Consider the following 54107-nt stretch of genomic DNA (forward strand, 5'->3'; position numbering starts at 1 on the left):
GAAGAAGTGGTAAAAGTCCTGTGAGGGAATTCAAGTGGTCCTTACTGCAAGTGTCATAGCCCAAGGCTGGTGCTACACAGACAGAGGAGAGCTCGTGCTCTCTGGGGGCATAAAACCACACCCAGAATACTATGACCAATAAATAAGAGTTAGAAGGAGGCACAAATTTGGTTTCAATGAACAGGACAGTCCCAGAAGACATGAAAAAAGCCCACGCTTACTAGGCTATTTCCACATCACTCACTCGAAGCCCCATACTTGTGCCATACAGAGTGTATTCCACTTGGGGAATGGTATAAGCCATACTGCCAAGCGCTCAAAGGGAGGTTTTGTCTAAAGATAAACCTTTTCTGGTGTAGTCTTGGTATGAGAAGCTCTCTCTCTTAGAGGTTCCCTAGACTAGTAATCATTTATGCACGTAAAGAAATAATCGAGTTGTTGGATTGCAAGCTCCCTAGGAAAAGGACAACTTCTTTATGCTCTATACAGCATTAAGAATGGCAGTTAACAAGTAACACACCATATCCTGATTCTTAACCAACTGCAGTGCAGTAGAGCCAGCCTGAAATCTCTAGGGGTGCGTCTACACAGCACCCTAAACTCTAAATAAGATATGCAATTTGCACTATGCAAATTGCATATCTTATTTCGAATCTATTTCAAAATAGCTTATTTTGAAATTTGGCCCATCTACACAGCACCGCATTTCTAAACGATGCCCTATTTTGAGCCATCCCTTATCCCTCGTGCAATAAGGTTTACAGGGATAGCGAAATAGCGCATCCGCTATTTCAAAAAATATTTTAAAATAATGGGCATGTTCCTTGGATGCGGGGTAGCTATTTCGGGATTCCTCAGGAAGACATACCCTAGAATGTAACAGAGCGTCCCAGCCAGCCTTTACAATGGATGAGCAGCCAGGACAGCTGGCATATGTCTTGAATTTATTAATTCGAGTAGTTCTCTTTAAACTATATTTGACTATAACATTTTCTAAAAAAAGGAAACAATCAAACTCTCTTTGAGATTACTATTATTGGAGCTTCCTGGAGCAGTTTCACTAGTACTTGTGTTTCCTGTGAATAAGGTCTGTGTTAATTAACAATTGTGGAGGAAGAACCTTCTCTGATCCCTTCAGGTTTCTTCAGAGATTCTTTCTTGAAGCCCTTTGAAGTCCACTCTTGTGCTCTGTTAGCATCCTGGGCAGCCAGCATCTGCAGAAGAAACTAAAACAAAAGATATATATACGTACAATTACTAGCAATGCACTTAAATGGCTGTTGAATACAAGCATGTTTTAAAGAAACTGCAGGGGATCAGGAAATCAGTGTGATTAGTGTTGACATATAGATTTTTTTTTAATGAAAGCAATTTTAAACCTGATGGAATTGTGCCAGAAAGCACTCAATAATGGGATTTTCTGTATACGCACAATTGCTATACAGGTAATAACAGAAATGCAAGCTTCCCTTACACTTACACCTTTTAGAAATCCTGTCACCAGCTATGCCAGTTACACCTCCAACCCAGCAATTAACAGCAGGGTGTAAACACAATTTTCCTGCGCAGTGTGTATTTTCTCTTCATTTTCTTAGTGAGAACTGCTTTATCCAAGCTGTGTTAACAGCTCTGGGGATGATGCTATTAGCAGTCTGGCTATGTGGAGTGGAATAAACTTACATCAGCATTTTGAATATGGCCCTCGAGCTAAGAGCACTGTTCCTGGCTTGTTTGAATAGAACCAACCCACACTGGAGCATGGTACCCAGATATGCTATACCTCATTGTGTGGCTGGAACCCATACATTACAGGTCTACTCAACTTTGAAAGCCCCAGGGCCCACAATGATATTCACAGCACATGCCGAGGGCCGCAACTTAAGAGTAGTTGCATATACATGTAAATAGATATCAGATATATGCAAATAGTTTCTTTCACGCTGACGGGCATGAATACAAAGATTAAGGCGAGACTACACAACACGCAGGCCCCATTTAAGTCAGTTCTGCTGATATTAATAAAATGCAATATTTACCCGATTTCCACCCATATGACAGCACATTTAATGAGCAGTGACAGTCCAGGAATTTAACTACTAAAACGCATCTCAACAGAAGACCATCATATTGACTCGCCGTTGTGGAGCGTGTTCCCAGTAGAGGCCATATCCAAAGAATCCCATCTGTGGGCTGCATGTTGAGCCCTGTGTAAACCCAAACCATACTGCAGGATGCAAATAAATGGTTGTGGGCCGCATATTGAGTATCCCCTTGCATTGCCCCTTTAGCTAGTGTCTAGCACAGCTATATAACCAGCTTCTCATATGGGTCTGAGACTAAAAATCTTTGTCCTCAAGGGTCAGGGAGCCTATGCTAGAAACAACAGTGTTTGAACAGAGTTGCAGCAAGCACAGCTCTGATTCCTGAATGTACAGACCTAGGGCACAACGGCCCAGGCTGTTGATCATGTAGACCGTCTGCTACGCAATCATTGACTTACTGCAGGCTTCCGGTAGCCTTTCCTTTCGAGGAATTCCTGAAAAGCCCGTGTTCCATGGAGCTGCATGAATTCTGCATCCTAAGAGAGTTTCCAAAGTAGACATGAGCAGCTTCATATTAAGGGAAAGCTTAAAATAAGCCCATGAAACTTACATTTATTTACTCACTCAGGGTACGTCTACACAGCAGCGTTATTTTGGAATAACTAATGTTATTCCGAAATAACAAAATGTGTGTCTACACTTCAATCCTTTATTTCAAAATAATGTCGAGCTGGAGGACTTCTTACTCCGACTCATGATAACCCTAATTTCACGAGGAGCAAGGGAAGTTCAAGGATGAGTGTTCTTCCTTCAGCTTCCTGCTGGGTAGCCAGCGCCAAAAGCTGAGTTCAGCTATTTCACTTTAAGCTACGCAACTGATGTAGCTGAAGTGGCTTAGCTTAATTTGACTTTAGCCCTGCTGAGTAGACGTAAAGGTGGTGGGACTACAAAGGGGGTTTCTGTTAAATTCTCACCTGTACCACAAGTGCCATTTAAGCTAATTAAGATTCCAAATGGTTAACTGATTTCTAATTTGCTGCTTTTACAGAGATCTGGTTACTTCACAATGCTGAATTGTGATTAAAAAAAATAGATCCCAAAGGTTAATTTATGGTCACCTAGTTTGACCTTCAGTATAACACAGGCCATATAACTCATCCGGGAATTCTTACAGTAGAGGAAGTTATTCTTCCTTACACTGTAAGAGAACACTATTGAACTCAGTAACTTGTAGCTGAACTGTATCTTGTTTTTCGATAAATGCCTTGTCAAATCAAGGGTCAACAGATTTTCAGATGAAGCAGACACCCCATCCTGCTCCTAAGACAGGATCTTTTTCAAATCTCTCTTTCTCTGGGCTTTACCTTTGTTGTTATCTTAGACCAGAGATGGAGAGCCTATGGCCCATGGGTTGAATCCAGCCCCCAGCTTCTCTTGGTCAGGCCTGCAGCGGGGTTTGGGGCTTCCCTTCTCCCCCATAGTACTGCGACCCCAGCACTAGTCTCCTTGCCTTGCTCCCCTCCCTACCCCAAGTGATGGAGAAGTGATGGGCCAGCTAAGGTGGGGGGAAGCCGAGAGCTGGATCAAGGGAAACTGCAGCTGGATTTGGCCCCGTGTGGCTGGTGGGAGCCCCAGCCCTCCTGAGCGTGTCAGTGCGTTTTTAGTCTTTTTTTGTTTGTTTGTGTCTCCGGAACCAGGCCAGAGAGGGTAGGGTTTGGGGGTTTTTTTGGGGGTGGGGAGAATTGGCTTCTCAGTGGTGTGTGATCCCCAAACAATTGGCTGTCTCCACTGACTTTCTGATTTTTTCCTTGCAGGATTACTCTGTTTCTGACCTTAGTGCTCTATCTCAGAGTTATTCAGACCCTTGTAACTCCTGGTTTGGTGCTAGCAGAACCCATCTGGTCTGACATCCAGGTGAGTCCAAGACGCCCTTTGAATCTCTATGACAGGTCCTAGAATCTGATGCTCTCTGACAGCTCTAAAGTAGAACACTATGAAACGGCTACTTATTCCCTGTCATTCAGCACGCCAAGATTGTATAACAATCATTGCTTTAAAAACCTGGCTCCCTGTCCCTCAAACTGAGACTTTGCTAAACTCTTGAATTTTACTTCACTTCACTGCCCTCTAGTGGGCCAGGAGTATCTTTCCTATTCCTTAAACATGAGTTTTGGGAGTGGGGTGTACCCACAAAACCTCACGATGCCATCTACGGCTGTGTCCAGACTCCATGCCTCCGTCGACGGAGGCATGTAGATTAGCCAGATCGGAAGAGGGAAATGAAGCCGCGATTAAAATAATCGCGGCTTCATTTAAATTTAAATGGCTGCCCCGATCTGCCGATCAGCTGTTTGTCGGCAGATCGGGAGAGTCTGGACGCGATGCCCCGACAAAGAAGCCTTTCTTCATCGACACAGGTAAACCTGGTTTCACGAGGCTTACCTGTGTCGATGAAGAAAGGCTTCTTTGTCGGGGCATCGCGTCCAGACTCTCCCGATCTGCCGACAAACAGCTGATCGGCAGATCGGGGCAGCCATTTAAATTTAAATGAAGCCGCGATTATTTTAATCGCGGCTTCATTTCCCTCTTCCGATCTGGCTAATCTACATGCCTCCGTCGACGGAGGCATGGAGTCTGGACACAGCCTACATGTTTTGTTAGTCTTTAAGGTGCTACTAGAACATTTGTTGTTTCTTAAGTTTTTCCAGCCAAGGACTAACTCAGCTACCCCCTGAAGCTTCCTGATATGTTAGTAGATCTTTGACACTCGTTTGCTAGAACAAAATACAGTGATTACAGAATGAGCCCCTCTGCTGTTCACTGCCATTCTGATACTAACACTCGGCCTTCTGTTGCACTTCATCGTAGCATTTTTTATGACTTCTTGTAACCCACACACCTAGTGGGTGTGGTTCAGGGTCCCACCTAGTGGCACTGAGACCACTGACAAAGAGAAAGACTGAGTCTGCTCTACAGCCTTAGCTGAAAGCCAGCTGGCTTTTAGCACATGCACTAAACTCTAGAGCTCCCAGGTTTGGTTCCTCCTGTCAGTGTTATGTTACCTCATCCCCTAAAGTCTGTAAGTAGGGCTGTCTGTTTACACCAGTGATGGATCTGAGCCCTTGTTTATAAGGGTGGATATAATGCAGCCAAATGCAAGTGCTTTCTAAGCTGATGTTTCATGTGCTTGCTCCCTCCCAGGGGATGAATTTTTGCCAAGTTGGAAAGTGTTTGGTTGATCTACTTCAGTGTTTCCCAATTGTATTTGGCCACGGAACCCATTTAAACTCAAAAGAATTTTTTGGAACCCCTAATAACAGTATTATATATGGAGCTGAAAAAGTAGACCACAAATAAGTAAGGATAATAATAAACAAATGCTAAACAAGGTCATGAGATCGACACAAATGAAAATTGTTTTCAATAAAATTCATAAATGCTTAATATTAATTATTATTTTAATAATAACATGTTGTTGTAATGGAATTTTCTCACAGAACCCTTATTTTCACTTTGCAGAACCCCGGGGTTCCCCAGAACACCATTTGGGAAACACTGATCTACTTATTTACTGAAGCAAAACACTCTCACCTGCATTAAAAAGTCACTGAAAATCCTTCAGAGTAAATGCTGGTATGTTGTGTGAATCTGCCTTTTAGAATCATTGCCCACACAGAGGCCCTGCTGGGCCACCATTTCGTGTGGGCTAAATTAACAGCCATGGCTGGGCCACAACTAACAGTAGGGTTATAATATAACAGTAGGGTGTTTCTCAACCTTTTTTTTTGACAGTACCCCTTAAAAACATAAGTACCCCCGGTATCTACAGTTTTCAGACACAATTTTTTTCTACCGTTGCAACACATTTGTTTAAACAACTTAATCATAGCCGGGCGGGCAATGAAATTTGGGTGTAAAAAGTACAAAAATAATAAAACGCTGTAAAACTTAAAACACAAATTCAATTTTCTCCAAATTTCTGTTGTGTTGATGTATCCCCCAGACTTCTCTCGAGTATCCCTAAAAGGACTCGTACCACTGGTTGAGAAACACTGATATAAACCACTCCCCGCACTGTGACTATGTCAGACAGCATATGGTATGTGGGCATATTCCAGGCAGTTCGTTAACTCCGTTCAGAACTATACCACAGTGTCCAGGGGTGCTTGCAGTACCTTTGCACTAAGCTGGTTCCTTAAAATCTGAAAGGTATCAACTGTTGCATTTGGATCCTCTAAAGGTTCATTTGCTCTTTGTTTTCTCCATGTTTTTGGTTCAAGGTACCAGGCGCCATATCTGATCTTCTCCCGTTTTGGTTGGGATGGGTCCTATAAAAAGATCATTGGTAATACTCACAAGCCATGTTTGCGTTTGCCTTTCCTCCCACTACGTGCTATGTGAACCACTGCTTTTTTTTTCTGGGTGAAATGTCAGACCTGATGAACGGATGGGATGGACAGAATACAGCTGATTATGTCTCCCATTGGTCTCTACAGCAGGTATCCTATCTCTGCTATAAGTATAAATCTTTCATTAGTTATCTTCCATAATTATCAGTTCTCATTGATTTTTTTTTGTATTACATATAGCATTAAGCAAGGATCCATACAAGACAGAAATCCTCTCACAGGAACTTTTTCTCTTCATCTCAAGCAACAACTGCTTAGCTCTCATCTCAAACATGCTAATTTTATTTGTGGATGACCTGAGATGTCCTAGAGGATCACAGCTCTGGAGTAATTGCCCTAGAGAATGTCTTTCCATCATCTTCTTCTTACTATATATTTTAGAAATGTGCATCTGTCTGCGTGTCCGTCTGTCCATGAGTCTGTTTATTCAAGAACTCCTCCTAAATGGTAAGAGCTAGGACCTCCCAATGTGGTAGGCAGCTTCTTCTGATCATAACTTAAAGCAAGGTCAGAGTTTGGTTGTGCCAGGAGAATGGGATGTGCCTGGAATGTGATTGTTTCTCATAAAATGGGAAGAGAGGGGACCGGTGGGAGGGGATTCTACTGTAGAATGACCAGTGGGAGGCAGAAAGGGGCCAGAGATTGGGACCTGGACAACTATAACTCCATTGGGCCAGCAGGGGGCAAGGATGGAGAAAGGGACAACTATTTACTATATATTTCAGAGAGTTGATCTGTTTGTGTTTGTGTCTGTCACAACAGACAGGCACCCCTCCCACGGCTGTGCTTGTTGCAGCTGAGGTGAGAGAAGGCTGGAGTTGTCCTCTCTCCCAGGGCAGCCTGCATCCTGAGCCCCTCCTCCCTAACCCCACCCCAGAGCAATGATTTAAATGAAGAAAAACAAAATTTGAGTTAAGGACCGCAGCAATGCTGGGTAAGTCTTCTAACTAGTCTCTAAAGCAAAACCAGCTACAATTTTGGAGAAGCAGTAGCCTCTCCATTGCTATGTTTGTGATCTGCTATCTGGCCCAACTTTGCTCTCTTCCCAAAAATCGTCAATGTCACTTCCTCTTCAGGTTTGACACAAGTGCTCTGTGGTTAAGAGATAATATTTCGTCCCAAGTTTTAAATGATTAAAATGAAAGCATATAGCAAAAAGAGCCACAAACAGGAGGGGTAAGAATTTGTAAGTTAAAAGGCAGTTCTCCACATGCTCCCCAGGCTGTCAGTTACACCAGCATAGATACAAGAGTTGAAGTTTAAGAGAGTCCAAGAACTAAACCACGTCGCACCCCCTCTGAATTTGACCCATTGTGTGGGAGCCTGCAATTCTGGACCTGATCCAAATCTCATTGAGCTCAACTACAGTCTTTCAATTAACACCAGCGGGCTTCAGATCAGGAACTTTATTCAAGCAAAACTTCTGAGCATCAGTGGCAGGTTGGCCAGTAAAGGGACAGGATGGCTAGGCCCTAAATGATGTTCCCAGTTCCCATCTTCACTTGTTCTAGTGTTTTACCTCAGGCAAAAAAAAAAAAAAAAAAAAGGGTACACAAATATTCAAAACAGACAGAGATTTTAAGTGCTTTGATTTTTGGTGCCCACCTTCAAACACCTAGAGGAATCTTTTTTTCAGAAGGCGGGTACTCAGCATTTCTTGAAAACCAGGTTGCTTTAAAGGATCAAGCTGGGCACCCAAAAATCCAGGCTCCTAACGTAATTAGAAATATCTGAAAGTGTAGGTTCAGGCCTTTTTACCTTGGCAAGGCATGGGTGGCATCTGGTGTGAAGAGGACTCTTGACAGCAGTCGATGGAGGTGAAACACTCACATACTTTCTCAGTTCTGCTGGTACATTGTGTAGTTCCACAACATGGATGGGCACAGAAAGCACTGGCTTGCTTTCATATCTAGTGTCAAACAAGCTCAGAATGGTGGCTTCGTCTACCTTGTATTTTTCGCCTTCCTTTAAATTAAATTTAAAAATTTTAAATTGTAATGAAATTAAAGGAGATTGTCTATTTCCTAGAATTGGAAGGGACCTTGAAAGGTCATTGAGTCTAGTCCCCTACCTTCACAGCAGGACCATGTACCATCCCTGACAAATTCTTGCCCCAAACAGTCTCTTGAAGGATTGAGCTCATAACCCTGGGTTTAGCAGGACAATGCGCAAACCACTGAGCTATCTTTTCTCCCCATTAGCTGGTGTAAGAGTAGGAGAAAGCAGCTTCTCGAACAGTCATTCTGGTTTGGCTAGCCCACAACTTGTATCCCCAGACCTCATCTTCCTTACGCTAGCCAGGGTACCTTTCTTGTGTCACAACTGATTTCTGCTAATTCTATTAATTTGTACATATATAACATGTGGTTTTCATAGCAATCGATAGGCACATGTAAAGTTGACTTAACAGCAATATGAATTGGTGAACTAATGTTGATCAAATAAATGGATTCAACTCCAGAATGGAGCAGTGTACTTGTCAGATTTCATATAACTATGTCCACCCAGCAGGGAAATGCTTTGATTAAACTTAGGGTATGTCTACACTTGCACCCTCTTTCAAGAGAGGGATGCAAATGAAGCCAGGATTTAAATATCCCGTGCTTCATTTGCATATTCGTGTTATGGCGCTATTTCGAAATAACAGACGCTGTTATGACGCGGTTATTTCAAGAGAAAACCCTTCTCTCAAAATTACCCTTGTTCCTCATACAATGAGGTTTACCAGTTATTTTGAGAGAAGGGTTTACAGCGCCTGTTATTTTGAAATAGCGCTATAATGCGAATATGCAAATGAAGCGCAGGATATTTAAATCCCGGCTTCATTTGCAATTTCGAATGTCTTCATTTGCATCCCTCTCTCGAAAGAGGGTGCAAGTGTAGACATACCCAAATTGACTTGACAGTATTCCAAAATAAGCTATTCTTTGTTTCGTTGCATTCCAAGTGATTGAATTCAGTTTTCCCCCCAAACATTCCTGTAAATTAGGGTGAACATTTTCAGACCCGCATCCAAAGTTGTATTTAGGTTGCCAAGCCTGGAGAGCCTTAGGTTCAGTCTTGATCATTGCATTTCTGGAACGAGTGTGTGGAGTTTTACAGGTTCTTTTACTTACCAGAGAAGCCACCCAGTCACAAAACTCCTTAGTCACTCGCCTTACATTTTCATCTAGCAGAGGACTGTAGCTCAGACTGGCTTTCTTTTCTCTTGCTGCTACCTCTTTCTTGGACAGGTAGGTGTACTGTGCATTCTTGCCTTTGGCCTTCTTGCTGCTTAAGATATTAATGTTATATAATAAAACCTAAAATGTCTTTGATTAGCAAAAACAAGACTTGGTAATAAAGGACACAGTGCAGTCACAACTACAGACGACCACATAACATTTGTGGTTATCTTGTTTTGGATCACAGATGGTTCAGTTTATTTCCCGATGACTTGCATTCTTGAGACTAAATAGCACAGGGTACGTCTAGACTACAAGCCTCTTTCGAAAGAAAGTGTCTAGACTGCAACCTCTTCTTTTGAAAAAGTGAGCCACTTTTTCGAAAGCGAGCACCCAGGCAATCTGAATGCTCTCTTTTGAAAAAGCTCTGTTTGCATTCAAGAATGCCTTTTTTCGAAAGAGCACTTTCGAAAAAAGGCATTCTTCCTCGTGAAATGAGGAGTACCGCCGTCGAAAGAAAATCCGTGTTCTTTCGATTTAATTTCGAAAGAACGCAGCTGTAGTCTAGACGCAGGTGAAGTTTTTTCGAAAAAAGGCTACTTTTTTCGAAAAAACCCTGCAGTCTAGACACAGTCACAGTGTTTTCATGCATTAACCTTTCACCTCTAGAGGACGTGATCCAAACTGGGAAGCCACTTATCCTCCATCTAGTGAGAAAGTCCCAAGTTTTGAAGGCCAGGCTTATGTTCAGATCTCATTTTTCTGGGGAAAAAAAAGTAATCCGGATAAAAACAAGCAACCCTTCAAACTGGCAAATTATACATGATGGTCACTACATTTTACTAACGCTGTTACTCTCACCCTCCCTTACCTGCTTGTTGAACCACTACTTATAGCTTCCCGTGATTTATAGTCTCTCCTTATGGTTTTGTACAACACCTAGCACAATGTGATCACCGTCTTGGGAGAGGCCTCAGGCCAGGACTACCAAATGCATTCTAGGGCATCGATTTACAATCAGCATTACCCGACGGATTCAAATAAGGGTATTTTGTGATAAATACAGTCCTTTTGGTACCGGATTTTGTTAAAAAGATTGGCCCACAATTTTTTTTTCAGGAAAAGATACAAAATGATTTTCAGAACACTGAGCACCTCAAGCTATATTACATTGGTCCAAATGACTCCCAAACTATTGTATAAAGGTTACGAATATGGAAAGGAATGTGACAACTATCCTTTTCTACAGAGGAAAATACCAGGTTTACCGCAGCAGGGGGACTAAGTGTCGGGATTAAGATATACTTGAAGAGGAGAGTCTTGTCAGGAAACTTTCTTGTGCTATGCACCAAGTTCTGTGCTGATGTTTGTCCCATGAAACAGCTCTGACTTTCTCAGGGTTACTTGGGGCAGAAAATACACCGGTGTCTGGCCCTACATGGTACCATTACCATATCACATTTGTAAACAGACACTTTAAAAGTCATGATTTGGCCAAGTTTGTTCTCCACCTCTCTGGGAAACATGTGATCCCATAGCCACAACCTGGCCCAGCCCTTCCGCATGACTGTAAAACATGCTCTCGGACAGGCAAGACCCTCTTAAGGTGACTAGACACAGAGTATAGTATACACTCAACATTAGAAACAGAGGAGAGAGATTGGACTTGAACTGGACCCAGGCCTAGCAACAGAAGGTGGATCCAGGCAGCCGTGGGGCTGCGTACACGGTCCTGTCCCATACTCACAGTGCTGATGGCTTGGAAGACATTTCTTTACTTTCCCCTTCCCCCTCCTGCTGGGGCTGAAGTTTCTGAGGAGTGTGGCTCTCCCCGTCACAGTCCTTGTATCCAGCTTCATTATTCACGTGCATCTCAGGGTCCAGAATGGCCACAACCTCCTCGAAAAGCTGAGAGCCAAACCAGAACAGAACACGGCATTCACACCAGTGCAGTTCCCGTGGAGTCTACATAAGGGGGCACATTACAAACAGTGCACCTGGACAGCATAGCAAGGGCCAGATGAAATCAGCCCTACTGTCCATTTAGTATTCTCTCCTGTCTCACACACCAGATGCCTCAGAGGAAGATTCAAGAAACCCCTAATTTGACAGATAATCTGCCCTCATGAAGGACTCATTCAGTCCCTAATAATTAGAGATCGGTGTCATACCTGAAGCACAGGGTTTTATATACCTTCCCAAACCTGGTTTAGCATTAACTAATGTATCTCTGGATAGATATCCATGTAAAAGTCCAGCTCTTGGCCTGAACTGTATACAGCAGCAAGGAGTTCCCCCAGTCTACTTATTCATGATGTGAAAGATTTTTCTTTCATTGGTTTTGAAGTTCCTGCCTTCAATTTCACCAGAAGTACTTTTTTCACAACCTAAGGACAGAGGTAGAGTCTACACTGACTTAGGATCTTGCTGATCAGACCCAAGATTTCCCATTTGCCCCTCAAAATGTCTAAGGATTCTCCTGCTATGTACATTGGACAAACATCTCAGACACTTCGCCAAAGGATTAATGCCCACAAAACAGATATCAGACAAGATCACAAAGAAAAAACAGTTTCTTGCCATTTTAACCAGAACGGACACTCTCTCAATGACTTAACCACCTGCATTCTGCGACAAAAACCTTTTACATCTGCACTTGAAAGGGAATCCTCTGAACTGTCATTCATGTTAAAATTCGACACTCTCCAAAGAGGAATGAACAAACACTTGAACTATCTTACCCATTATCAAGATAGCTTCCCCAATTATCACCTCTAATACCATTACCTCACAAACATCCCACTCTCCCCACCTCTAATATCATCAATTCACAGACACTTACCTTCCTTCCTTCCCCCCCCCCGCATCCCCCTCCTGTTCTGAAATTTGATTTGTTCTTTTCATATTTGTTCATTTTTTTAATTGTATCCTTTGGTATATATGGTTGTGACTATTTTCTTCCACTATTTGATCTGAGGAAGTGGGTCTGGCCCACGAAAGCTCATCATCTAATAAACCATCTTGTTAGTCTTTAAAGTGCTACATTGTCCTGCATTTTGCTTAAGGATTCTCCTGACACACTAAATACTCTTTCCTAGTGGTCTTGCTGCTTCTTAACCTCACCCCAGTATTTTGTTCCCTCATAGCATTTTGCCCTGAGGAGGCATGTACTTGCCATGAATTCGTCTCTCTCATGCCCTTCCCCCAGCACAAGACTAACCCTTGGCCTTTGCCTGGTCCTTCCCTCTCCAGATGACCATGCTAACTCTGAGCTCTGTTACCAGAAGCTCCCTCCCCTAACCAGAGGTATAACTGTGTGCATGAGGCAGGGAATGGGCAGGGATACAGCCAGGCTGGGGGAAGATGGGGCTGTTCAAGAGACAGGCTGCAAAAGATCGGGGGTTGGATTAGGTCAGGACTTGCGCATGTGTCCGGGTCAAACTCTTACCTCTTTAATTTTGAGCACAGACACTGACCTCATGGAACATCCAGTTACATCTGATGCCTGGCAATAACATTGCTGGCTACACACTCTGCCTGAATATGACCCCGTGTGCTGTTTGACTTCTAAAGCAGCCCTTTTAAAACAATGCTTCGCCCTCTTCCGTTTTGACAAATGAACGGGGGCAGGATCACTGACTACAAACAATGCGACAAAACTCAACAATGGTAGTAAGCCTGTGACCGATGCCAGTGCAGATCTCTGGCTGTGTTTCAGATCATTCACCTTGCCATGATGAGTCATATAGTCTGTAGATTTTCTGTTTAAGGAACAGGGTTCTTTTTCTATTTAAAACTTGTCTGAAAGAAGAACAGTGACAGCCATGGGGACTTTACCTCTGGAGGGACACTGTCTTCCAGATGAGGGTAGAGAGCTAGAGGGTGTTGGCTCAGGCAGTATTCTGTCTGTGCAATGAGATCTCTCCTGGCTTTCTGCAACGGACTGAGCTTTGAAGGGCTGACTTGGATTTTGGTGCATTTTTTCCTTCCCTTGTTCCGGGCCATGCGTGTAGCATCAGATGTGAGATTACCCAGCACAATTGGTGCAGGCCCCTTTGTGCCACAAAGGATGATGTTGCCCGTAGGCGGTGGGAAACCACTCCTGAAATCATCCAGGCCCCTTTTCAAGAATCTCCAGCGCTGGCTGTTAAGGGAATCGGAGAACCTCCGTTTGTCGCGTTCTTGGAAGTACTTAGATGGCATTTCCTCCTGGTATCTGAAAGCAAACACTTCTGGTCAGTGCTTGATGGAATGCAGATGTTAATGAAACACATGAACACCACTGGAGTCTCTCCAGTGTTCTTCTTTGCTGTGCTGTTAAGCATTTCAATTCCTAATCATAGAACCATAGAACTGGAAGAGACCTCAGAAGGTCATCAAGTCCAGCCCCCTGCTCTAGGCAGGACCAATCCCAACTAAATCAACCCGGCCAGGGCTTTGTCAAGCCGAGACTTAAATACCTCTAGGGATGGAGACTCCACTACTTCCCTAGGTAACCCATTCCAGTGCTTCACTACCCTCCTAGTGAAATAGTTTTTCCTAATATCCAACCTGGACCTCTCCCACCACAACTTGAGCCCATTGCTCCTTGTTCTGCCATCTGTCACTACTGAGAACAGCCTCTCTCCATCCTCTTTGGAACCTCCCTTCAGGAAGTTGAAGGCTGCTATCAAATCCCCCCTCACTCTTCGCTTCTGCAGACTAAACGGACCCAAGTCCCTCAGCCTCTCCTCATAAGTCATATGCTCCAGCCCCCTAATCATTTTGGTTGGACCATCACTTATTTCTTCTATGTCCCCTGAATTCTCTTTTCTTCTCATTTTAACAGTTCAAAACTATCCATGGGTAATAGTGACCCAAATTCTGTTCACCTTACTTACTATTCACTGGTTTCGGGGAGAGGGAGGGGGAGGAGGGAGGAAGACTACCTGCATGACTGAATAGTAGTCTTATTTCAAACAGATGCTACCAGCTCTATAGCATGATCCTCATCTGCCAACGCCTAGAAGATCTATCATACAGATTACATATAATCTAGATTTTTAATAAAGCGTCCAGGTAACATGCAATTTACTCTGAGCATCAGACAGCTAAATTTCAATGGCATGTTAAATAATTAGTTAGGATACCGTGGTATTTGTAAGCTGACAGTGAGCTGAAACTGCGAACATCAAAATACATACCTGAAGTGCTCCAAAACTCAGGACAAAATTCTCACATCCAAGATGGCCTCTAGCTCGGTCACTGATGCAGGGACAGGATTTATAAAATGCTCCCCCTTCAATGACAGTGCAAATAAGTGGGTAGCTATGGTTTTAAAAATACAGACGCTTGCAGTGTTGCTTCGGGGCAAGCAGGGACAAGGGATAAGCTTCCAGCCACATCTTGCACAGCGCAGGCATGTTTGGAGCTGGTTGTTATGGAAACCAAATCCCATAGACTCACAACGAAGTCCTCTCTTTCTCTCTCGCACACACATACACAGAATTGATGAACAGTTTGTTGTGAAATGCAACTTCAGAATTAAAAGCCAATTGGATTGCATCACCTCAGCCGAGTCCTCGCGCATGAAGTGTTATCGTTAAACACTTGACTCAAAGGGCTTCTCTAATGTTTACACAATGAAATAACGCACTGCCTCCGTGATGATTCGCCTCGCACATTTATGATAAATTGTCTTCAATATTGTTCTGCACAAGTGGGGGAAATGCTCATTTAACGAATAAATAGAATAATTTCTGACCCAGTAACTATTAAGGAAATGACTTAAAAGGGAAAATGCATGGATTTAAATGGAACTACTTGTATAAGTAAGGACTGTCCTGTGAGCAAGTGCCAGTCAAGCCCAAAGGGCACAGGAAGTTGGTAGTAGGCCACATCTTGCTAGTTCTTGACCACTGTAACTCCTCTTGTATATAGACGCATGATGTTCAAGTGACCTATATAATTAAATATAAGCATGTACCTATTCCAAACATGCAGATTAAAGGTGTTCTCTCTCTCTTGTGCACGTGTATAGAGTGGAACATTAGAGTCCAAAGAGGTACATGCTACAAACACACAGGCGAAAGGTGCTGCAGACAGGGCCGGTCCTAACCAATTGGTGGCCCCGGGCAATTGCCCGGCTCACGCCTAGAGTTGCCACGTGGTTTAAAAAAAATACTAGACACAAATTTTTCAAGAAAGCAAAAAAAAAAAAAAAAAAAAAAAAGGAGGGGGGAATTGGGGGAGTAACCTGGGGAGAAGATTTGGGATAAATTATTCCATTTATCCCCACATGCACAGTGGGGATTTTGCATTTGTGTATCACTGCATAAAGTTACGGCCCACCCTGTCACTTACCCGCAAGCTACTGCTGCCTGCCTAATGGTAATACAGTACAGGTTAGATCTCCCTGGTCCGCTACCCTTAGGACCTGCGCGGAATTTGCCACTCCAGGGGAGGTCAGGCCTTCCAGCTCCACACAAAGCAGCAGCTGCTCCTGAGGGGGCCGCCTGGTCCCATGCAAGGCATCAGCTTTTCCTGGGTCTCCCTGCCCCTATTGCTCAGTCCCACGCTGGGCGGCAGCTGCTCCTACCCTGTCTGACGAGGGGTGGCAGCTTCTCCCAGGGCTCGCTGTCCCCAGGTCACTGGCCTTGCGGGCTGCCACCCGCCAGACCGGCTGGGGCTCTCTGGCCTGGCAACATCGGTGGTCCTGATGGGCCACAGATGTTGCTGGACCAGAGAGGTTCAACCTGTACCAATATGTAACAACGCATCAGTCCTTGGAGATAGCGCAAGGCAAATTGTAGGGAGCAGGTTATACCTCTGCACCAGCACAGTCACTGCCAGAGAGGAAGTGGTCTCGTGTTTTGAGGCAGAAACTGCTCAGATTCGGGCCTCATGCTGAGAGAGCCGGGCGGGGTGGAACTCTCATCTCTCCCTCCTTGTTGAGTGATCAAGCAGCTACTGGACTGTCAGCTAGCCTTGCTATTCGCCAGACCAAAGCAGCAGGGCAGGGCCGGAGTTTTAGTTTCAGTTTCAGGGGCTAGGTGTATGAGAAACTCCCTTCCTTCCGAGCAGGGAGAGAGCTGAAGTCACTGATGGGGAAGAAGAGCCATGTGGTTTCTGCATGCGCCAAGAGTCTCAGGAAGGAAAATGCTTTGTAGCAGGAAAGAATAGTTGTTCCCCTTTTGAAAGGAATGCTATAGCTCGTTGCTCATGGTAGCGCACTACACACCACATTTCAGATAGTCAGTAAAGAGCGTATACTGGATATTTAGACAGTTGTTTATTTATAAGAGCATGCAGTTTCACAAAGCATTGCCATACAAGACTTGCATTACTATTGGTGAATGGACACCGCTTTTTCTTTAGAGAAAGATTATTCAAAATTTTTCTTTTTAGCAGAATAATAAATTGCAAGAAGATGCTCTCAGCACCAGAGTTCCCTGTAAGTTGAGCACTTGGGTTGCCACCCAGGAGACATTCAAATGCTGCCCAGGTGATTAGCAGAGCACCCACAGCTGGCAGCATGTGTTTTTGTGGGTGGTGCACATCTGCACATCCTCTATGCACGTAACAAAATATATTCCACACATAGATGGAAAAAATTAGAAAACATTGACAGGACAGATTGTTTCTACATGTTATGCGGAAAGAATTTTTTCTTTACTTGCATTTACAAATCAAAGACTATTCATATTCAAAGATGGGTGTGGCCAGGTCTCCCTGGCAGCAGGGTGACCTAGTGGTTAGGACCCCAATTTATCGGGGGAAAAGAGGTGCAGCTCCCTGCCACTTTTGCCCCAGGCCTGGGAATTCCAGCCTTTTATCTGGGTATAGTTCTTAAGTTTGGGACATGGCCCCAAGAGGTCAAATTTCCCCCTCTTTCATAAAGGTTCCTTGTGGGTTCTCCCTCCTTTGCCCCAGGGAGTGGGGTGAGAGGCTCACGTGCTCTGCGGGTTGGCCATGTAGATGGGTTCTGGCTCAGATACTGCAGACAGCAGAACCAGCTACTGTCTCCTCGCTGGTCAGCCCCCAACTGAGCCAGGCTCCTCTCTCTTATTCTCCCGCCAGCTCAGGCATTGGCTGCAGGTAAAACGGGGTGGGGCTATCTGGGCAAAAAGGCTTTGTTTAGCCCCTGCACTGCCAGGCCCTCCTCTCACCCCCTCACAATGGGTTTCAAATGCAGTGGATGAGTGTATACAGTCCCCGACGTGCTGCTGCGAGGTTGCTCGTAAGTGCAGATGGTCGTTAGCTGAGGTTGTCGTAAGTCAGGGAACGGCTGTCGTGACTACCGAATAATCTCCCTCTCTGTATAAAAAAAAATTTTCTGCCGGACAACAGAGTGACAAATCTTGGAGAGGGACAGACATCGCTGAAGGAGAGACAACAAATAAGAAATAACGATAGGAAGCCTGACAATAACCATCAGATGATAGCGCCAGAAAACCCCAAGCTTAACACCACTTCACAATTAATGATTGCAAAATCGTTAGAGTCAAACTGGAACTTATGGCTGTGTCTAGACTGGCCAGTTTTTCCGGAAAATCAGCCGCTTTTCCGGAAAAACTTGCCAGCTGTCTACACTGGCCGCTTGAATTTCCGCAAAAGCACTGACTTCCTACTGTAAGAAATCAGTGCTTCTTGCGGAAATACTATGCTGCTCCCGTTCAGGCAAAAGTCCTTTTGCACAAAGCTTTTGCACAAAAGGGCCAGTGTAGGCAGCTCAGATTTGTTTTCCGCAAAAAAACCCTGATCGCGAAAATGGTGATCGGGGCTTTTTTGTGGAAAAGCACGTCTAGATTGGCATGGATGCTTTTCCGCAAAAAGTGCTTTTGCGGAAAAGCGTCCGTGCCAATCTAGACGCTCTGTTCCGAAAATGCTTTTCACGGAAAACTTTTCCGTGAAAAGCATTTCTGGAAAATCATGCCAGTCTAGACGTAGCCTATAAGTATAAAGATGGGGGGCGTTATGCAATCGGGAAAATAAAACAGGTTACAAACCAGAAACTGCAGCTCATAAAATATTCCAGCTTTCTAGCCCTTATCCTCTCATATTTGCACTCCTGGAGATTGTGCTGTACAAATCTCTGTTGAATTACTGCATTCTTAGGCCAAGGACCATATTTGGGATATAAACCCCATTTTCTGTCCAGACCTAGTATTAGCCATGCAACTAATGCCTGGCTCTCTCAATGACCTTAAAACATGCATATTGCTTCAAAGAGTTTTTAACTCCAGACTTCAAAGAGAAGCCTCAGAACTGTCATTCATGCTTACATTTGGTACTTTGCGTACGGGTCTTAACAAAGATGCTAATTATCTCCCCCATTACAAAGATAGCTTCCCCAATTATCACCCCTAATGTCATTACCTCACAGACACTAACCTTCCCCCCTCACTCCTCCTCTGTTCTTAAACCTGATTCGTCATTTTTATATGTGTTCACTTTTTTTTGATTGTATCACTTTGGTATATATGGTTGTGCCAATTTCCTTCCACAAATTGATCTGAGGAAGTGGGTCTGGCCCACAGAAGCTCATCACCTAATAAACTATCTTGTTAGTCTTTAAAGTGTTGCATAGTCCTGTCTTTTGTTTTGGCTCATCCTGTCTCTTCCTTCAGACCACGGGTAGATGGCAGTAGAGAACTCCTTTCCTTATTGATGTTCAGACCACAGAGCTACACAGTCATAGATACTCTGTGGCTGTGTCTAGACTGGCCACTTTTTCCAGAAAAGCAGCTGCTTTCCCGGAAAAACTTGCCAGCTGTCTACACTGGCCGCTTGAATTTCTACAAAAGCTCTGAATCTCACGTAAGATTGTCACTGCTTTTGCGGAAATACTATTCTGCTCCCGTTCGAGCAAAAGTCTTTTTCCGAAAAACTTTTGTGCAAAAGGGCCAGTGTAGACAGCAGAAATTTCTTTTCTGCAAAAAAGCCCCGATTGCAAAAATGGCGATCGGGGCTTTTTTGCGGAAAAGTGCGTCTAGATTGGCCACCGATGCTTTTCCGCAAAAAGTGCTTTTGCGGAAAAGTGTCCTGCCAATCTAGACACGATTTTCCGAAAATGCTTTTAACGGAAAACTTTTCCGTTAAAAGCATTTCCGGAAAAACATGCCAGTGTAGACGTAGCCTGTTTGAACATTCAGCGTGGTACAACTGGTTATCGCTGTATAACTCTGGGGTTGTCATGGCTGTTCCCCATTCTGGCAGAAGATGGGGGCCTGGAAGAGCATTTAAAATACCCTGCCACTAAAGGCCTTTGTTTAAAAACTCCCCAAGATTACAGAGTCCCTGGCCTTGGAGTGGGATGGCTGCTACCACCTAAATGCAAAAACCTCTTTGAGAATCCAGGAAGATGCATTTGGGAATTCCTTTCTGTGGGACACTTTCAAACTCTTTACCCCTGACTCTGGAGACAGCTTGGAAAACTAATTTCTGCTAGTAGCATGGCTTCAGTCTTAGGCACGTGCACACAGAACCTCCTGCCTTCTAGGACACAGCTGATGGTCTTAAAAGGTGATTTTTATTAACAAAACAAAGAAAACACACTGGGTGAAACAGTACTTGGTTGCTAGGTGTTACAGAGCAACTCAAAAGGATTAAAACACAGAGAATTGCTTCTCTGGGATTCAGTTGGGTTTTTTCCCTGTGAAAGATAAAAAAAAAAAGAGAGTTGAGATGAGCTGGAGCTGTTGCTGCTGATAGTCCCAGGCCTGGGATCTTTGCCGACAAATGAAAAGAAGAGCCAACATTATACATTGGCTAATGTCTGGTGTTGACTCTTTCTTGCCACTTCCCTGCTGGAGAAACACTGTTCCTAAGGCTAGGTCTACACTATAGCTTTTTCCGATTGCTTTTCTGGAAGAGGCTTTTCCGCCATTTGGCCCCGTCTAGACAGAGCCAAATGGTGGAAAAGCCTCCTTTTTCAGAGAAGCCCCTATTCCTCATAGAACAAGGTTTACAGGGCTCCCCAAAAGAGCACGTTTGCTCTTCCGCAAAATACAGCCGAAGAGCAAACGCGTTCCCTGGATGCATGTTCCTGGCAAAACCCTGCAGTGTAGACATAGCCTTAGAGACCTGCAAACTTGTGCTAATGATGGGGTGTTGAAGGCATTGATTTTAGCAGCCTTTCTGGTCCCTGGCTCACAGCAGTGTTACGAAAATTCAGTCTTGGCCAGCTCAGCTAGACACGTATTAAAACTACAATTAAAAAAAAAAGGAAGAAGAGAAAAGATAGGGAAGGAAAATGCCACAAGAGAGGGCGTGGCAGCAGGAGGCCACGACTCACGTTTCAGGGGTTGTCCAGGATTTAACCAAAGCCAATGGAGACAGCACTGTCGTTGGTTCCCTCTTTGGCCCCATCTGCTCAGGATACCTTTCAGGTTCAGGACAATAAAAGACCAAAGGTATCCTGGTAGATTTTAGAGACCGGGAGTTGTGGGGGTGGCAGCCATGATGGTAACACTCGCTCCTTCCAGTCCCCCCTCCCATCTCTATCCAAGCTTCATGATGCCTCCCACAGTCTCTTAAGGATTCCAAAGAAGAGGGTGATGGATGGAATAGCCCACCCCCTCGTTATTCTGTTGACTAATTAGACCTAACATTCTGAGTCCATTCTCCTCTGCTCACTCCCTGTGATCTTAACACCACCATTGAGTGGTGTCATAGAATCATAGAGCTGGAAGAGACCTCAGAAGGTCATCAAGTCCAGCCCCCTGCCCAAGGTAGGACCAATCCCAACTAAATCAACCCGGCCAGGGCTTTGTCAAGCCGAGACTTAAAAATCTCTAGGGATGGAGACTCCACCACTTCCGTAGGTAACCCATTCCAGTGCTTCACCACCCTCCTAGGGAAATAGTTTTTCCTAATATCCAACCTGGACCTCTCCCACTCAGTTACCTTTTCATTTGGACAAATTCTGTCTCACTTTTTGCTGACTTTTAATAAGCAATTTTGTCACAGGCTGAGCTGAACTTTTGTTCCCTCGGGCAACTGAAACATCCAGGCCCGTGCATAACCATACACACGTTTTCCTTGTGACGGGGACATGTCTGTTTTCTATGCAGCCAGGCTGCCAGGGGAGGTCATGGTCACACAGGAAAGTGGAAGCGGCTGTGGAAATCCCTGGCAAGCTTTGCCGTTTCAGTTGGAAGGGGTGTAACATCTCTAAATCCTCAAGGAAACTGGGACTTCCCCACAAAGATTGCTAAGTGTCCTTGAACCTGGAGTGTAGCCAGCACTGGGTTCATGTCTGACCACAAAGGCACAAGTCCCTGTATCTTGTTGCTACTTGTCCAATGACCAAATGATTGGGGAATATCCTTGCTTGTTCTCTGGACTTGGGTATTTAATCTAGAGCTCAGAATTACAAAGCGGGTTTTGTATAAGCATGTATATACTATAATTAGCATTTCTTTCTCTTTAGATTACTGCTCTCCTGCATAATACATTCTTTAAGGAGTGATTTGTCATTTTGAAACCTGCAAGAGGAAGGACAAATGTGTGCAGCAAACCAAGACATATAAATATATTACATAAGCTAACTATTTATAGTAGAAACAGTAAATTTTCCATTTGACTGCTCTTCTAATGACTCCAGGGGTGCATCTACCCTTCACCCTTATCTCGAAATAAGCTACATCATTTGAACAACGCAAATTACACAGCTTATTTCGAGTAAATTTTGAAATAAACCGATATTCCAAAATCTCCCTTGTTCCTCAAGGAATAAGATTTACAGGGACGTCGGAATAGCAAGCCCATTATATTTTGAAATAATGGGCTTGTTTCAAAGATGCAGAACAGCTGTTTTGGGATGCTGGAAGCATCCTGAAATAGTGACATGGGGTAGCTGTACCCCAGGTTCTGCAGAGTGGTAAAATGCAACAGAAATGGACCAACTGTCCATTAGTAATACTAAAACGACTCTATTACAGAAGTGAGTCTACTTTGTTATTTACACAGGCTGTTAATGGAACCAGTTTTAACTACTGTACTGAAAAAGCCACTATTCAGAATGCAAATATGTCAGCCTTAGTGCAGTTTCTATTCTATAGCAGGTGACCAGCAAAGAGACCTCATTCACATTCATGATACCATCTCTAGGATTGTCCTTGCCACCAGAGCTGGGTTTTCTTCAGAACAACAGGGTAGATCCTTAGCAGATATAACCTGTCATTGTTCCATTGACAGCAGTTTACAGAAGTTAAGGATCTACCCCAGATTATTTTATAAACCTGTGCAGTCCTAATGCTAGATCAGTGGGCCCATAAAACACCCTTCCATGTATTTTTGCTGTGTAGATGAAGAGTTCTAAGTCCATGCTCATGAAGATGTTAAATGGAGGCAGTGAATTTCCTTGGACAACTTGCAACAACCTCACTGAGGGATGGATTATGACTAAATGCTGCCTAGTTCCACCGGTAAACTTTGGCATCTCTTTTCCAGACTGTCCCTTCCAGTTCCGTCCCCTAACATGAAAGCACAGTGATTGATCACTCAGAGGAGGTGGCCGACATGAACTTCAAAAGACAAGCTTGCATCAGGAGTGAAGGTGTTATTTTAGTTTAAATGCTGATATCAGAAACATGCCTTTTGAAGGAAAGAATCTTGAAATATTTGCAGTGCTGCAAGACCCATTTCAGAACATGGCTCATGTTTTTATTATGTGAGCCTGAGTTATTACGTTCCCCGGTGGCTTACAGCAGCCGCCCCTAGCTGCAGACTGACACACAGCTGGCAGTGTAGGATGGCAGCCTGCACTCTGGGAGCAGGGCCGGGAATTGGTGTATCACCATATGCCTATCGGTTAACTGTTTGAACAGTTACATTCTTACATCTCTAGAAGCAATGCACCTGATCCAAAGCCCATAGAAGGCAATGGAAAGGTTCACAGGGACTTCAATGGGCTATTGAACATGGCCTAATTAAGTTCTCTCTCATTTCACTGCTGGGGAGATTAAAAAAGGGATAGGAGGGGCCTAGTTGCTCAGCACCTGCAACCCTCACCCACTTCAAGTGGAAGTTTTGGAAGCTCTGAAAAGCCACGCCTTCAGTAACTTTCGAAGGCCCATTTTGAAAGTTGCTCTCAAAATCAAATTTTGCCTGGGGACGAATTTGTGTGGCTTCCCCAGGCAGAATTTGTGGGGCAGGTCCAGGTGTGTCTGTCCCCTGCGTTCCCCAGCCAGAGTGAGGAATGCAGCCAACTGTGCACTTTCCGTTGGCTCCCTGATGAAAGTTCAAAGAAAGTTCTGGGCACACATCTGAAGGCAGAATTTTGAAATAACCTTTCATATCCCTTTAGCTATACTGCTGCCATATTAGCTGAATGCTCACCTAGAGATCACCAGTAACTTTATTCACATTGTCTGGTTCCATCAAGTGATGGTACTATTTCTTTCAAAAGACAACAGCACAATAGAGCATGAGTGGGCATTGTCTATCCTACGGTGCCCAGCCTTGGAAAGGAGCTGCCTGATTTTACAAGTTCTGTGAGTAATAGCTGTGTTAGCTGAAACTGACGTGACTCAAAGTTTAGTCTGAACTTTAACAAAGACAAAGAGTATATAATCATCCTTCAATTTTTTTAAAAAAGGGTAAGAATGTTTCAGGCCATTATAAATAAAAAACATCTCAATTTGCACTTTTCCTACTGACAAATAGGGAAGCCCACCCACTCACTTACCCACTCACCCACCCACACAAAGAAGTCTTGTTAAAAGACGCCTTTCACTTCTGTACAAGAATTGTTCCGTGGGAAGTGAAAATGAACTGGCGCCAAGCGGATGAAGTCAGGGGAATTTTGGGGGGATAGAGAGGATGAAGGCAGGGGAATTTTGTGAGGGGAGAGAGAGAGAAACAGAGTGCAAGTGAACCACTGTCTACATGACCAGTTACTTTGGAATAACTTCACCCCCAAGGGTCATAAGTTACACTGACCTAAGCAGTGGTGTGGACACCACTGTATTGTCAGGAGAGCTTCTCTCACCAAGTCATTACCACCTCTCACGGAGATGGAGACAGCTCCTGCATGTTGCTTCACCAGACAAGTCTCTAGCTGTAAGTCAAAGGCTTAAGTGAGTGCCAAGGGAGCTAGGCAGCAGATGCAAAAGCACACTCAGAATCAAACTCTAGACTAGAAGTTAAGGGTCCTTAACAACTCAGCACCTTTTAGTTAGAAGCAAAGTTTAATGAGTAGGTCAGAGAAAGGCATCTCTATAATTTAAGAGAACTATTTAGGACATTGAAGGGTACTTCTGTTCCTGCAGAAACAAGGACCAAATCCAGAGGGGAAGAGCCATGTCCTGAGAACCCAAATCAAGCCAGACTCAAGTGGAGGCTCTGTTCAATATGTCTCACCTTGTACCTGAGGCTAAAGACTTAATATTAAACACTTTGGTGGAGTAATAGCTAGGACTTTCTATCTTAACATCCAGCTAAGAAACCTTTCAAATACAGAAACTAATCTGAAACCTCCTGTAGCCTGCAGGAGAAAAGAAGAACAAAGCATGAAGTATCTTAAAAGTTTAATAACTGACTTAACTAAGGCCATGAAACATTTGTCTACGTTTACTCTGTGGCTACGTCTACACTGGCATGATTTTCCGGAAATGCTTTTAACGGAAACGTTTTCCGTTAAAAGCCTTTTCAGAAAAGCGCGTCTAGATTGGCAGGATGCTTTTCTGCAAAAGCACTTTTTGCAGAAAAGCGTCTGTGGCCAATCTAGATGCGGGTTTCCGCAAAAAAGCCCCAATCGCCATTTTCGCGATCGGGGCTTTTTTGCGGAAAACACTACTGTGCTGTCTACACTGGCCCTTTTGCACAAAAGTCTTTCGGAAAAAGACTTTTGCCCGAATGGGAGCAGCATAGTATTTCCAGAAAAGCACTGACGATCTTACATGAGATCATCAGTGTTCTTGCGGAAATTCAAGCGGCCAGTGTAGACAGCTGGAAAGTTTTTCCGCAAAATCATCTGATTTTGCGGAAAAACTTGCCTGTCTTGACACAGCCAGACTGTGTTTGCAGCTGACAGTGACCACTGCCAACTAAATGGAAGGTGATCTGTCCTCTGCCTTTCAATACAACATAAAATGAGCTACAGAACTGCGGGATGTTTTATTGTGACCTGCTTTTAATAGCTAGCAAAAAAAGTGTAATGTGAGTGTAATTTAGGGTAAAAAACCCAGTGTAATGTAGAGCGAGTCTGTCTGTCTGTCTGACTGTGAGTCTGTTTGTTCAAGAACTCCTCCTGAACGGTAAGAGCAAGGGCCACCAAATTTGACATGCAGCTTCCTCTTCTCCTAACTTAAAGCAAGGTTGTACCAGGACAGCTGGACACCCTGGGAAAAGGACAGTTTTTCATAACATGCAAAGGGAGGGGCTGCTGTTCAGAGGGACGTGATACTAAACGTGTCCATTGGGGACAGTGAGGCTGCAGAGTGTCCAAAGGGGGCAGCTGTACCATCAAGGGAGTGGCCAGCTGAGCTGGGTCTCTGCCATCTTGTCTGTGAGCACACCAGATAAGTACCCCCCTTTCCCCAAATCCTTTTCCCCGCTCTGGCCCTTGGCCACAGCACTGGTGGGGGTGGGAGAAACCATGGAGGCCAGAGGGGGGTGTGTGGAGAAAAAAGGTCCTGGTAGGCTAGGGGGACTTAGTGGGGAGAGAACAGACCTCTGGCAGGCTGGGGAGGGGCCTGGGGGAGAGAACAGGCCCCTGATGGATTAGAGGGGACTGCCCACTTTGAGCCCCCCTCTCACCCAAACACTCACTCTCACCCTCCCTGCCCCCAGCCTCCTGCACCCCGGCCCCCACATCCCCAAGGTCCTGCCTTGAAGGACCTGGGCAATACTGGGTCAGTCTGCTAGTCTACTGTATATTTGAGAGAGCTCGTCTGTGAGCGAGCAAGCGAGAGCGTCTGTCTGTCTGTCCATCAGTTTGTTCAGGAACACCTCCCAAACGGTAAGAACTAGGACCACCAAATGTGTGATGCCGTTGCCTCTTATCATAACTGAATGCAGTTTGGTTGTGTGGGGTGGGGAGAGGGGGCTGAAGCTCCTCCTCCCCCTCCCCCATGCATAAAACTATACAGAAAAGAGACAGAATCATCAGGCAGGTGAAAGGGGTGGGCTAGGGTGTCTAGGACTGCCCCACACCTCTCACCTCCCAGGTGCCCTTTAGAAAGGTCAGGGGCTTCAAATCCTCCCCCCCCCCCATTCGTATGGCAACATTGCTGGCTGTTCCCTTTCATCAGGGAGCCAAGGGAAAGCGCACAGCTTGCTGTATTCCTCACTCTGGCTGGGGAACGCAGAGGGCAGACAAATCTAGACCTGCCCCAAGTCAGGGGACGTGCACCCCTCTCCCAGCTGTGCCTGCTGGAGCTGCAGCGGCCATAGTGATGCACTTCTCACCTGGCCCCACACTGCTGCGGTGAGAGAGGGCTGCAGCTGTCCTCTCTCCCCAGGCAACCTGCATCCTGAACCCCTCCTCCCCAGCCCCACCCCAAAGCGATGTTATAAACGAAGAAAAAGAAAAAATAATCGAGTTAAGGAACCGAGCAACGCTGGGTAAATCTAGTCACAGAAGGACCCACGGGGTGCTGGGGAACTCCTGCAGGCTAACAGTATAGTAATTCTGGGAGTAGCCACCTCCAGCTATCCTCTGCCACCGAGGACTTCCAGCAACTAATGGAAGTGGCGATGAGATGAAGATACATGGAAAGAGAATAGGAGATTTGAGGAGACCAAAGAAACTCCCTGTCTTACAAGAGAAGAGCAAGGGGGCTACTTGAAGTTAAAAGGTCTGAAATTCAAAGTTCAGAAGAGGAAAGACTTCTACACACATATAGACTGTAGAATTCACTGAGGCCAAGAACTTAACAAGAAAGGGACTGGCCATTTCGGTGGGTTTCAAGAATATCCTGAGTTAAAAACGTGTGCTTGCGGGTTTAAGACCTTTTCTCTATATTAGATCCCAAGATGGGACCTACTATGGTGTGTGTGTATGGGGGGGATGATTATTCCATTTCTGCCTACTGAGGGGTGTTTACACATTCACCTACACCTCTCTTGCATCTGGGGGAAGCCTCTGTCAGAGACAAGATACTGACCTGGATGGATCTTGGATCTGAACCATTCTTTGAATTCCTATGATCTTCTGCACCAATGTTCGCTCTAATCTTTTCCTTCCATGTGTGGAATTAATTTTGATGTGTTCCAATGCATGTGTGAATGTGCACTACCAATGGGGGAAAAAACAGCTGTGGGTGCACCGCTAATCAGCTGGGCAGCATCTGAATCTCTCCTGAGTGGCCGCCCAAGTGCACAGCTTACAGGGAAAACTGATCTGCACCCATTTAGCCCGTGATATACTTTAATTTCTCATGCTGAGTAGCAGTTCTCACGACATGTTGAACCTCTCTACTCCAGCATGCTCAGGACCTGACTAGTGCTGAACTAAAGAATTTGCCAAACCCCAGGAGGTCAATATTATCTAGCAGCATTACCAACACTTCCTCTGCTTACTGGGCTGTTAGAAGACATATGAGAGCTAAATAACAGCACAGAACACTGAGAACCAGAGCTAGTGGCTGTAAACAAACTTTATGGGACTGCAGGAAACTTGGCCACATCCATGTAAGTGGACATCCGGCTAAATAAAATCATGCCGGACTGTGGATGTTGCTGGACTAGAGAGGTTCAATCTGTACATACAAAATGGTACTTCTGGGAAGGTGGGGGAGAGTTTTTGGATGGAATCGTGCATGTCTAAAGTCAGCCAGAGCACAGAAGTAGGGCCTGCCGATATAAAACTAACCCAGTAATACACTCATAAATGATCAGCTCCTTGGATTGAGAGGAATAGGTAAGGATTTCTTCTAACCTGGGAAAATGAAACTAGCACAGTGCTGCATATCTAGAGAAGGAAACGGAGCTGTTCAAAGATGGGGTTTTCTGACGGTGGGAATTCCCGCCCACAGAAGTGGAGAGTAAGTGAAAATGCCCTACATATAGCAGTCCCTCTGAACGATACACTCCACATTTACTTGACTCCAGCTGAGCAGCAAGTGGAAGAAACAACAGCAGCTCCAGAGCAAGACATGAAGTTTCTTACTCTTCTCTCACTCCTGCTTCTTCTGGCTGCAGATCTGCTGCAAGGTACAGTAGCATTTCCCTTGTCAGTTTGAGGGTTATATTATTTCTGCAATCTTGCATTGCTCTTCACTCCTCTTTCTTGTAATGTGTCTAAAAACCATCCACTGTCTCCAGACGTTAGCACAAAATCCCTGGGTAAATGCTCTGCAAACTCTTACAAGTGTTAGATTTGAGATCAAATCTTCTAATAGCTGCAGGGACACAGTATCAGGAAATACTGAAGGCAGTAAAATAGAGGCAGCTGTTGGCTTTGTGTAATTGACAATGCAAAGTAAGTTAGGAGCAGGAAAAGCCACTCAATTCATATAATCGTATTTTGTTACTTAATGAGGTTTGCTCCCTCCCCTTCTGGAAACTGGCCTCTTGCAGCAGATGTGTCAAGCAAAGTGTAAATTAATGCTCAATTTATGGTAAAAAAGATGCTTTTCACTACACGTGTGCAGTTTTATTCTATATGATCCTAGAAAGTGAATGTATAGGATGAACACCACTAGCTCCATGCAGGTGCCATGCACATGTCTCTCACGTAATTGAGATATTGCTCAATTTTCATTTACTGAGGGAGCCTTTGAAACATTTTTGGAGGCAACTCTGCAGGAAACGAAAGTGACTAACAAGAGATTTTGTCCCAGCTTCTCAAAAGGAATGTAGATTCCTGTCTTCCATTGATTTCAGTTATTTGTTTTCCTGAACACTTTTGAAGATGGAAAAAGATTAGATCTTTTCTGCTCTGATCTGTCAGAATAAAATTCAGACATATGCAATGAGCAAAAAAAAAAAATCTTATCTTATTTCACCTCTTGCATCTGCTAAAACTACAGCGAATTAGACGAAGTTACACCAGTATAAGAAAAAAGAGAATTGGGCTCATTAGGTTTATATAATAAGTATTATTGTGCTCAAATGCATTTATATAACAGTATTCTTTATGTCATTGTAGGAATGGCAACCTCCAGCAGAGGACGCTGTCTGTGTGTCGGACCTGGTGCATCTGCCGTCCACCCAAAAGCTATTGCAAAAGTTGAAATATTTGGGCAAACCAGCAGCTGTGAGCAAGTTGAAGTGATGTAAGTGCACAATTAATACTGTGCAGGGCACGTTATTTTAGTATTCAGTCATGTCCCAGTTCATGCTAAGTCACCTTTTCTCCTGACAGTGTCACACTGAAAGGGAACGGGAAAAGAAGATGTCTGAACAACAAATCCAAGCAAGCATCACGCATGATACAGGTAGGTCATAAGAATGGCACCTTTTTCTTGGCTTTTTATTGAATATGTTACTTTGAGGTTTTTCAATGCAAGCTGTAGGGAATGCAACTTTGGAATATGAGGAAATATTTTGCTTGAGTCTGTATTAAACCCTTTATAAATCCAACATTAGATATTTGGGAGACAAAAGCCTCAGCCCCTTTTATCAGTCTACTATATATCTTTAGCAAGTTTCCTTCACCTCAAAACTCTTGGATTGACAGCACTGAAATGTTGATATTGGGAGATACCATTGGATGAAAGGACCCCTTTTTAGTACAGTGTAGTCCTGGAAACACTGATTTAAATCCCTTTTCTTAAATCACAGCGCCATCATTTTGTGACTTTGTGATGGGTCAAATAAATCAAGAGCCTCACCCTAAAGGGTAATTGTGGTATGTGCGTAGACAAGATCTTATGAGCCCGTTACTTAAAAAAAAGCCAAACTTACATGCATTGTATTTACAAATTCAATGCCACGAGGAAGCTGATTCTTTGCCCATGTGAAGTTTTTTCATTGACTTTCATGGCTGCAAGATCAGGGCCTAGATTTTAATTTGTCATCACCTAGCAGAGATGAAGAACTGATATACAACACAACCCCTTCCAAAATGCACAGAAGTGATTTCCATTTTGCACAGAAGTATAGAAAAAGATGGATAGATAAAGAACTCCAGTAAGAACTGATCCTGTGTGAGATGGTGAACCCCTTTTCCCATCCTATAGAGGAATACAGTATGGGGAAATGGAATTAAGTTTGGTTAAATAGTAATTCCATGCACTAAGAAAGAGCACATGCAGAAACACAGGGATGGCCATTTCAAAAAGGCACCTTACAAAGAGGGACAGCTGTACAGAAACAAATTCCAGAGCAGCAGACAGTGAACACCAGTAAGAAGTTGGCATGATAGGCTAGAACTGTTAAATGAATAGATGGATTGTGCAGAGCTCGGTTCCAATTTAGCTTTATAGGAGAAGAGCCTTTGGAAACATACATGGTTACTAGGTTGACATTTAGCGGACTCTGAAGGGCTGTGTCTAGACTGGCAAGTTTTTCCGCAAAATCATTTGCTTTTGCGGAAAAACTTGCCAGCTATCTACACTGGCCGCTTGAATTTCCACAAAAGCACTGACGATCTCATGTAAGATTGTCAGTGCTTTTGCGGAAATACTACGCTGCTCCCGTTGGGGCAAAAGTCTTTTTTCGAAAGACTTTTGCGCAAAAGGGCCAGTGTAGACAGCACAGTACTGTTTTCCACAAAAAAGCCCTGATCGCGAAAATGGCGATCAGGGCTTTTTTGCGGAAGAGCGCGTCTAGATTGGCCACGGATGCTTTTCCGCAAAAAGTTCTTTTGCGGAAAAGCATCCTGCCCATCTAGACATGATTTTCCGAAAATGCTTTTAACGGAAAGCTTTTCCGTTAAAAGCATTTCCGGAAAATCATGCAAGTCTAGATGTAGCCAAGGAGTCTGAATAGGAGATTTGAGGTTTTTAGTCCTGCGGCAGTGGAAAGTTTTCTGACGGGGAGGGGAAATCTTATCATGAATGTGGCCCACCGGGAGATGTGTGTGTTTCTGGCATGGCATGGCCTATCCGCTGTTTGCTCTTTGGAGCGGGTCTGTGTTTTGTGGTGCACCGTGCTCCCTGTTCACTGAACAGAACATTCCAAGTGAGGCCGTGCAATCTGGTTACCGCAGAATCCTGAGCTCGAAGACTGCTCAGTTCAATTCCCACTGCTGCTACCTAATCCCTGTAAGCCATATTCTGACACCCTTACACCCAGCATGTATCACTGTAAGCCTGAAGTAGTCCCACTGATTTCAATCAAGGGCACCATTTCAGCAGGGCAGGAGGAGCAGCAACTAGGTGTACCGGGATGCTGAATGCTTTTCTTCCCTATCAGGGAGCGAGGGGAAAGTACTTGGCTTGTGTACCTGCCTCCCACTCCTGCCTGGTGAGGAGAGGAGGCAGAGGAGTAAGTCAAAAAATCTACATAGTTTCCCTTCCATCCCTGATAGTCAGGGGAATGGGAAGAAAAGCAAGCAGCATTCCCCTATGCACCCCTCCCACCGCTGCCCTACCAAAAGGGTGCCATTGACTTCAAAAGGCTATTTATGGAGCACGGTGCTATTTTGCCTTAGTAAGGGTATCAGAATCAGGTCCTATGTGATGCAGGGTAAGGTGTTTAACATCCGTGCCTCAGTTTTCCCAGCTGCAAAGTGGGGGCATTGGTATTTTCCCTTCTTTGCCATGCACTTTGCTCTCATGGACATGCAATAAATTGTGCCTGAAGGAGGCCAGACCAGAGAACTGACAGCACTCTTCTCCCTTGCAGAAATTATTGAAAAGAAGTAAGTAAGAGCGGTGTCCAGAAAGGAAGACTATGCAAAATAACTCGTGGACATGGCTGCCCATGCCATTTACCTGCTCATATGGAGGACAAGCACCTGGCAAACCTGACTGCTCACTGACGTGCTATTCCGTTACTGCTAGGCTTTGCGAGTACATCACGGTGTGTGGTTCACTCCAAAGAAGATAAAATATTTGCAGCTGTTTTTCCATGTGTCTTAACATCTGTCATCAATTTTCACACTTGTTGTTTCCACTGTTGTTGTTTAGCCTTTGTCAGGGCTTTGGTTATCAAAGACTTGAACGCACCAAAAAAGATTTGCAAGGGCTTGCACTCCATTAGGTCCTCTCTGTATTTTCCTTAGAGATGCTGTAGATCTCTATCCCAAAGAAACCAGCTGAGTCTTGTGGGTAAACCATTTATATTCTATGAATACTCAGGAAGAACATTCTCTTCTTCAAAAAACATGCACGGGAACAGTGTTCCCTGTAAGCTGAGAGCTTGAGCAGCTGCCCAGGATAGATTCAAATGCTACCTAGCTGACTGACACAGCACCCACAGCTGGCAGCATATGTTCCTAGTAGTGGTGCACATCCACACATGCCTTGGTGCACATAACAAAATTTATTCCACACATGGATGGAAAAAGTTAGAGGGAACATTGAAAGGGAACTCCACAGTTAGATAAAAACATGCTTGATACAAACTAACAAAAGCCAGCAAACTCAAGGTCAGAGTTTTAACCCTAGCTTTCACTCATAGTACTGATTGATTTGTTTCACAAGAGAGTTTAAGAGGGATTGTCACCCTCTGTTTTGGATTTTTCTCTTTGTGTCATACTGATTGTAACCTTGAGACATAATCTGTCATGAAAAGTGAGACATAAGGTATACCTGTCAAAAAGCATACCTTAAAATACATACAGGTACATTTTATTTTGTCAGAGACTGTACATTTTTTTACATTCAAATAATATCTTTAATTTGTACAAGTGTTTTGTAAATAAATAGATTTATTAGGATTTGAGCATTGCTTTTTTTCCCCCCTTCTAAGGATGAAATTCATACCTTCCCCAAACACACAATGAATGCTCTTACCGGACTCAGACCCTCTGCAGATGTAAGTCCACCTCACCCCATTGGTTTAAATGAAGCAGTGTCAGTTTGCACTGACTTAGGGACTGTATTTTTTGAGCCCCCCTCTGCCCTCCGCACTGCCATCCCCAAAGCATGTCTATAGTAACAGGATAAAGCTTTCACCGGTCTGATTGTTCTCACGGCAGCAGTATTGCGAACAGCCCCCAAAAATGGTTAAAGATTGATTTTAAACTAGAGGAGTCACACACATTACTTGGTTCAGTAATTTGAGCCTTTTGTCCACACCTTGACCCAAAAGCACTGTGGGTACCACTGCTTCCCATCTCCCTCTACTTCAGAGGCTCAATGGAACCTCTCTCCACCTCATGCCAGGGATTCTGTTTGCCCGTGGCAGGGTTCACACGCCCATAGAGCACCCTTTACAACCAGCGGGTGGCAATACAAATTGAGTGGGGAAACTGAGTCATTGTGCATCTCTTCATAAAATTATCACAGAAATGTCAGCATTAGAAATGGAGATGGGGGTTTTGTGCTGGAAGGTGTTAATTGCTGCCATCAAGTGGTTCTTTGACCTATAGACAATTACACTCTCAGAGGGGTAGCTGTGTTAGTCTGTATCTGCAAAAACAATGAGCCATCTTAAATCTGTTAAGCCAGGCCTACACTGGTGGAGAAAATCAATGCAAGATAAGCAGCCCCAGCTACGTGAATTGCATAACTGGAGTCCATGTACTTTGCATCGATTTTCTGGGGTGGCCCCACAGCAAGAGACCAACAAGAGAAACTCTCCGATTAACTTCCCTTACTTCTCATGACAGTGAGGAATACCATGGTTGATGAGAGCACCCTCCGTGTTTGATTTAGTGGGTCTTTACTAGACCCACTAAATTGAACCCCAGAAGATTGTTCTCCGGATTGTCGATCATCCGATAAGTGGAGAGATGGCCATAGTCTCCAAGCTGTCAAAGGACTCCTTATTGTTTTTGCAGACATCGGTGTTTGAAGCTGATGAGACTATTAGCCAGATACCAGGAGGTTCCTCGTGTCTCCCATTTTCCTCTTCCAATTTTCACCAAAAGTAGTTTTCTCCGCTTTGATGCTTAGAACTGTCTCAGAAATGTTGGAATTGATTGGATGTGCTTTTTAAAAGTTACAGCATTGTAGACAGAGAAATGCCCTTGAGTTGAGTGGAAGGCCTCACAGGCTCGGCCAAAAAGATTAGTCATATTTGGTCCGTCCTCTGATTTTTGAACGCCATCAACCAAATAGGTAGTGACATAGAGTGGTCATGAGCGAAATCGTTGGCACACTGATTTCAGCTCATTTTGTTTCTACAGAATCTCCTAACAACATCTTGTGACACAATGCCCGTAGAGCTTTAATGTCAATATAATTACACAGATTTATACAAAGTGCTGCCCGAGAGTACGGAATGTTCTCAGATTCTCCTCAGAGCCCAAAATGGCACCTTAATTCTGTGCTCCTCAGCTCCATCTGCTGAGCCACACTGCCGAGAACGCCTGTAATTTCAAAGTAACTTTCATTTTTGGGCCCCCAGTTCGTGCATCGACCAAGTAAACCCAGCCCCAAATCAATTTGTGTTGTGTCCCCAGCCCTTGGACCTGTCCCCAGCCCAAATTCATGTTCATTTTATGTGCATAGCCCCAGTGTCCCATAATCCCCTTCTCCCCAGTACAACTCTGCTCGTTCTGCAGTTGTGGAATCCCTCAGGAGATTCTTCATCTCCCCTTCCAAATTGGCACTTCCCAGAGCTGTTATGTGCTCCCTCTGCCCCGGGCCTGGTGATGCAGATAGAGAAGAGTGTCGCTGACCCTTCAGAGCAACAGACGTAGAGCTCTCCTCTTTCCCTCAGGAGCGGACAGATTTTGAGGAGAAGGGGTTGGGAAGAAACCAACTGCTGCCATTTCAGCACTGCCATTCTTAAATGTTCAGAAATTGGTTTGGAAGTGAGGCCTCAAAAACAGCACAAGATGGCCTTTCAAATCACAAGATTTAAGAGCCACTGGGTTTTTATTTTCATTCTATTGTCCTGGTCTTCAGCGCACATGCAGGTGATGTTTTCAGGTTTTTCTCTACAATTATGAAGGCCGACCCATTTTAAATAAAGAGTCAGGATTTCTTGAAATCACAGAACTCCAGCATTTAAGCCTTAAAATATCAAATATCACAAGTCCCACCACAGAAATAATGAGAGTTGGCAACATAGCTTAGAGAGTGGGAGTATGGGTCCAAAACTGGGCATACGAAGAAGCTGTTATTGTAGAAACAGAGCTTTCGCTCACACTAGTGAGCTATTACATGAATCTCCCCATTGACTTGACTGGGATTGTTTGTGAAGTCACTGGTCACCAATCCAAGTAAGAGATTGTACACAATTTTGGCTGACATTACAATTTCTCCTGGGCATAGTGCTTTCATATTTACAGGCAACTAAACTAATTTCTGTGGGAAACATGTTAGCTTTCTGTGGCTCAGCTATGGCATGCTATTCAATATATTTCAGCTATTAGAATAGTTGTTACTGTTCAGAAAGGGTAGATTGTTGCCAATGAACTTGTGTTGGAGGAATTTAATCAAGCGGCTTGAAGGCTGTATTGTTTTAGTTCTGGAAAATTGCCAGCAAACAGAGAGTTACTTCCCAGAAATCACGGCTGTAGACTTTCAAGGCAGAGTCACAAAATGGTATGGCACATATTTTACAATATGCCACAGTCACTGTAGGAAAATCCCCAACCTGGTTTAGATTATGGTATACAAGAATTTTTATTTCTTGTAAATCATGCCTGTTCTATGCATTTTCAGTCTCAAATCATCCCATTTTGCCTTCCCTGTGTCGTGATAAGTCTCAGATACCAGGAAGTGATATTATTTAATATTGCATTGCAGTCAGTGCTTGAGGGGGCAAAAAATGGAACACAGCAGTCTGCTTCCACTCAGCATTGCACCTTTTCCCCTCCAAATCTCCCCCTTTCTTTCTCTGGTAGTAGTCAGAAGAAAAAACAGTCACATTTAACCTTCTTCCCCTGATCCAAGCACAGACACTAGTGTAAATTCAGGCTCTGATCCTGCACCTGCATCTATATGCATGTATTTAAGCACAAAAGCAGAACCATCAGCTACTATGGAACTACATTTGTGTGTGTCAAGTTAACGATGAATGTGGTTAGAGGATCAAGGCTTGGATTATTTGTATAGGGTCTGAGTTCCAGAAATGCTGCATGCCCACAGCTCCAATTATAGTCCATGACAGCAGTATTTGCACAGGAGCTCTGAAAAAAAAACCCCAATGAGTTATAAGGCCTGATTCGCCTTTGTTTTGCACCCTGTGTTGCCAAACCATGTGGAAAGGTAGTTAAAGTCTTGTGCGGGCCCTCATCTTCTGCACTTGAATATTTGCTCTTGAACCAAATCTAGTTTGTTAAGTTTTAGCTGCTGTGCAAGCTGTTCACCTGTGCAAGCGGAGAGCAACGTGGGCATGTGTGTTCAATAGTAGGGAGGTTCGACTTTTCTGGACATCCCAACCATTCAGTTAATTAAATTGCCTGTAAGGATTAAAACCATAGACAGTGGATCCTAGAGAGTCTCCAGGGATGCTAGGGAAGCCGGAAATGTTGGCAAGAAGCCAGGAGAGCCAATGAAAACAGAGTGTGGGGTTTTGAATTGGAAGTAGTGATTTTCCCGTGGTAGTCTTTGTGTGACCAGATATGAGTTAAGCCAGGAAAACAGGCATGGAGGATTCAGCGACATCCATGACTAAGGAAGGACTAAACCTTGGAACAACAGGGATGTAAGGAGAACAGGGAATGTCTAATCAGGCACAGTCAGATTATTTTCTTGGGTTTATTGGACTTCTCTGTGCTGAGCCCATGTTACCCTCCCTTACACTGTAGCTTTTAAACCGAATCCCAGGGAATCAATTCTCTGTGTTTTAATATTTTTCTTTTTTTAGTTGCACCGGAATACCTAGCAACCAAGTAAGGTTTTATCAAGTACGTCTTCTTTATTTAGTTAATAACAATCACCTTTAAGACCATAATCTAATTTCTGTGTCTTAAAAGACAGGGAGTTCTGTGTGCAAATGCCCCAAACTGCAAGATCAGCTATTAAGAAACTTATAGGGGGATTTTTAAGCTCTCTCCAGAGGGAGGGTTAAAGAGACCCCACAGGGAGAAATTTCCAAATGCATCTGCCCAGACTCTCAAAGGGGTTTTTGCATTTGGGTGGTGGTAACTTACCATCCAAGGTCAGGAAATCTGTGACCTTGGGGAGTTTTTTAAACAGAAGCCTTTAGTGGCAGGGTAGTTAAAGTCTTGTGAGGGCCCCCATCTTCTGCACTTGAATATTTGCTCTTGAATCAAATCTAGTTTAAGTTTTAGTGCTAGAACTCATTTAATCTTTATTTCCCTTTTAAGCATTTCTGACTTTAATGCCTTGTACTTGTATTCATTTATAATCTCTTTATTAAATAATCTTATTTTATTCTTTAAGCAGACTAATCCATTGCTGCATTCAAACAGAACTGTCTGGGTAACTCCTTTTAAAGTAGAAAACTGTTGGATATTATTCCCTTACAGGGGCAACCGGACCTAAAATATCCCAATTGTCCAGGAAAAGGCTGCCCAGTGCAGAACACACATTTGGTCAAATCCAAATTAGTTTTTGTAAACAGCCAAATATTTATAGAATATTTTTGCAATTCTTCCCATTCTATTATATAGACACTGATCTAAAGCTAGTGATGAAAGTAACTTAAAATTTCTTATCGGTACTGTCCTATTGCAACGCTGGTCCCTACCAGCTCTTTAAATTCATCCCTGCTGGATTTTGCTGTAGCTTAGCCAGCTCTTGCTGGAGCTGCACACCAGGGTGCACCCACTTACTCTCAACTTCATCCAAAGCCCAGAGAATTCACTGGGATTCTTCCATTGATTTCACTGGGTTCTGAATGGGCGACAGGAGATGGATCACTTGATGATTACACTCCCTTTGAGGCAGCTGGCACTGGCTGATGTTGGAGGACAGGATACTGGGCTAGATAGACCATTGGTCTAACTCAATATGGCCGTTCTTTTGTTCTTAAACTGTTGGAACCCAAGTGAGCATTGCATGTCTTGGGCCGAATAACATTTCTGCTGATTGCTAGAGTGCTCAGTTCTGTTGGCCCGTTGGCTCACGGCCTTCACTACACACATTTTAATCGATTGATAATACAACTGTAGATTGTATTATCAAAGAAATTCTGTAATTTCTTATTCACTCCCCCATCCTTCTCTTACAGTCAGTCCCAGGTACCTGATCAAGGTTTCCAATCTGTATCTTTCCCTCACACTTCTTCTTTCTCCTGGCTGTCATGATGTTCCCTGGTGATCCAGATGCTTAATCTGAACCATGGACTAGATTAAGTCCTTGCTGGATCAAAGACCGTGTTCAGCACCTTTAAGGACCAAGTCCAAGAAGATCCAGGAAGTGATTGCCTAGAACTGGATTGTGATTCTGAACAGAGATGTACACAATGGAAAATCTCTTACTTTCCCCCTTCCATCTTAGTTGTACAGCTAGCAGAGTGTCAGCAAGACTCAGACGGAAAGAGGAATTGGGGAGGTGGGGGTCCCCTGCTGTTATATTGAAAATACTATCTCAGGATAGAGAAAACAAAAGTAAAACAGAGACAGGTGCATTCCTCTCATTAAACTTCAGTCATTTGACCCCCCCCCTTGTTTACATGCTCAGCAAATCTCTCACTTTCACAATAACTAAGGCCAGTTGTCTAATTAATAGGCGGGCTTGTTACCAAGATAAGCCTGTATGTAAGGAGCTACAAGGGGAATTCTACTCCAGACTGCTAAGTCACGCAGCTGGCGGCTGTAGTACACTCATTCTCTAGATGGGGCAGAGGATGCACCCAATGCACCCAACCATGGCTAACACTTGCTTCCTGCAGGGACTAGCAATGTTAGAATGGTAACGGGTCAGAGGCATTTGATACTTACTTTGCTCAATTGTGCGAGGCCACACAAATCACAAGAGAGTGGCAAAGCAGAGCTGAAGTGCTGTTTTGCCTCTGGTGTGTCACAGTGTCATTGCTCTTTGTTGAAGACAAATATTTTGTGCAATGTAGAGCACTGCTGGAGAATGGAGGCCAGTAATACCGAAGGGGAGCAGCTGATTTCATGTTAGAAAATGGAATGGAAGTCTAGAAAAGTAAAGGGAAGCCTTGCTAATGGGCGTATATGTTATACCATTTTTCAAGCAAGATAGTGAGCAAAAGCCTTTTCTTGCTGCTTCCTAGTAGCTCTGCAAACAGAGAGGATTCCTGGGTAAAAAAAAGGCTTTAGGGCAGGGGTTCTCAAACTGTGTGTTACCACAGCCCCCTTCTAAGTTGCCTGCAACTGCCCGAGAGGTCAGGCCCCACAGCTTGAGAAACACGGCTTTAGGGGATTTCTTTCTGTTGGCAATCATTTCAGGCTGCCTGGACTCAATTATTGCTTCAACAGCTGCTTAAGCTACAGACCCTGCGGTTGAGCAAAAAACATCAACATCTACGGGGATTTACTATTTCATTTTTCCTTTCCAGACAAACACTCCATTTAGTATAAATGAAGAAGAAAACGGAAGTCCATGAGGGGATTTTGGGGAAGAGGTTGAGAAGTGGTGAATTTCTTAGGCTAGACATGTAGGAAATGCACCATCATGTAGTCCAGTGACCACCTCAGACCAAAGCAAAACACCAGGGCTCCTGTTATCTCTTGGCAGCCTCAGATGCTTGAGGTCAATGGGGATGGAGAATCCTTTGCATCTGTCAGGATCAGGCCCTCAATTTGATCATTCGCGTAGGAAGCATCAAATTAGACAGGCCATTTGGGAGATAAATGGACATAGCAAAAGGCTTGAGTATTTTTTGCTCTTTCCCAAACCATTTTCTTATGGTTGGCCAACACGTTCTCTTTAAGGTTCTTGGGTTCCTTCTCTTTCTATCCATACATCTTTCCTTGTGCTCCTTTTCCATTTGGCTTTTGCCTCCATTGTATCCTCTTCAGACCTGGTCTGAAGCACATACAAAGCAGTGGGAAACTCCCACTGATTTTAAGTAGCTCTGAATCAGGTCTATAGCCCTCATCCATTCTCAAGTCTCTACTGTGCCACCCTCCAGAGTAGGATGTCAGGCTATGTCTACACTGCAGGGTTTGTGCGCAAGAAGTCTTTTGCGCAAGAGTTCTTGAGCAAAAACATCTTGCGCAAAACTGCGTCCACACCTCAATGCGCATCGCTTTTGTGATGCACTTTTCTGCAAGAGAGCATCCACACTGCATGGACGCTCTTGCGCAACAAAGCTCTGATGGCCATTCGCAGAATGGCCATCAGAGCACCTGTGCTTTTTCTGATAGGCTCTTTTTGTGTAAGAAACCGCTGCAGAGCATCCAAACCTGCCTTTTTGCGCAACAGCTGTTGCTCACAAAGGAATTATGCCTCGTAGAAGGAGGTTTACCTACACCGCAAAAAGCCCTCTGTTCTGCCATTTTACTGTTGATTTACTTGCGCAAAAATGCGCTTGAGATGTGGACGCACTGTGGATTTTTGTGCAAAAACAATTGTTTTTGCGCAAAAACCCTGTAGTGTAGATGTAGCCACAGTGAACTCCTTCTATGTTCCCGCCTTCTTCTGCACCTATGGGACCTGTGCATCCAGATTAGCTCTCTGGGGCTTTCTGCAGGCAGATATTCCAAAATACATTGCACCATGGGAAAGACACTCTCCGTCTTCTGTCATCAGCACCATCAACTGAGGCAGCATGGGCCAGCTACGGAGAGCCCCAAAAGACTGGGGTACAAACACGATTTAACGAATGGCAGGACAGGTCAACACAGGCTGGAGAAGATGCTGTGTGGATGTGAGAAATAGTGCTGGGTAATATTTTCAAAATCTCTTAAGCGACGTAGGTGGCTAAATCACTTGGGTCACTAAAAAAAAAGTACTTCCCCTTGAGCTGTCAACATGTGAGACAATCACCTTGGAGGTTGTTTATAATTAGGAGGGGTCTGTCTGTGTTGCAGACTGGGCCAAAAAGAAAAGGAAAGAGTAGAGTGAAGGCAACACAGAAGAACAAAAAGAAGAGAAACAAGATGCAGTTTTGTATGGCGTAGAGAATTCCTAATCTATCAGGATAAAAGTTTACCATGCCTAGAGAGAGAGAGAGAGATGTAAACCTGAGTGTGTTACAGGTCCCCACTCTCACCCAGTCTGCAGAAATACCGGTCAGTTACATGGTCTTTGTTTGAATTAAGTGTTGCTAGTTCAAGGGTACCCATCCAATGCTCTGGATGCAGGTGCTCTACATAAAAAAAATACATAAGTAGGATCGTTGACCAGAAACGAAGGCCAATGCTTCCCAGTGAGTTGGGGTGTCTTGTTTTCTGACTTCCCCAGCTCACATCTAGGCCCAGTGGCCAGTGGTGCGGAGCGGCTGCCACTCGGTATGTGCGCTCACTATCTGAAAGTCAAGCAGCGCCTTTAAGTGGTCCCCAGACGAGCCTCCCCCCCAAAATGGAGGCGCTCAATAGCAGTGGTCCCATTTGAAAATGTTGGCTTGAGAAGACCCACAGCTCTTCCCCCCAAAGAGAGGGCCAAGGAATGTGCTTTGCACAGCTCCTGCACTGGGACAGGGCCCCAGGAAATCCCTGGAAAGGGCAGGTGTTTCCTTTGCAATCGCGCATGCTGGGGCAGCTTGTACTGTAGCCACCATCTTGGCCAGCACTAAGGACTGAACAGGAGAATTCCACCAGTGATGAGTATGTTTCTACAGCTCAAGCTACCTGCAGGAAGGGCTGTGGACCAGGAATAGTGACCTTTACGGCACCAGCTGCTGGTGGCAGCCAGGTGCTCAGGCAAAGCAGTCTTAGCCCTGTCTCTTCCCTGCCCCTTTCAGCTCCCTGGGGCTGTTTGGAAGGACATGAATGCTTTATGGGTTAAATGCTGAGGTCTGAGTGAGTCTCAGGGACTAGAAACAGAGACCCAGACCCAGTGGTCTTGGAAGCCTGTGGGACCCAGTGACTGACAGATGCTGACAGATTATATCGCCTTGGACAGAGTACAACGCCTTGGACAAATCAAATCTCCATGTTAAGGGAGGCCACGTTGTAACGGATCCCCACTGATGACAGGAAGGACTTTGACCCCTCTCAGAGAAAAAACAAATAAGTGTCTGCGTAAAGTGTGTGCAGAGACTTATGGCCAGCTGCCAATGTACATACAAGCGCTTAGCTTTATTTGTGAGTGCATTATGTACACATCCTGTCCCTCTTATCTGCAAAAAAGGGAATTCTTGTGCTCTTCTGGGGTGAGTTTGTGAGCATGAATCTCCCCATCCTGCTCTACAAGAAAACATCATGCGTCCTATAGTATCGAAAGTCATTCTGCCCTGCGATTTGGCTTTAAGAACAATAAAAGCACAAAGATCAGTTCATGACTTCTCCTCCTGTTGGCTTCTCCTCCAGTTCCTCACTCTGGATGGCTCAGCCCACACCAGAGCAGGTCAAAGCTTGGGATTTCTGCTCTGTCGGGAAGTTTGATGTTTTGGTTTTATCCAGTTTGGTCCACGGGGGCTGCTAGAGATACCCCCTCTCTCAGGCTCGCCGACTCCCATGCCTGTTTGCTTGGATTTGGCAGTGGAGGGGGTCATCTAGCCAGGATGCTTTCAACCCTTAGAGGGTGCAGGGCCTTGGGAAACAAACAGTCTCCCCCCAGTGCTTATCAATTTACCCAGAATGCTCTGTCCCTTTCATTATTCACCACTCCCCCAATCTTTGTCACTGGTACACTCCCTGTGATGATTTTCTGTTCTCTTCTTGGACATTCACAAAAATAGTTGCTTCTAAACTGACAAACTAAATTGGAAAAGGGCACTCTTATTCTGGGATTAGTGCGTTTACACAGAGATTTATACCAGCATAACTACAGCGCTATAAATATCCTAGTATAATTATGCCACTAAATTCCCCACATAGGCACACCCATACATGCAGATCTCGTATAGATCTTTACTGGAAGTTTTGTGCCGTGATCCAGTGGAGGGAAGCTGAAGCTAGAGATATTCAGACGGATATAAAAAATATGATTTTTAACAATTGAAACAATCAGGGCTGGTCTGCCCCAAATGGCAACACAGTGAGGAGTAACTTAACCACATTTGTTAAACTTTTGAATAGCCCATTTCATGACTTTGATGCATGATTGGCATGCGTGATTTATCCTTGCCGGATAAGATGATACATTTGCATGCTAATACACACAGCACCCCGAGCCAGGCATCCCTTAACACCAGCACCCCGCCAATTGCCTACGTCGCCTGCTCTTAAATCCATCCTTGGAAACAATTTACCAAAGGTTCTCTATCACTGGCAGTTTTGAGACCAGGATTGGTTGTTTCTTTAAAAAATATGCTGCATCTCAAAGGGAATTGTTTTGGGGAAGTTCTCTGGCTTGCAAGATACAAGTCAAACTGGGCCTGGTCTCGGCTTAAAATTTAGATCTGCATGGCTGCATTGCTCAGGGAGTCAGGAGTATGTATTTTTCACACACTTGAATGATGAAGCTAGGTTGACCTAGCCCCCAGTGTAGCTGCAGCTAGGCTGACCTAAGAATGTTTCTGGTGGCCTAGCTACTGCTACTTGGTAAGGTACAACTCCTATGGTGATGTCATGGTAGCCTGCATCTACACTATGGGCTTTGTGTACACTGCAGGGTTTTTGCACAAGAAGCTTTTTGTGGAAGAGATCTTCCGCAAAAACTTCTTGTGCAAAAGTGCGCCCACACCTCAAAAGCACGTTGAAAAAGTGATGCACTTTTGCACAAGAGAGTGTCCACATGGCATGGATACTCTTGTGCAAGAAAGTTCTGATTGACATTCACAGAATGGCCATCAGAGCACCTCTGCTTTTTGTGATAGGCTCTTTTTGCACAAGAAACCTCTGGAGAGCATCCACCCACACCTTTTTGCGCATCTTGCGAAAAAAGGAGTTATTCCTCGTGGGGAGAGGAATAACTCTACTGGCAAAAGCCCTCTGTCCTGTTGACTTACTGTATTTATTTTTGGTGCAAAAACGCACTGGAGGTGTGGACGCTCCATGGGTTTTTACGCAAAAATGGCTGGTTTTGTGCAAAAACCCTGTAGTGTAGACATAATCATGGGATTAGAGTGGCAAAGCTATGGCACTGCAGCTATGCTGTTTTCGTCCCATAATGTAGACATGGCCTAGACATCAAATGGTCGCTTTCGGCCTTGGAATCTAGATGCTTCTCACACAAGAAACCCTCAGTCTGTCAACATGCAGAATATGGTTCGTGTCTGAAGGATTTTTCCATTTGAGTCCATTATTTTCTAACACAATGCCTTTTTTTTTTCTTTTCTTTTCTACATCACAAATGTTGTGTACTAACAACAGGAAGCTCCACTGCCCTTTTGTTCTCCTAGCCACTTGTTATCTATTTGGATTGCCATTACGGAAATTCTTATTTTGTCCTAGAAATCCCCAGACGTGCTGTATCATATCAGTCTCCCACTGAGGCAAAAAAGGATGTAGGTATGGGCGTAAGGGTTTTCTTGATTAGGGGCCTGTGAGGAATCAGCGGGTGTCCCCTTGTAGCCAGCTGTCATGTAGTAGTTCTCTCTTTAAGGGTTTGAATGGTTGCAGACCCAACTGCTCCAACAGATGGTGACCCAGCAACCTCACCACAGGAGCAGCACCAACAGCTACTAAGGGAACTAGCTGCCCAACGGCAGGCCCAACAAGATCAGTGGATCCAGCAGATGATGGCTGCACCACCCGCCTCTTCCTAGCCCAGCCGCAGATGGGGTAGAGGTTGCCCATAGGCCTCACAACGATGGGACCCCATGATGACCGTGAATCCTACCTCATCACGTTGGAGCAGGTTGCTGCCATGGCTGCTGCAGCACCGGGCCACATTACTGGTGGAGACCGGGCAGCGGGAAGAACAATACTGAGTGATGGTGGCCCAGAAGTTAGCCTACCTGGTGGTCTTAGGGCGCAGTTGGCCCAACTTCATAGATCTCCTGTGAGGAGAGAATGTTCATTCCCTGAGAACGAAGGGGACTCAACCCACCTGGACGGCGTTGATAGGCTGGGACCTGCTGGACAATCCGGATGAAGGACCCTCAGGGGACTCTGGGACAGGGAGATAGAGGCCCCAGTTGACCCAAAACAAGTGGGTCTGGACCTCCAAGGGGGTTTCCTCGAGGAACAGAGGGGTGACTCGACCTTCAGCCGAGCCTGGGAACAAGTAGTAAAACTGTCCCCAGGAAGCGATCTGCTGCAACGACACCCCCAGGGACCCCGGTTTGAGATCTGCAAAGATCTTCTGTACCAGCGGGTCCCAGGCCCCTAAACCACGGCAGACATTCGCCAGCTGCTAGTTCTTCGGAGGTCCCGGCAGGGGTTACTACGCTTAAGTGCATGCTGGGCCAGGCACTTGGGAAGAGGAAAGATGCTACAAAGAGTAGCAGGGAGGTTTTTTTTTTTTTGGCTGGAGATACCCTGAGACATCCGTGCCTACTATGCATCCTGCCCTGAATGCCAGAAGACCAGGATTCCCTCAGGTACCCCTGGTGCTTCTACCGGTGGTGGGGACCCCTTTAGAATGGGTTGGCTTAGACCTGGTTGAACCCTTGGAGAGGAGCAGTAATGGGCATAAATACATCCTAGTCATAGTGGACAATGCCACACGTTACCCTGAGGTAGTCCCCCTACCAATTGTTATGGCCCACCCCATTGCCAACAGGCTCCTGAAGGAATTTGCTAGGGTGGGATTACCAAGAGAGATATTGACTGGCTCATGGCCGACTTATGCCGCCTGCTGAAGATCCGCACCCTCAAAGCCTCCGTGTATCATCCTCAGAGGGACGGGTTAGTTGGGCGGTTTAATAGACCCCTCAAGTCAAAGCTGTGGAAGTTCGTGGAGGCGGATCCCCTGCTCCGGATAAGTGTCTGCCTGCCCTGCTTCTAGGTAGCCCCTATACGCTACGGACGTGGTTACGGACGTGGCTTCACAACGTAACAGACACCAACGTGCGAATCATGTGCTGGTACCTATCTCTCCAGCCCTACTCTTTTCAGGTGGCACACCAGCCGGGGAAAGCCATCACTAATACTGATTCCCCCCCGCCCCAGGTCAATGCAGATGCCAGAGAAGAGGCGTCTCGCTAGAAGACCTTCTTAAGCGGGAGGGTGAATGAAGGTGGGTTGATACTGATTTTGGGACTGTAGCTATGGGCCTCGCTGCCCTGAGATCAGGGAGTAGTGTTATAATTGACCCTGGTCGCTAGGCTGGACTGCTTTATTGGGGACGGAGTGTAGTTTTTGGACCTAAGCCATAGGGACTGAGATGCACATGGGGTGGAACACTCTTTGGGACGTCTTAGAGGCCTAACACCCTGCCTCTGAGGGGGCCGAGCGAATCCACCCTGTGACACTTCATTACAGAGCCCTCTAGTCTGCAGACAGAACTAGAGAGAACCCCTCAGTTTAAATATATTCCACAATTTGGACCCCACTGGTGGCTCCTTCATATTTCATATGTTGTGAAAGAGAAGAAGACACAATAATGGCTAAAAGCCAGAATCCAGGGTCCTCTGCACACTATATAGCACCACACTCGTTGTGCAGTAGCACTGAAAATATTGCCTTGTAAATTAAACTAAATAGAGCGTATACAGCCAGGGTGGGGAAGTCCCCGAACTTAATAATCCTGTGGAATTTTTTGTCTTTGCCGCTGGTTCCTTTTTCATTTAAACTACTGTTTTCTCATAGAGACACTATGTAGCTTTCGCTTTCCCTGAAATTTAGGAAATGCTCATCCCACGCTTAGGATGTGTACAGGGAACTGTCTGAATGAACTCACGAGAGAAATTTAACACATAGGGAAACTTAAAAAACTTATGTAAGGCAATAGTTGCATTTCCCAAGAGTACTTGGGGGATTAGTGTGGAGGAACACACAGGACCATACAGAACATGGTTAGGAACATGTACAGACTTCACTGAACTTAAGATACCCTAAAAAAGCAACAAATTGTCCTGTAGCACTTCAGGGTGCGTCTGCACAGCAGGGCTTAACTTGAAATAAGCTATGCAAATAGAGCTGTGTCAACTGCATAGCTTATTTTGAAATATCTTATTTCAAAACAGGGAGTGTCTACACAGCACTTATTTCGAAACAGAGCACTCTTTCTCCGCCTCCCCTTACTCCTCGTACAATGAGGGTTACAGGCATCAGAGTCAGAAGTCCTCCAACTTGACAGTACTTCAAAATAACTGCCTGCTGTGTAGACATGGACTAAGTTATTTCAAAATAATGTTACTGTGTAGACATTAGAGACAAAACAAAAAATATACAGTATCATGAGCTTTCACATTGAGCATAACCCACTTCTTCCGATGAGTCGAGCAATCTGAAGTGGGTTGTGCCCATAAAAGCTCATGATACTTTATATATGTATTTGTTAGTCTGTGTCAAGGGGGCAAGCCCCCACCGTGCCTCAGTGCCCCCTGACTGTCCTCATCTAGCCCGTCTCAGGGCAAGTTACAGTCTGTATGGGTTGCTCATCATTGGCAACGGGTTGTCTCAACTGTCCTGCTTACCCAGTCGGTATCCTGATCCGCCTGCAAACCAGGGTTTGTCGCTGGCCCCTAGCCAGGGGAACACTTGGCTGGCCCTCTCCCAGCCCTTGCTGGCTATCCCCAGCTTGCCTCCATCCTAGGAGCTCCTGCTTCCTCCGCAGTCAGTCCACCACTGGCTCTCTCCCAAGCAAACTGTGCTTCTCTATTTATAGCTGTCAGCTGGGCTCTCACTCGCCCTAATGGCTTCAGCTGGTCCCTCTGTTCCCAGCCCTGGCTCAGGGCCTGAGTCCTGGTCTTAAAGAGCCAGTGCAGGGCAGGCGCCCTGTCACAGTCTGCAAGGTGCTATAGGGCCACTCATTTAAGTTCTTAAGTTAGGGCACAGCTAAATGGCAGAGCAAAAGTCGGGATAAGCTATACGACTTCAGCTACATCAATTGCTTAGCAGAAGTCCAAGTAGCTTAATTTGACTTTTGGTGCTGTCTACACATGAGGAAGTTGAAGTAACAACACTCTTCCTTCGACTTCCTTTACTCCTCATGAAATAAGGGTTATAGATGTCAGAGTATGAAGTCCATCAAATTATTTTGAAATAACGGCTTGCTGTGTAGACACAGCAACTGACGTTATTTCGAAGTAACGCTGCAGTGTAGATGCACCCTTACAGACTAACACAACTATCCCTCAGACTTTTTAACACATATGAATTTCTTAAAGGTAAACGCACCCCCCCCCAAATGTTTCAGAGAAAAAAGAATTAGACTCTCAACTCCGATTGCTTGATCCTAAATGTGAATTCGATTCATCTTTGGGGATCTTAAATATCAGAAATACTGCATTTTTTCTATTAGGCTACGTCTACATTGGCATCCCTTCCCGGAAAAGGGATGCTAATGTAGACTTCGGAATTGCAAATTCCACGGGGGATTTAAATATCCCCCGCGGCATTTGCATTTACATGGCTGCCGCTTTTTTCCGGCTTGGGGATAAGCCGGAGAAAAGCGCCAGTCTAGACGTGATTCTCCGGAAAATAAGCCCTTTTCCGGAGGATCTTGAAAGTAGGAATAAGAGATCCTCCGGAAAAGGGCTTATTTTCCGGAGAATCACGTCTAGACTGGCGCTTTTCTCTGGCTTATCCCCAAGCCGGAAAAAAGCAGCAGCCATGTAAATGCAAATGCCACGGGGGATATTTAAATCCCCCATGGAATTTGCAACTCCGAAGTCTACATTAGCATCCCTTTTCCGGAAAGGGGTGCCAATGTAGACACAGCCTACGTGTGTCCTTCACACTTGCATGCAATTTGTAATTAAAACTGTGGTCCATGTTTCTCAGCAAGTTTTCTAAGAGATATAAGAAAACAGAGCACCCTTAACGAAGAGACAGGAACTGAGACTTGATTTTGTCCCACCGACCCCCGCCGCTCCGCCGCTTCAACCCACACAATTTATATTTGTGGCTTCCATTTCAAGAATTTCCCCTTATTTTTGCCCAGGAGAGCAAAAAAGCAACTGTCTTCTCTGCACATATAGTCTTGCACACGTGGATCACTTCCTAAAAGTCAGTGAAAGTGAAACTCAGTTCTTTTCCTTATGAGAAATGAGGAATTTTCAATTAAAGGAGAACAAATAGCAAAGCAAAACAATGCTTCACTCTGCCATCTGTTTGGGAATTCCCCATATCAGCTGCATAATCTCTGGTTGTTTTAGCTGTCACAGCAATAATCCAAACCAATCAGCGTCAAGGAGGGAAAAGGATTTGGGTATAAATATACGCTGGAAAACACTTTCTCTTCACACTCCTCAACCTCTCGCAGATACTGAAGAATAATACAGAGGAACTTTCACTCTCGTCACCATGAAGGGAGCCTGGGCTGTAGTTCTTTGTTCAGTGCTACTGATTGCAGCTGAAACTCAAGGTAAGAGGCATCAATATAATGAAAGACAGGTAATAGAATGAGTGATCAACTGCAAAGTGGTGCAGAATAAATGCTTGGAAATTGTTTTTGTAGGGGGGGAAAAAAACAACTCAATTCAGGGTTTGCATTCTATTGCCACTTGCAAGCATCTGCCCACTCTGCTTGTGTCTAGAATGTGTGCGTTGTCCACACCGGACTCAGAATGATCAGCCTGCATTTAGCAGGGAAATGAATGTGACAGCTGTCCCCTCATTTGTAAAGGTGGGAAATCAGCCTCAGTTTATCATATTTAGTTTTGTTTTCATCATCAGAGGGAGTTCCCACTAATTTCAATGGGTGTTGGATCACACCCTTTGCGACCAACAATGATTTTAATTCCAGCTGCTCATTCACTCACATCGCTTTTACATCAGGGTAACTCCAGTTTGACATTGACTCATGTGAGAGCAGAATCGGGCCCTCTGACATCAAAACGAGACTGATAGCACAAGTGGTTCAAAGGGGCCTAGTGTAAATGAACTCTGGAGATCAAAAGTGGGTAGAATTTTAAGCGATAGCCCCTTAATGTAAATACGCACATGGGAACATTGCAGGGCAAATTACTCATCAGAATGAATGAAGGCGTTTTTAATTCTCCTCTTCCAACTTTATTTTACTGAAGAAATATCAGGTATGTGATATCATTCTAATCTCTTTCTTTCTCTCTCTCTCTTTTACAGGCCAGTTGTCCCCGGGGAAAGGACGTTGCAGCTGCATAGACAAAGGTTCTGATTTCATTCTGCGAAAAGCCTTAGGAAAAATAGAAGTGATTCCCAAGAGCTCTTCCTGTGACCATGTGGAGATCATGTAAGTAATAACTTAACCAGTGGAGCTGCTTGTTGTCATGGCAAGACGTAATGGGATTCCCCCCTGTAATGTAATACTTTTAATATATCACAATTTGAACCCTGCTGTTGCTCATAATTGATGTGTAAGGAGTGGCCCAGAAGGTATACTTCACCACGGCTCTGTGCTTCGTTTAGTCATTTACCCCAGTGCACAGTGGGTGCAAAATGCTACCAGATCTGAACAGGGGCATTTGACCCTCCCTTGGCACAAGGGTAAATGTCTGCTTAAGTGATAGGGAATCAGGCTCTGAGGCTAGATGAGAACCTAGATCCCATGTCCTAGAGGCACTGTAAACACACCAGGTAGACAGAACTCTCAGTGGATCACTCGGCTCGTCACAGGGTCCGATTCCTGCTACCCAGACCCCGATCCCAGATAACCAAGACCAGTGTTTCTTAAACTTTTTGAGACTAGGGAACACTAAACACTAATTTTTTTTATGTGGAACACCTAGGGATGCCAGAGGGTTATAAAAATTTGTCAAGCAAAAAGAAAGAAAAAAAATGCCGGGGAAAATATTTGTCAAGCAAAATAATAATAATAATAATAAAAACTCTAGGGATGCCGCATATCCCAAGCGGGCTTCCGTCAGACACAGGGAAAAGCAGAAAAAAATTGTTGTCTCACACACACAAAAAAAGAAGTAATAGAAACAAAGAAGAGGTTGCAGCTCACCTGCGAGTTGTTTCCAGAACACTAGTGTTCCATGGAACATAGTTTAAGACACTAGACAATGGTGACCTTTCCATTAGACGAATGGTGAGGAAATGTAATCTGTTTGCTTTGTTCATTTCAGTGCTACTCTGAAGCCCTCAGGAGAGCAAAGATGCTTGAACCCCAATTCCAAATGGGTGCAGAAGCTGATGACAGCACTCATCAAAAGAAGGTAGGCTTTCCTGTCCATCTACAAGGGGAAACTCCTATGTGCTTCAGAGCTCACTTTGTGCTTATACATCAGGGAGAGCCAACTTTGGGCTCGGTAGCTGGTCACTGCATTCTGGCAGCCTGTGGCTGAGCCATTGCTTAGAGTGTTCTCTGACACCTGCATTGCAACCCAAGAAAATGGCACAGTTCTTGGGACACAGGATAAAGTATTCAGGGTATATAGAACCCCACCCACTCACCCATTGCAGCAATACCCTTTGCTTCATGCAGAAGAGTAGGTAAAATGCACTACATCATTTCAAAGAGAAAAGCACATTAGATGAAATAGCCTGGGTGTGTCAGACTCAGCTCTGAACTCCCATGTGCTGAATTTTGGGGATCATCGCCCGTGTTTGAGTTTCAGAAGCTGGGAAGAATGGCCATCTATGATGCCTACAGAGAAATCACATAGTCCTTCCAGACCAGATTGTGCCATATTTACTTTCGCTGAATAACACCGTGCTGCTCCACAAGTAATCCTATCAGAAACAAAGGGACTATTCACAGAGTAAGGTGCCCGTCAGTCTGACAGTGGCAGAATCTGGCACAATGGCCTTAGTTCTCATGTGACTTAAGCTGGTGTAAATCAGGACTAAGTCCAATAGAGTTGCATAGCATAAAGCGAGTGTGAGAGGAAAATCAAGCCGTTCTGTATGTGAAATCTGAAACAAAGATTTATGATGAGAGGCTAAAATTCCCACTCTTTATTTTGACAGGTCTTCACAAAACACGCACCTGTAAGAAAGAAGGGATAAAGATCTTTTCAAGAGACAAATCGAATTTTAGGATTTCAGAGCCTCAGGCTCCCTCTCCAATGAGCAATGAATATGAGTCTGCTTCCTCCCTCTGGCTCTACAGCTTTTTAAAATACAAATGTGGCAGCTGAGGCAAGTTTTACATGTTGTTCACAACACAAAATCCTTGTGTCCACTAAGGCAACATCTGCGGGGTGACATGTCAACACTGATGAAACATCAGCGAGTCTGGCTGTGTGGAGACAAGCAGGGAAGAGATGCCTGGAACCTCAGGAATGTTACTGGCAAAGCAGCTTAGTCTTTGGGCTCTCCTAGTGGCTAGATGTGGGAACAGATTGCTCCTGTTAATCTAATTAGCAAACATAGTTTTGGGGCAAGGGATGTGTCTTTTAAGCACATGGTTTGGACTATTATATTATTACGGTCATAACTCAGAGATAAAAAATATTCTCAGGTAGCATGCTAAGAATTCCAACTCTTTTCCAAGCAGGGATGCAATTAACTCTTAGAGCTACATGTTCCATGTGAATGTATGAAATATCACACATGCTTGTTCAAGGTTATGTGAAATATTTTGTCGGTGGGCTTTATAAATGAAATTGAAGACGGCTTGGAACTAGAAGGTGAATCACACTGTGTGTCTAATGGAGCAAATGCATCAGATGGTTCTGAAATGTAACACACAGGGAACTGTGGTCGCAAACATGCTGTGTGTAAGACTTCGCCTTTTAAAGATACACTAACTAATGTGAATAAAAGATACTGGAAATGATAATGGCTGCTTTGGAATTTGTACTAGGTAAACACTCATCCACTGAAATTTAATTCCTAGTGTTGGAGATATGTACAGTTGGGCAACCCCATCTGCAGTTAATATTAATATAACCTAGGTTATTAATTGTATACTGATACATAGAAAATTCAATGCTCCCATAATACACCCTAGGCCAAGGGCTGCTCTTGCCTCTTTATCCAACCAATTCCTATTAAGCAGGAACACTTAATAGGATACCGGGAAGAAATGCAAAGAGGAGCCAGCAAGAAAGGAGGACCCCTGATTCGAATGGAGAAGATAGGGCAATCAACTGGTTATCTGAGATGTTTGTACACTAATGTCTGGGCAACAAACAGGGAGAACTGGAGGCCCTGGCTCAGTCCAAGAAATATGATTTAATTGGGATAACAGAGACTTGGTGGGATGACTTGCATGACTAGACCGCTGTCATGGAAAGGTATAGACTGTTCAGGAAGAACAGGCAAGGAAGAAAAGGAGGAGGAGTTGCACTACACATAAGAGAGCACTATGATTGCTCTGAACTCCAGTATATAGAGGGAGAAAAACCTGTTGAGAGCCTATGGGTTAAGTTTAGAGGTGCAAACAACAGCAGTGATGTTGTGGTTGGTGTCTACTACAGGCCACTGAATCAGGAGGCTGAGGTAGATGAGGCTTTCTTCGGACAAGTGAGAGAAGCTTCCAGATTGCAGGCCCTGATTCTCGTGGGGGACTTTAATCACCCTGACATCTGTTGGG

The 54107-nt window shown here is 44.6% G+C and overlaps 3 protein-coding genes across 5 annotated transcripts; 2 read left to right on the top strand and 1 right to left on the bottom strand.

Moving 5' to 3' along the window:
- Nucleotides 1–282: 282 nt before the first annotated feature.
- Nucleotides 283–48803, bottom strand: LOC102444570 (protein FAM47E-like). 3 transcript variants are annotated; one of them, XM_075929430.1, is made up of 8 exons: nt 48118–48803; nt 13453–13831; nt 11363–11523; nt 9568–9724; nt 8210–8416; nt 6218–6370; nt 2501–2578; nt 283–1226 (listed from the first exon to the last, which is right to left on the bottom strand). In XM_075929430.1, the coding sequence occupies exons 2-8, from the start codon at nt 13816–13818 to the stop codon at nt 1095–1097; spliced, it is 1254 nt and encodes a 417-aa protein (XP_075785545.1). In that variant the 5' UTR covers nt 13819–13831; nt 48118–48803; the 3' UTR covers nt 283–1094. The 3 variants fall into 3 exon arrangements, with proteins under 3 accessions (XP_075785545.1, XP_006133948.2, XP_006133947.2); XM_006133886.4 differs by lacking the exon at nt 48118–48803 and adding an exon at nt 14799–15517 and having other exon boundaries at nt 284–1226; nt 9568–9721; XM_006133885.4 differs by lacking the exon at nt 48118–48803 and adding an exon at nt 14799–15517 and having other exon boundaries at nt 284–1226.
- Nucleotides 28387–33370, top strand: CXCL11 (C-X-C motif chemokine ligand 11). Its single transcript, XM_006133906.4, has 4 exons — nt 28387–28755; nt 29693–29819; nt 29909–29981; nt 32335–33370. The coding sequence occupies exons 1-4, from the start codon at nt 28542–28544 to the stop codon at nt 32356–32358; spliced, it is 438 nt and encodes a 145-aa protein (XP_006133968.3). The 5' UTR covers nt 28387–28541; the 3' UTR covers nt 32359–33370.
- A 1049-nt stretch (nt 48804–49852) lies between the features above and the next one.
- LOC102444332 (C-X-C motif chemokine 10) lies at nt 49853–53351 on the top strand. The gene is made up of 4 exons (XM_006133884.4): nt 49853–50009; nt 50729–50855; nt 51694–51783; nt 52538–53351. The coding sequence occupies exons 1-4, from the start codon at nt 49949–49951 to the stop codon at nt 52560–52562; spliced, it is 303 nt and encodes a 100-aa protein (XP_006133946.1). The 5' UTR covers nt 49853–49948; the 3' UTR covers nt 52563–53351.
- The last annotated feature ends 756 nt before the right edge of the window (nt 53352–54107 follow it).

The sequence above is a fragment of the Pelodiscus sinensis genome, chromosome 5, assembly GCF_049634645.1.
Source record: "Pelodiscus sinensis isolate JC-2024 chromosome 5, ASM4963464v1, whole genome shotgun sequence".
In the NCBI taxonomy this organism is placed as follows: domain Eukaryota; kingdom Metazoa; phylum Chordata; order Testudines; family Trionychidae; genus Pelodiscus; species Pelodiscus sinensis.

Excerpts from the sequence above, each read along its gene's own strand:
- LOC102444570 (XM_075929430.1), bottom strand. The coding sequence starts at position 13,818 with ATGCCATCTAAGTACTTCCAAGAACGCGACAAACGGAGGTTCTCCGAT. Across the intron at positions 9,725-11,362 it reads TCTTCCAAGCCATCAGCACT|CAGCAAGAAGGCCAAAGGCA; the intron begins GTGAGTATGGGA and ends TAATATCTTAAG. Across the intron at positions 2,579-6,217 it reads GGAACCAGCTTAGTGCAAAG|GATGCAGAATTCATGCAGCT; the intron begins GTACTGCAAGCA and ends AAACTCTCTTAG.
- CXCL11 (XM_006133906.4), top strand. The coding sequence starts at position 28,542 with ATGGGGTTTTCTGACGGTGGGAATTCCCGCCCACAGAAGTGGAGAGTA. Across the intron at positions 29,820-29,908 it reads TGTGAGCAAGTTGAAGTGAT|TGTCACACTGAAAGGGAACG; the intron begins GTAAGTGCACAA and ends TTCTCCTGACAG. Across the intron at positions 29,982-32,334 it reads AAGCATCACGCATGATACAG|AAATTATTGAAAAGAAGTAA; the intron begins GTAGGTCATAAG and ends TCTCCCTTGCAG.
- LOC102444332 (XM_006133884.4), top strand. The coding sequence starts at position 49,949 with ATGAAGGGAGCCTGGGCTGTAGTTCTTTGTTCAGTGCTACTGATTGCA. Across the intron at positions 50,010-50,728 it reads GATTGCAGCTGAAACTCAAG|GCCAGTTGTCCCCGGGGAAA; the intron begins GTAAGAGGCATC and ends TCTCTTTTACAG. Across the intron at positions 50,856-51,693 it reads TGTGACCATGTGGAGATCAT|TGCTACTCTGAAGCCCTCAG; the intron begins GTAAGTAATAAC and ends TGTTCATTTCAG.